General features: G+C 43.1%; 5 protein-coding genes and 1 pseudogene across 9 annotated transcripts; 3 read left to right on the forward strand and 3 right to left on the reverse strand.

The window, feature by feature from the left end:
* The first annotated feature begins 15,533 nt into the window (after nucleotides 1-15,533).
* LOC133917583 (BAG family molecular chaperone regulator 1-like) lies at nucleotides 15,534-17,561 on the forward strand. The gene is made up of 2 exons (XM_062361465.1): nucleotides 15,534-15,964; nucleotides 16,932-17,561. Exons 1-2 carry the CDS (start codon nucleotides 15,694-15,696, stop codon nucleotides 17,156-17,158), a joined length of 498 nt encoding a protein of 165 aa, XP_062217449.1. The 5' UTR covers nucleotides 15,534-15,693; the 3' UTR covers nucleotides 17,159-17,561.
* Nucleotides 17,562-18,283: 722 nt separating this feature from the next.
* LOC133917972 (uncharacterized mitochondrial protein AtMg00810-like) lies at nucleotides 18,284-19,154 on the reverse strand. The gene is made up of 2 exons (XM_062361771.1): nucleotides 18,568-19,154; nucleotides 18,284-18,422 (listed from the first exon to the last, which is right to left on the reverse strand). Exons 1-2 carry the CDS (start codon nucleotides 19,152-19,154, stop codon nucleotides 18,284-18,286), a joined length of 726 nt encoding a protein of 241 aa, XP_062217755.1.
* A 17,054-nt stretch (nucleotides 19,155-36,208) lies between these two features.
* On the forward strand, nucleotides 36,209-41,034 carry LOC133919222 (uncharacterized membrane protein At3g27390-like). Of its 2 annotated transcripts, none has more exons than XM_062363549.1 (11): nucleotides 36,209-36,740; nucleotides 36,829-36,984; nucleotides 37,789-37,897; nucleotides 37,992-38,184; nucleotides 38,272-38,408; nucleotides 38,929-39,217; nucleotides 39,358-39,464; nucleotides 39,557-39,701; nucleotides 39,950-40,148; nucleotides 40,233-40,473; nucleotides 40,549-41,034. In XM_062363549.1, the coding sequence occupies exons 2-11, from the start codon at nucleotides 36,903-36,905 to the stop codon at nucleotides 40,787-40,789; spliced, it is 1,743 nt and encodes a 580-aa protein (XP_062219533.1). In that variant the 5' UTR covers nucleotides 36,209-36,740; nucleotides 36,829-36,902; the 3' UTR covers nucleotides 40,790-41,034. The 2 variants fall into 2 exon arrangements, with proteins under 2 accessions (XP_062219533.1, XP_062219534.1); XM_062363550.1 differs by lacking the exon at nucleotides 36,209-36,740 and adding an exon at nucleotides 37,544-37,679 and having other exon boundaries at nucleotides 36,848-36,984; nucleotides 40,549-41,033.
* A 381-nt stretch (nucleotides 41,035-41,415) lies between these two features.
* On the reverse strand, nucleotides 41,416-43,738 carry LOC133919223 (very-long-chain 3-oxoacyl-CoA reductase 1-like). The gene is made up of 3 exons (XM_062363552.1): nucleotides 43,028-43,738; nucleotides 42,428-42,497; nucleotides 41,416-41,925 (listed from the first exon to the last, which is right to left on the reverse strand). Exons 1-3 carry the CDS (start codon nucleotides 43,678-43,680, stop codon nucleotides 41,668-41,670), a joined length of 981 nt encoding a protein of 326 aa, XP_062219536.1. The 5' UTR covers nucleotides 43,681-43,738; the 3' UTR covers nucleotides 41,416-41,667.
* A 1,976-nt stretch (nucleotides 43,739-45,714) lies between these two features.
* Nucleotides 45,715-51,784, reverse strand: LOC133919224 (B3 domain-containing protein Os02g0598200-like). Of its 4 annotated transcripts, none has more exons than XM_062363556.1 (8): nucleotides 51,639-51,784; nucleotides 50,408-51,427; nucleotides 50,045-50,213; nucleotides 48,500-48,769; nucleotides 48,262-48,378; nucleotides 48,007-48,164; nucleotides 46,198-46,588; nucleotides 45,715-46,114 (listed from the first exon to the last, which is right to left on the reverse strand). In XM_062363556.1, exons 2-7 carry the CDS (start codon nucleotides 51,356-51,358, stop codon nucleotides 46,340-46,342), a joined length of 1,914 nt encoding a protein of 637 aa, XP_062219540.1. In that variant the 5' UTR covers nucleotides 51,359-51,427; nucleotides 51,639-51,784; the 3' UTR covers nucleotides 45,715-46,114; nucleotides 46,198-46,339. The 4 variants fall into 4 exon arrangements, with proteins under 4 accessions (XP_062219540.1, XP_062219539.1, XP_062219538.1 ...); XM_062363555.1 differs by having other exon boundaries at nucleotides 46,217-46,588; nucleotides 48,917-50,213; XM_062363554.1 differs by having other exon boundaries at nucleotides 46,213-46,588; nucleotides 48,917-50,213.
* Nucleotides 51,785-54,288: 2,504 nt separating this feature from the next.
* Nucleotides 54,289-59,064, forward strand: LOC133919225 (trans-Golgi network-localized SYP41-interacting protein 1-like; annotated as a pseudogene).
* The last annotated feature ends 4,562 nt before the right edge of the window (nucleotides 59,065-63,626 follow it).

Here is a 63,626-nt window from a genome sequence, read left to right on the forward strand (position 1 = left end):
ATCACGAGCCGGTCATGAACGTCAATGCTTGCTTTATCTGTGCAAGCAAAAACATCACTAAAGGTAAGGTCAAATGGCTAAGTTGCCGAAAAGAAAAGGTCGAAGGCTAAGTGAGAATCTAAAGTTTTGATATGCCCGACCAATCTCTTGAAGAGTCAAAACATTAGTTGCTCCTGTGCGTAAGTAAATGTCTAGTCGTCTAGAGTACCAAGCTCCTTTCCATGTCTGGCAGGAGTTGACAACGTGTGTTCATAGTTTTATAACCCCTTCAGTGAAAAAAAAACGATGTTTTGGAACTGTGAGGTGAACTTTTCTAAACTTTAATTTTGGGTATTGATGGTTCCAGGGAAATTAGCGCGCATCTCAAACTCACGAATTTTTCGCGGTTCCTACAGAAATAATATTGTTTCATGTGAAATTCACGTGAGATCTCTAACTAAGTATGTGACCACCTCTTTAGAAAAAGGAGCAGTGAGGATTTGCTCGAAGCCAAGTGGGTTCTCACTTTTGTTTAGAATGGTGCTACTGCTCGCGAGACTTCATACGATGCAGTATATTGGCCCTACGCCATCTTACTTTTCTTTTTTCCTCCGAAAGGATGCTGCATTGACATCTTTCTTTCTTGGTGGACATACACTAACGATCACAATGTTTGTTTTAGGTCCATCAACATGCCCGTCGCTTTCGTCCAAAGAAGGCGCAAATGGGTGCTCGCAGCTCGTTGATCCCTGCATGTTGACACCGCACCAAAGTCTAAAGATAATCCATGACGGCGGCGTCATCGTCATCAAACTTTTTTATTTTTATATTTCTTAAATCAGAAAATTATGAAAATAGGTGTTCATTTTTTTGAAAAAGATATATGTCGCTCTTCCAACGAACGACAAGTTTTTTAAAAATGAACTCAGATGATAGGTTAAAAAATAAAAATATAACATTCCAATGCTCTCAAAAATTAAAATAGTCATTAAAAATTCTAAAAATCATTTATGGTGTAGAGTATGATATAATATAGCCTCCAAAAAAATCAACTAAAACAAATACTTATACATTGAGAAAAAAAAAGATAACTTTCATTATACAAAGTTTGTCAGGATATGTACAATAAAATTTGTCTTTTATTTTTTTATTATACCTATCATATTTTTGTCTGAATTTTTTGAAGATCTAGAATATAGTATCTTATACATCACAATTTTTTTAAAAAAATCATGATAATTTCTATAGTGTGTTGAATTTTGAGAACAATGAAACATAGTATTTTTTTACACCTGTCGCAAGTCTTGTCACCCTTCTAACAATTTTTCTATTTACCATCATCGCGACCTTTTAATCGCAGGCCACGGACAGGCGGCCCATCAATCACCCAGAGTCATTAAAACTGGACGGCCTGGGCAAATGGCACGGCCCGCGCAGGATCGAGATGAATCCCACCGGGGCTTTCCCAGCCTCAAAACCGATGGCAGGATGCCAGGATGCGTTTTTTCTATTTTGAAAATAAAAAAATTACAAAACTAGGTGTCCTTTTTTAAAAATTTGCAAAAAAGCTATGGTCTCACATGTCGTCCTTCCGATGGATGATAAGTTAATAAAAATAAAAATACAACATTCTAATGCTCTTCTAATTCAAAATACTATAGAAATAGTCATAAACTTTTTGAAAAACAAGTATGTTATAGAGAATACTATAATTTAGCTCAAAAAAATTCAACTTAAATAATTAATTTTACAATGAGAAACAGAAAAAGACAAATTTCATATTTTTATCTGAATTTTTTTAGAGCTAGATCCTAGTATTCTCTACACCACCAATTTTGTTTAGAATTTTTTATGATCATTTCAATATTATTTTGAATTTTGAGAGCAATGAGACGTAATATTTTATATTTTTAATCTTTAACCCGTTAGAAATACGACATTAGCTTATTTTTACAATTTTTTTAAATGGACGTCAAGTTTGTAGTTTTTTTATTTTTTGAAATAAAAATAAAAAAGCTCGCAGGATCCGCGTCTCTCAGGCTACTACCACCCGAGCCTAACCAGCTGATTCGAGCACGTCAGGTTCACCGGGCCCAAATGCCACGCGCGCCCGTTTTTGAATAACAAAACTGATAATTCTTCTCTCCCCTTCCCTCCTCTCCGGTAGGACTTTGCCAATCCGCCACTTCTCTCTCCTTCTCACCTTGTCACATCTCAATTTCTCATCATATTATTAAGCATAATTTAGTATTATAAATATTATATTTAAATGTTAAGTATTATGGTTTGTTTGTTATTTTAATTGGTGGCTTGGCTTTTACTATATGTTATAAAACTAACCGACGTTAGCGCTTTTAGTGAATCTAATTTGATTGGGTTCATCACATTTTGTTTTAGAGGCATAAATTTTTTTAGAATTTTGGAGTCACCTCTCTTGAGTGAACAAAAGGGGAGGAAAAAATGAGGAGGAATAGAAATAATTTTCAACTCAAATGGACTTGAAACACTAGCAAGTGGGGGGCACTTAGGCTTGGCTGGCCCACACCCCCTCCTATCTCTTCACTTGCAGCCCCACCCTCCCCCTCACTCTCCCCCACACCCACTCTCTCTCTTTTCCAACTAGCCAAAGAGCAAGAGCTGCAGCACCCTCTTCCCTCTCCCTCAAATTCTCTATTTCCTCACCCAGAATCCCACTCAAGAGTAAGGATTCAAGGTATGCATACTATACCACCGCATTTCTCACCTCTCTAGCTCTCTATCCATTCAATTTGTTCTTGCATGCATAAAGTTTTGAAGAATTTGCAATCAATTTTGTCACCTCCTTTCTCTAAAAATTTCAGCAGCTTAGTTACTCTTCTTCGGGCTTTTTCCTCCGGACCCTTCCCCCAACTGATAGTCTCAAACCTTGGTAAGGATATTGGGTAAATCTCCTAGGTACCCATAGGGAGAATGCACGTTTTTAGTTCGGTTTTGGGTAGATTTTTGAGCTGCGAACGTGTGGTTGCGAAACGTCATTTGTTCGTGTTGAAATGGAGTAAATTTGAGGAGTTTGGATACGATAGAGCTAGTGATTTGTGCTTGTGAAGTGGGTAATTTAGGTATAGAATCCTTGCATTAATTTCAAACATGTTTATCTTTAATTTAGAGAGATATGTAAGTCGAATCGGTCGAAAAATCGTTGAAAAACTCGTGTTCTACTATAACCTGGAGGTTCCGGATTAATCCAAGCAATTTTAATAGAGGAACTAACTCGGAGGTTTACACGGAGGTTCCGAGTTCATCAGACATTTTTGTTTTTTGTTTACTTTGCAAATAGCTTATAAATTTTATAGTTAATTCATACGAACTCTAAAAAAATCATCAGACTAGTTGCGTTATCTTCGTATGAGTATAAATTACATGTTAAAAATTTTAGAACTCAAGTAACACTTTTTTATAATTAATTTATTATTTAAATGTGTTTTGGCTTAATTAAATCATAGTTAATTAATGTGATGTTCTAAAATTATGAAACTATTTGGATAATTCATGTTATGATCAATTCTACCTAGGAAAAATATACTTTGGTATGAAAGTATTGTTTAAATTGCGAAGCTCTTTTAATCTTGATAGCTAGCTCAATTACGGTCTTTTTTTAACATACCTTAAATAAATCTTTTATACCACGAGTTTTTGTACTTCAATTCATATGATTCTTGTTGCATCATATTCTTTACTCAGTACCTCATCGCCCGTTATATTTTCATGGTATTTGGTATATGTATCATAGCATTTCATCACTTTAATTGTGATATATCATTCTTTCTTTTAGCGATCAATGAACCGGAGAGCGACAGGAGTATTCTTGAGGTGAAACCTGATTGTGATATTGTGTGTGAAACACTTGAGCAAGGAAAGCATCTAAGCATGTTGCACTCATTACTTTAGATCATATGTTGTCTTTAATTTGATAAAGTGTGTTATATATATGTCACGCATCATAGTTAGTCGAGGTTGGATTTTTAGGAGTAGATCCTAATTGTTGCATTACCCTTCCTTGATATTATCATCCTTTGATCCATTGAAACCCCAGGGAATAACACTTAACGATTTACTTTAAAATGAATATGATATGCTTAGCAAGGCTTAGGTCATCATTAGAAGTCGAGCGGTGTATCTAATTTAAAATGAATATGTTATGCTTAGCGAAGCTTAGGTCATCGGTAGAAGTCAAGCGGTGGTTCGATCATCATTTGCGAGCTTAGAGCTTACTTTTGTTTACAAATATAATGATGATGATATGATGTGTAAGTCAGTGAAGATGAGATGAGATTCGGGTGGGCAATAGAGATGGCTTGAGAAGGGAGTCTAGGATGCTATAGGTCTGCTTGAATTGCTTAAGGACCGGTTGTTGTTGTAGTTGGCTTTGGCACTTTCCGTACTTACCATATGTCAATATAATAGTAGGATAAGCTGAATACGTTTTATAGCTATAACATAACCATACGTCGATATAATAATAAGATAAGCTGAATACATTTTATAACTGTAACATTTTTGCTTGTGAGCCTATGGTGTCATGATCATAATAGGCTTGTAGAGGTAACGTCGTAAAAGTGTTATGTACATAATAGGCTTGTAGAGGTATCTAGTTTGTTCGGAGAATAGTTCTAACTACCTCCATATCTTTAGGCGTAACTAGGGTGCTCCAAAAGTAGCCCTAGTGCACCTTTGTACCTATATGTGCATGGTCAAACGGTCAGGACTTAATTGAAAAAAGTTAACACGGGTACCCTTCTTGTGTGCACTTTAGTGGGTGACACAAGTCGAATGGTCCTCATATCGTGTGGGTAAGATGTACCCTGCAGGCTATAAGATCAATTTGAATTATCGTACTCTTGATTATGAGCATGCTTCTATCCATTTACATCAATCTTAGAGTTTCGTTATTAGTATGTTGTGATGGAATGCTATGACATAGCTGGTGATGTTGATGAAGAGTTGATATGGTACAAGTTACAGCTTTGTTATGTTGATGATCTCAGGATACAAGGGTGTTTTGGTTAGGTGTAGATGCTTACATTTGAGTCCAAATCATTTTTGCAAATGAAGCTACTCAACCTTTGTGGTCGAGTCCTTGCTAATTATCCATATGTATTCTCCTTGGAGTCGGGCTATCTATAAGTGTCCATTATGAATTAAATCTTGCGAGTACCTTCACACTCACATACTTTATTTGCGTTTTAGGTGAGAAAGAACTAGTATTTGGCTACTTTGCGCCTACCGATATTGGCGATGGGCAAGAGAAATATCATTCTACTCGAGTAACTACTCTAACAAATATTTGGGTTATGTATTTTATTGTAAAATTTAATCTACTTAAAGACTTGTAACTTAATTTAATTACTCGCTCTTTATTATGTCACTCTTTGTGGATAATCTTGGAAGTAAACATATGCTAGGACTACCGGAATGATATTTCGATTAATTATTGTGGGTGTGATTATAGAAAATAATCGTCCTAATAGTTAGCTTGAATACTATTTGGACGGTTCTTCATAGCCTCTCCTCTTACTTTATTTTCTTTTTTCCCCTCCTCTTTTTTTTTCTGAAGTGAGTAGCAACAGATGGCCGAGTGATACAACTACTGAGCGCGCTTGCACCTTTTATAGCCCAACCTCTAGCCCGTTAGAAGGATGAGAGTTAGGTGACCATTGCGCACCACCTACCTCCCACCCTTCAAACAGGCATAAAGTTGGTTCGCCTCAGTGGCAGTCAAGGGCCAACGTGGCATCATCTCGCCTTTTGTTTGGCAGGAAGAAAAATCCAATACACATAAGACTTTTTTCTCAGGAAAATTTGAATGTAAATGATGAATTTGGGATGTCATGCCCCACAAGTTAGTTGCCCAATTGCCCAATCAAATGATGATTTTTTAACTTTCTATTTGTTCAGTAGACGATTTTTACTTTCCGCCCATTGAATAGGTGGGAGAGGATTCGAAAAGGGACGTATAGTTTTATAAATTTTTAAATAAAAAATATCTCTAATACTTAAATATATATATATATATATATAGTGGTTCCTGCACCATCATGTGTCCTGCCTCCACGTCCTACCCTCCCCCACATTATGTTGTCGCTCCTGGCCCATGCTGTCAATTTCCGATCCGTGTTTCACCTCCTTTGCCTCGTGCTCCTCCCTTCGTCCTGCATCATCACCCCCCTCCCACCTCTGCTCCCTATCTCACGATCTCCCAACCGCCCCTTCCCTCATTGCACTCTCCATTGTATACTACTCTTGATCCCATTCAACCCACAAACCTTCCAGTTGCCACCTACTGATCCCGTCCATCTCCACACATACGCCTCTCACTTCGAGCGAGGGTGCTGTTGGGGCGGCGTGTTCTAGAGAGGGATTATTGTAGGGGTCTCTCCCCACCACCTGGGTAGGATTCTCATGGGATTCGTCGTCAGCTCGTCGCCCCCCTCGACGACCCCTATCGCCTGGTGAGATTGGCGTTGGCACCCCGTCACCGACCCATCGGGATTTGCTAGACATGTCGCTGCTTTCACCCGCATCTGCCTCCCTAGCCCCTCACCTCCACCACGGTGGTCCATGTCTGCCTCTACAGCCCGTCGATCCCACGCTCGCCTTTGCATGTGTCAACAACACCTCTGGCCTCAACGTGGAAATTCCCCGATCATCCAGAGTTCTCAGGATGACGCAGCTCCTCTCAGCTATCTTTTGATCCACCGCTACCAAACTCATGCTACTCGATCGCGACCGCCTTGATGAGGGAGAGGGAGATGGGGGTAGGAGAGGGACGGCGCGAAGGAACATTGAGGGCTAATGGGCATAGATCGGAGGTCATGGGCTCCTCCTGAACTTCCGCCACCCGTTGCTTACAGACCTCATGTCTCCTCCATGGGCCTCACCTCATGCTCCCTCCACACATGAGTAGGGTAATCCTGATGCCCCCAATCCCTTCATTCAATAGATTTGGACTTCGGTTTTGTGGAATCGCTGTGGATTTGTAGTACTATTATCTTTGCCTATGATCCATGCTATGATGCAGTAAAATTTACCTGCTAGGGCACTACACTGATGGTGGACTGCTATTGTATTGAGGTGGTATGTTAACTTGAAGATTTTTAGTTATTCCTCATCTACCATTGCACTTTCCGGTTGATACTTTGTGCTCAGCTGCAGCCTGCAGGTCATGTTATTCTTTAGTGGTTTCTACCAGGTGCGATTTGCAAATGCACATAGGTTGTTCGATCAAATGCTTCAATGGGTTATTATGTGCAATTTTGCATTTCTTTTACTTACAAGCGTAGATGATAGTTGACCATAGAGTAGCTTTGTTATCTGGACATGCTGTGGTTGTGAATCTTATGGTAGCAAGAAATTTACAATATTTCCAGTCTATGGAACAATTACATATGTCATATGAATGTGCTCAGTGCAAAGCGCCAGTGAAGTTTTAAGTAATGTTTGTTGTGGAGACTTGTATTATTTTATCAATCTTTTATGTAACCTATTGAACAAGTGTTGAGTCATTTTGCAGCGCACCTCTTACCCTATTGGATTGAATTAGCATGGTTTTTTGGCACCATCTACTGTTGTAGCAAGTAGCTCAATAAAAGGTCAAGTATGTGCAATTCCTATTTTCTGCTATTATGGAATATAAGGAAGATGTGGCACCCTTTTTTCACTCACTAATGTGTATTTGTTCTCAAAGAGATGACATATTGGATCCTTTTTTATCATGTGTAACAAACCGGTATTAGACGAGCCTAACTTATGATTAGCAATAGGCTTAATTGATGCGATAATTGAAAAAGGACCATTTTAACTAAGAGAATAATTGTTTAAGACATGAATGTCCCAGATTTATAACATGGCCTCTCTTTGCAGCCTCGTGGTTGCATGTTTGAGATTGACTTTACATTGAATCTAAGAAGCCCTCAATATCTCACTTCTCCGTCTTCTAATAACCATTTTGTAAATTCTTGTTTTGTGCTCCACTATTGTTTACTAAAATGAGTGCATGATTCATGGTTAGAAAGTTGCACCTATTCCTAACAAGTTGAACATTGGTTTCTCGAGATTTATATTATTACCTTGGTACTAATTCGACATGCTGATTGTAACTATAGTGCTGGCAAATGTTGTGGATGGAGTCAACCAAGTCAATAAGGAGCCACATTGTAGGATCAAGGATATCGACTAGAGGGGGGTGAATAGGCGGTTTTAAAAACTAATTGCTAAACGATCAAGAAAATTTGAGGAAACAAATTAAAAATCACTAGAGCAATATGAAAGACAACTAAGAGCTATGTTGAGGTTTACAAACCTAGGGTGACATGCAACAATTTATAATCTAGGAAGATAAATTGATTAATGTAAATAGCATGAAAGTAAATAGCTCAAAGATGACACAAAAGATTTTTCCCGTGGTATCGGTGATTTGTCGATCACCCCTAATCCACGTTGAGGTGAGTTCGAGTTTCAATCCGCTTCTCTATCAAGTATTCAATTCTCACACGAGAAATAGCTCATACCGAGCAACTTGACCTTAAGCCGAAATTGAAAAGAACTACTCAATACCTCGATTCCACTAGCTAAGCACTTTGCCGCTCCGACAAGGCGTGCTAAAGCCTCTCACAAAAACCACCGCGGCTCATTCACAATCTTCCTTGAAGGGCTCGATGGTGCCGTAACCTCTAAGCCGTCTAGGAGGTGGTAACCTCCAAGAGTAATAAGCCGATGATGTTTGCTTGAAGGATCACTAGTGCCTAATTGCTCAAACTCTTAAAATTATGCACTAGATGCTCTCAACCTCTCAAAGATGCAACCACTAAGCTGAAAGAGAGAGAGAGAGAGGAGAAGGGCAAGAGCTCAAAGTGTTGTATTTAAGTGCTAGAGTGCAAATGCCCCATCGTGGAACCAGCCAAGCCCTTATTTATAGCCCTCAACCCAAAATCTGATCGTTATTGTGGTTCTGACACTTCTACGCAAGTGACTGTCAGACTGCAACACAAATGGCGGTCGGACCGCCCCCGTACAACAGCTACAGATAACTTTCAAATTTAATTCAGACACAGGCTAGCGGTCAGACCACCAACCTTCTCAGTCGGACCGCCAACCCCAAAACCTTCTATTCGCGCATGATTGGACCGGCAAGACACCGGCAGTCAGACTGTCACAACCTTGGCTGTTAGACTGGCCGACCCCGCGGTCAGACCGCCCACCGAGCAAAAGCTTTCCAGAGCCTTTTGTTCCTCGATGGTTAGACCGTGACACACACCGGTCAGACCGGGCATGAGGTTCGAACAAAATCCACCAAAGCTATACAGCAGTCAGACCACCTGAAGGGTCAGTCAGACCGCCACTCTCGAGATAGAACAGGACTGCCCTAACTCATATACAGCGGCCAGACCATATCATAGGCCGGTCAGACCACCAACACTCAGAAACTCCCAAAGGTAGTCTTTTCTTCGGATTCTCTCAAACTACATTTTTCAACTCTATATGAAATGCAAGTATGAGCAAATTTGGTACTATAGAAGCCTTAAGTAAACACACATCAACCCCTCTTAATAGTACGGTATTTATCCTATAAATCCGGTTAATTTTCTTCTCTAAACTCTTTTGACCGGTAAAATAAAATGCCCTATAATATACCTTTATATTGAGCTAGCTTTTTTCATGTTTTCCACTCATACATCTTCTAGCTCCGTAACATCTTTGTAACTAACCTTTTCATAACTAAACCAAACAAGTTAGTTCACAAAGATATATTATCATTAATTACTAAAACACTAATTAGGGGCCTAGATTCTTTCACACATGCATGCATATGAATGTAATTCACACACTGCATCACTCTGGTGAGTCTAATACTCCAGTGATTGAGCTGTACAGAACAATGAGTGTCTATACATGAATTTTGTGTCCCTAAAGTATTTTGTTTTGCCAAGCATTGAAATGGAGTTCTACTACAATTTGGTGATTGAGTATGTGCCATAAATTACTCATCTATCAATAATCTCCAATATAGTAATTAGATATCATCTATCATGCATCTAGTTGATTTCCACCTTGCTTTGTTCTCCCGAAGAGATAATGATACCTAGTTCCCATTTCTATTTTTATTATGCAAAAGCACTAAGAAACCTTTGAATCAGATGACGCGGCTCTGCCTATAACCGCAATCTTTATAGTTAAAATTGTTCTGCTTGAGGGATTATCCACTGTGAGTAGATTGCCTAGCTAGAATTTTAGCCCTAGATGTCACTATGAAATTGGCATAGCTAAAATGTACATATGCTCTTAGGGTGTCGGATGCTTTTGTCCGGAGAAAGAAGTAAATAAGATATTCTATCTTATGGTATTGAAGTTTGTATTGATTTGTACAAGTTATATTAATTGAAAGTTTTGTATTATCTTTGTATCAGAAAACTAAAAAATGTTTGCAAATGCTTATTTCTGCTCCAATTCAGTTAAGTATATTGTGGAAGCGTCATTTATTTTTATTATTATTGGTAAAATAACTTTGATTGATGATAAATGTAAAATACTTTTGAGTAGGTCATATGCGTCATTTACCCATTTAGATATTTTGATTGTCATGAATATGCACATCACACATTTGTGATGCTGTAGCAAATATCTACAAATTTGACAAGAATACGTGTATTATATGCATTATTATTGTCCCGTTACAATGCACCGGCTTTCAACTAGTAAAAAAAAAGCAACGGCTGCACCGCTGGAAATGTTCAATGCAGTCCACGGTGCTTACAAGAAATCTGCTTATAAGGAGGGTACCATTGCTTGGACCGACACGGGGAACGGAACGGCACTCACCGGTCCAGAACGCACGCTAGACGTGGGCAGCGCTACTGCATGACCTGGTACATGGCCGCACTCGGGTGCGGCCATGGTACTATGGTGAGCCGACTGCGTGGCGTGGCTGTGGCTTAAGGTGGCGAGCACTTGGTTAATTCTCAGGTTCTGTTTGTTTTCTGTTTTCTGTTTTTGGTTCTGATCCTGTTGCTATCAGAAGCTAGAAGCTAGAACAAATAGGATTATAGAGAAATAGTTTCTGGAAAAGCCAGAAGACCGTTTCTGAGGAAATAAATTAAAGTTGAGAAACTCGTTGAGAGATATTTTTCTGAGAAATTTTATGCTAAGAAGGCAAAAAAATTATTATAGAAGCTAACAACCTATTTTCAAAAACTGCTTTTCAAACAAATCAAAAGCATAACTTTTAAAAAAACCTAAAAATATAAGCCAAATAAACAGACCCCCATTTAACGACTACTCCCTACCTGATTCGGTAAGAAATTTCAGTAGAAGATGTATCTCGAATGCGAAGAGATGGTTTTATAAAGAATTAACCATGCGAGTGCAAATTTTGAAACCTTTTCTTTGAAATATTTCAACACCAAAATGTCAAGCGTAGTGGCCCAGAAGAGGACTCTGCAATACAAGCTCACGTGGACAAGTGACAAGTCCTGCCGCGTCATTTCCATTTCCATTTCCATTTCCTTGCCGCGAAGCGGGTTGCGGTTGTTGGGCTCAGGGTTCCCATGATTAAAAAATTTGAGTTTGCCAACGCGGAGTACTATCCAACACTACTCTGTCGGCGTGGAGCAAGACGACGAGTGATTCACCTATTGTGGGCATGCGGCGGAGCCTCGCTCGCATCCATGGCTGGAATCGGAGAGGTGCTTGTGTCCGCGGTGCCGAAGGAGGTGTTGGGCAAGCTGGGCTCCGCCGTCGGGTGCGATGGAAGCTGAAGCAAGATCTGTAGTTGGAGGATATCAAGAGCACGCTAAACATGCTGCAGGCAGTGCTCAGGGACGCCGAGGGCCAGTCCCTGAGGGACGAAGCAGCCAGCCTCTGGCTGAAGAGGCTCAAGAACACCGCCTACCACATCTCCGACATGCTCGATGGATCTGAGGTCAAATTGTCAGAGGTATATCCTCGCGCGTGTCCTGTCTCTCCCTAAAACAAAAAATCTCATTGGGAATAACGTCTCTATACGCTCAACTGCAAATTAGAGGTCATGTCAATCAAATATTTTAGGATCTCAATTGATAATCAACGTGTAAGTCTAGCTGCTTTTGATCCTTGGTACAAAAGCTTTGGAAAAGAATGAATTTTTGTAGAGGGAAAAACATATCCTCAAAAGAAGACTTATTTAAACTAACACATGCCTGAATAGTCTCCCTCATGTACATCATGAGTTTTTATTTTCTGCATACTAGAACCCATAGCAGGATGGATTCTATCAGGGTCAAAAAAATTTAGAGAGGTACTCAGGATACTTTTAAATATCATATGATCAAATGGGGACTACATACGGACCAAAAGATCAAAGAGGTATGTGTATCATCAACGCACAAGTGATGAATCAATGTCTAATGGTGAAATAGATTTGAAAAATCCTGAATAATGAAGATGACCTCTAGTGTAAACTGTTAAGGGCAAAGTACACGAGAGATAAGGATTTCTTTAGCTCTAAGAGGAAAGGTTTCTCTCAATTTTAGCAAGGTCTATACAAGTTTAAGCATCTTTTTCAATGAGAAACCATCTATTAAATTCACAATAGGATAATGATTAGATTTTGGACTGACACATGGGTTCATACCACCCCTTAAAGTCCAATTCTATGACCTTTACAATATAACTTCGGATGCAACTGTCAAGGTGGTTGATTGTTTTGAAAACAGCACCTTAAGGATCAATTTTGGGAGAGCTCTGACCCCTTAGAGTTAGGGAGTGTTGAAGAGTTGAGGATGTTGATAAACTCCATCACTTGGATGAGCTGGACGATAAAATGACTGGGCGCTGAAGAAGTCTAGGAATTTCACAACTAAATCCTTATACCGTTTTTATCTTAAATTGTGGGATAAGAAGCACAATCAGTGGGAAAATTTTGAAAAAGCAAAGTCCCCCCAAAAATTAAAATTTTCCTCTAACAGATATTTAACAATAGACTCCAAATGGCAACCACTTTAAAAAAAAAAGAGGTTGAAAGGGCAGTGGTGCCTGCTGTATCTATTGCAATAAAGAAAATATGAATCACATTTTCTTCTAATACGTTCTTGCTACATTCACATGGAGTGGATTTAGGTAATGTTTTGGTTAGCCTGGACAACTGAGGAACCTTGATAAATTTACTATTGGTTGGCTAAGTTAGAAACTTAATCTATCGACAAATCTGGGTTTGTTCCTCTTTACAGGGCTATGTTGGGCGATATGGCGGGTTCGCAACAAGATGGCGATTGAGAGGATCTTTCCCTAACAAACCGATTGATATTCTTATCAACGGTCTTTCTTGTTTGTAGAAGTGGAAAATCTTGCTCAAAGAGGGTGATAAGGAGAAATGTGACGTGGCTCTAGTGCAGCTCATGAAGTGGTGCAACAGCTTCCAACCGCATAATGACCAAGAAAATCCTCAAAACTAGCAATTATAACTTTTAAGACACCTTTACCTGTTTTTCACATAACTTAAAATATATACAGCAATATAGATAAACCAAATTTATCAGAATAAATAACAGGAATAACATTTTCATTAAATGTTATCCAAACCGGATGACAATATTTGAATATGATATCTCAATTCTGCTGAGTGATGGAAGGATAGTTGAATATGATACCTCCGTTTCGCCAGAGGTTGAAGTATAACTTGAAATCTTAACACTCAAAACTCCGAGTATTGTAGATAAAAACCCACATCTCTGGAGAAATCAGAGAACCGGAAAACACGATCAGCGATCTGAATCACATTGAAAGTAGGAGCATTACCTCCAATAATTGCCTGTCCACAGATTCCTCCGTCAGCCGATAACGTGATCTGCCCAAGGAGACCACCAGAAACAACTCATGAAGACCACCATCCGGGGAGAAAACCACAGGCTGCCAAAATTTCTTCCAAACTGCCGCTTGAAAGTCCAAGCCCGGACTAGGGAGAGCCATGCATCGCAGGAATGATCCAGGGGAGATCGTGGCGAGGAGGGAGGATGGGGATCTCCGAGTCCCTCTGGGAGTGAGGGGCGAGAGCTTGAGCGGACCTGGACCTACCTGCGTTGGCATCACAAAGCGAGCCGCTGCCCTGCCGTCCTCCGATAAATAAGGATTAAGGAATCTCAGAGGTTGGGTTCGGTTCAAGAATAATGGTGACTCTGATGCAAGATGTCCGCGTCGCACGTTCTGTGCGAAGCAATCCTCTGCAACATGGCGCTGCGCCCATGGCCTCAGGAAAGTTCTCTCAATATCACAATTGAAAACAATTGAAAACAGATACGGACTAGCATGGAGCTAGATGTCAACGCTTCCGGATGAAGTCAAGTAGATAGGGGTTCGAACACCCGTCCCGCACCTTTCAGGTCTCTAATGAAGACCATACCGTGGGGAAGCGTCGTTAAAAAAACAATGACGTATTCGCACGATTACTTGGATTCTTTTCTTTCTTGCGGCGCCGACTCCATTATTCGGATCAGCGTCGTCGAGCCGATCTTATCGTTGTTGGAGAGCATGGTTAAACACAGTATAGTGAGAACGGTAATTATATTACCTAGTGGTAGTATTCCTGCTTCTTTATCTGTCGAAGTATGAATAAGATTCTATGATCGTCGATGCGTTCGCATTGGCTATTAATCTTCCCGGTGAAATGGTCGGTCGTAGTACATTCATGTGGAGCCGAGTCTTGACGTCGCCCCTATGTATTTTGCCCTGTAGACTTTGACCTACATTTTAAATATAAATTGAGAATCTGTTTTGTCTCAAAAAGGGAATTGCAGTGCTAATATGATCAATATATCAAGCTAGCTCCACGTTCATGCCACCTTAACCACCCCTGAAACTGAAAGTCATCAAATTTGAAAAGCACACATGTCTTCGTTTCTACTCAAAACATGCACACTGTGCACGTACTCCTCTCGCCATCACCACCATCATCGTAAGCTTTCCTTGCGTTCAAAACAACGGCAACCAATGGCAGGCCCCCAAACAAAACTAAACAAAAACTCGCGGTGGCCAACTATCATGTCAATCGATAATCTAATCGAGAGGCTTATGGCCCAGCTAACCGACCACCCCACTTATCATGTTCTTGCCCTTAATCCTATCATCATCGAGAGCTCATCATTTTGGGCGCCAACCCCTCCCATGTGCGTGCAACATCTATTGCTTTCTTCACGTAAAGTGTCGTTTAGTAAAACTCTAGTTCTAAAAATTATTAAAGTTGGATATTACTTAGTTTAAGAATTTGTGGAGTTAGAGCTATGAGTATATTAAGAATATTTGAGTGAACCATTTTATTCTTATTTTAAATTAAAAATAGTAATTTAAAATAATTTATTAATTATTATAGCTTACAACCTCGAGATATGAGATTGAGCTGGAAGTTCTGCCGGGTCTTAACACATCTAAAAATAGTGCAACATGCTTGTCCTTGTTTTTCATGGGTCCCACACTATGGACTTTGCAGAGATTGCATGCTCTGGACTCTAAACGGACGCACGCTTCTAAAGCCGGCCTGCCAGCCAGCCCTCTACAACCGACTCTCCTCTTGTTCTACATATTCGCACACATACTGACATACACACATAAGCCTTGTCCTACAACTGCAACTACTAGCTAGTCTGAATCGGTTGCTGCATTGTAGAAGCGAGGCCACTGGAGCAAGAAACCAGCGGCTGCACTTCTGCAAGCATGATCAAACTGAGGTACTCCAAGAGGCTCTTCAAGAGGAGCTCCTCGTCGAAGCAGGCCAGTGCTTGCGGGGGCGGCGATGGCAATGCAGCCGGTGTCGGTGTCGGCGTCGGCGGCCGCGGAGGCGCTGGGGAGATTGAGTGGGAGGTGAGGCCGGGAGGGATGCTGGTGCAGAAGAGGGAAGGGAGGGCCGGCGAGGAGGTGATCACGGTGAGGGTGTCCACTGGCTTCTCCTGGCATGATGTGTCCATTGGAGCCACCTCCACTTTTGGTGAGCACACACTGCTCTAATCTGAGTTCCACTTAGGGTGATTCTTATCTCTGTTTTTGCTCGATTTGAGTGACTTTTCATATATATTTGATTTCTTTTCTGGTTGTTGATAGAGTGGAAGTTTGTTCTTGGAAGTTGATCTGGTTATGGTTTTCTTTCTTGGAGAGATTCCATAACCAGACTCCTTAGAAGAAGAAAAAGAGAGGACAACCTCAGTTCTTCCTTCACATCAGTGAGTGCAGTTGTTTCCTGTCCGGTAGTCGTTGGACGCAGTTAAGAACTCTTGACCTGTGCATTTGATGCGAACTGTGAAGTAACCAGTATCAGTATCAGTATAGCAGTAGCAGCGTCCCTGTATTTCACATTCCAATGTGAAATGCGCCTCCGGATTGTTCTGCTCCCAAATTTGCTCCTCAGATGGCCACTAAAACCTCTGGTCTTGATTCCAACTTCTTTTCAGTTTGCAAAATGTAAACTCCAAAATGCAAATGTGAAGTTTCCACGGCTCTGAATCGTACCACGGTTTCCAATATTTTTGTACTACTTGACAGCTAGGAAGGTCGGCTGCTTCTGAATGCTAAAACAACCGACAAGTCACAAGTGCCGCATCTTCTTCAGAACTACAGTGCTTCTACTCCAGAAGTCTCACCGTATCTATCTATATAAACAATGCTGACGCAAAAGATACTAAATAAAGTCCTGCACCCTAACATGGGCGTACACACATAATTTATTCATGGCTGCCACCGGCACAGCCAGCTCATGCTCATACAGGCATTGCAGGGCATCTACCAGGGGCTGACAACATGCCTGAGTTTCAGACAGAATTGCACACATGTTGGAACCTTCATCAAATTTCTTTTCCTTTGTCTTCTAAATGTTGTGCGCGTCTCCACTGTGACTTTCATTTCAAAATGTGCCCTCTTTGTCTGTACTGTAGTTAACAAGCTTGTGTATGAAATTGTAGGGGAGCTGAAGGTGGTGCTGTCCATGGTGACAGGGCTGGAGCCCTGTGAGCAGAGGCTGCTGTTCAGGGGCAAGGAGAGGGAGGACACCAACCACCTCCACATGGTTGGGGTGAGGGACAAGGACAAGGTCCTGCTCCTTGAGGACCCTGCCCTCAAGGACATGAAGCTCCAGGCCCATACGGCACAGGTCGTGCAGGGGTCATGCCAGCCTTTTATCCAAGTGTAGCCTGGTCTAGTCCGGATCATCATCGTGCTAATTATTTACTACTACTTGTTATAATTATAAATCGTACTATTTAGTCCGGCGCCAAGGTTTAATTTCTGGAATGTTTTTTATATCCGGAATAGGGGTTTGTTATGTAATCTCCCACTTAGTTCACTGTAAACGCCACTCCAGGGAAGGGCTAAGGTCCCTGAAGATGAGAGTGACAGAACCTTTTAATCATGTAGTTAGTTGCAAGTATCAGCCATGGTGGTTGTGCTGCGACGCTAAGCCTGATGTTGGGCTTTTTATGGTCCCTACTACTTTGGTCCATTCCATCTCATTCCTACATGGGTTATGGATAGAAATGGAAAATTGTATGTATCTTGTGTCCCTGTACCCATGATGAAATTTCTGCCTTATCTGGTGATCTTTGAGGATGCGATTGTGATGCCTGCATGGAGAACGAATCGTTGTGATGCTTCAGGTTCAAGAAAAGGAGCCTAAGATGTGCAATATCTTGAGGTGGACAGTGCTTTCCTTTTTGTTGTTGTGCCACTGATGCGGTTGGTGCCTGAGATTTTTCATTTTAGATCATGCCCTTTGGACTGCAGTGAAGTTGAGCTGCCTGAGAGTACAAATCGGTCACCGATTTGCCCCCCATTTACAGACAGCAGCATGCAGGCAGAAAGGTTGTTTGGCTTCACAAGAAAGGAACTAGTACAAACAAAGCTTGTTCCATTGTCTCATCAATCCGGTTTCGCTGTACCCATATGAAGACATGAGCTGAATTGATTCCTGCATATATGATCAGATGTAAGAGGTAAAGGAATGTCGAAACTACCAGTACTTTCGATAACGAAGAGTAAGTAGTAGGCGGCGATGAAACGTGAGAGTTAAAGCAATGTAAATTTTGATAAACTTGAATGTGAACTTTTCATGGAACTGCCAGTCTACCCACATGCAAAGGGCAGTTGCATCACAGATTCACAGTATCTGCAGAAGTATAGCAGGGAGAGATTTGGGGGAAGCCACACCCAGCGGAATGCCTGGGGTTTCATTTATATAGGCTCATGAGAGCAATTAGAGGAATTACAGCTGTTAGAATATGTACCACAATTAGAGAGATATGTACCAAAAATCCTATCGCTAACATTCCCCTGCAGTTGCAGCAGAAGGGGACCAGACACAAAGACTGGACCGGAAATCAAGGAACAGTTGCAGCAGGAAGGGACCAGACACAAAGACTAGATGGTACGTGTAAAACACGAACGTGACCATTGGAGACCTTTTCGCACATAAAGTGAATGTTGATCTCGATATGATTGGTTCGTCGATGTTGGACGAGGTTGGACGACATGTACACCGCACTCATGTTGTCGCAATAAACTAGAGTAGCAGTCCACAGTGGTAGATGAAGCTCCTGAAGTAACCGTCGAAGCCAACAGCATTCAGCAACCGCATGGGCGACGGTGCAGTATTCCACTTCGGCACTAGAGTGGGAGACTGTAGTCTGACGCTTGGACGACCACGAGACCAGGTTGTCTCCCAAGTAGACGCAGAAGCCGGAAGTCGAACGACGAGAGTCAAGGCAACCAGCCCAATCTGAGTCAGAGTACACGGTGAGAGAGGTAGCTGGTGTAGCATGGAGGTGAAGACCAAAGCCGAGCGTGCCTTTCACATACCGCAAAATGCGCTTGATGAGTGCAAGATGGGGTTCGTGAGGAGCATGCATGTAAAGACACACTTGCTGAACGGCATAGGCGATGTCGGAACGTGTCAGAGTCAAGTACTGAAGTGCACCAGCAAGACTCTGATACTCCGTCAGGTCCTTGACTGGGTCGCCAGCCGTGGCAGATAGCTTGGCCTGAGTGTCCACTGGAGTCGTGGTTGAGTGACACTCAGCCATGCCGGCACGCTGAAGAAGGTCGGCAGCGTACTGTCGCTGAGACGGGAAAAGCCCGGACGGTGACCGACTCACCGAGATGCCGAGGAAGTAGTGGAGATCACCAAGGTCCATCATGGCAAATTCATCGTGGAGCCGACGAGTGATACATGAGAGAAGCTCAATGGAAGAAGCAGTGATGACGATGTCGTCGACGAATAGCAACAGGTAGGAGACGTCATTGCCTTAACAAAGAGCAAAAAGCGACGTGTCGAAGAGGGATGCCACAAAGCCAAACTTACGAGCATATGTGGCGAACCACTGGTACCAAGCGCGGGGCACCTACTTGAGGCCGTATAGGGACTTCTTGAGGCAACAGACGTGCTAAGGTCGAGAGAGGTCGACAAAGTCAGACGGTTGCTCATAGAACACCTCCTCGTCGAGTGTACCGTGGAGAAAAGCGTTCTTGACATCGAGTTGGTGAATCGACTAGGAGCAAGAGGCAGCGATGCTCAACACAACACGGATGGTAGCCGGTGTCGATGTAAAGAATATAGGGGTCCCCCATCAGGATGTCCCGTAATGGTCAGTTTTGGCGGTATCCACTTTCGTTCTTTGGCCTATGACCCCCGCGCGACCGGTCAACGCCAGTGCAACCACGGCCATGGCCTTCGCAGGATTCCCCACGACCAATCCTTACTGGTCACGGGGCAGGTACTCGTCTAGGTCAGTCAAACCTCATTTAATGCCGCTATTCACGCCGTTTTCCTTTCCCAGGCAGTTCACTCCGGCTGAGGAGGCATGGCCGACGCAGAGTTACCATATCCCATCCCGCAAATATTAATTGTTGCGGGACAGACTCGCAGAAGTGACAGGGGGTGCGGCAAGCGCGCGTGGGAAACCTGCGACAGGGTAGGGCAGGCCAGGCGCTTCGGGCGCGACAAACGGAGGTGCGACCGATGGACGAGACGGGCGTTGCAAGGACCCAGGACAGGCACAGTGCATATATACTTGTAATGATTATTTATATCGATTTTCTAGGAAGGCATGGGCTTTTTGTTGGGCCCACCTGTAAGACTTCTACCCCTCTGGAATATAAAGGGGGATATCTTCTGTAAACGAGGGAGGAAGGAGAAAAATACACATGATGTAGAGCTATTACCCCATGGGGTTCTGAACCTGGATAACTCGGGTGTCCTTAAGCAACAAATACACATATTCCACAGGCACACCCGGAACACCGATCACGCAGCCACTGTCTAGCATACCGCAGAATCATTGTCAGGGATTTACCCTCGACATTTGGTGCACCAGGTAGGGGGCGCATTTTTTAGTTCTGGTAACTGCCGTTAATTTATTTTGGGCTATCCATGTTCGAATCCCTGACAACCGACGAGTCCCGCTCAGAGGATCTGAATCACTGCGAGGTGTTGTTCATGGGATACGACCCAAACAAACCCGATATGTTCTAGAGTCAGGACATTGGATCAGGACTCGAAGGGCTTAGGGTTCAACGAAGAGCAGCAGAGGCATCCATGTTCCCGGCGCCGACATTGGGGCTCACGGACTGCAAGTCCCTAGAGAACCAGCCTCATCAACAGCAGCCCCACCTGGAGGAGCACTCAATGCATCAGGGCGGTCAACACCCAGCCCTGTGGCGCAAACCAAAACCATCGGCCAGGTATGATCCGATTAGGTAAAAGAGTACCCAGAAACTAATCGGGTGTGTTGTTTCTTCGGGCAGGTTCAACCCGAGGACGAACAGAGGGGTCCACACTTTGCACTTCTAATATGGGTAACAACTACTCCCCGTTAGGTACCAGGACCTCAGAAAGGTAATCCTCTCCTCCCCCGGTACTAACCACCCATCGATAGGAAGAAGGAATCCTTGTCCTACCTTGCAGGATTTCAAGGTACCACAGGCGCAATACTGGTCCCTGAGAGAGGCACGCTTCCATCGACCAAGAACGAACGAGCACAGGACCCTGCATCATCAAGTACATGGTTCAATTATGTTTTTCCAATTAGTAATAGCATTGCGGAGTATGAGGGCCTCTTATCTGGAACGCGAGCAGCACCCGCGCGGAGGGAGTAACACCTACTAGCGATGAGAGACTTGCTACTGGGTGTGACCCTAGCGCCAAAAGGTTTTCTAGAGCTCGGACCAGATGATGGTGACATACCACTCTGAAGTAAGAAAGCTCGAGCGACGCGCCATCGACCAGGAAATCATGCACGTCCCTCGCAAGGACTACTTCCTTGGCCGATAGGCTGGTCCATCTAGCCTCTTCTTGCGAACCCGCCCCGGTCGGAGTCTTTGAGAAAAAGATTCACACAATCACCCACCGCGGTCTCGGGCCAACGTGGAAGGGATATTCCGCTGGGAAACGGAACACCAGAGGCAACACCTCCCTCGATGTCGTTAACCTCGAGTGGCCATCATGTGGTCGCCCTGCTCAATTCGGGTACGACCTGGATGGATCAGATCTTGGATTACCTTCAGAATCAAGCAGCCCCTGACGGCAATGTGTCAGCGGAAAGGGTCACGCGGGCAGACCGCGAGAATCCTCCTTGGTAAAGGGAGGCCTCTACTACCAAAGGGGCAACGACTCTTTATTGAAATACATCACCCAGGATGGGGGTGCGCAAAGTTCTAGAGACGGTCATACCCTCATTAGTAAAAAGGCAATTATATCCTATTTCACAAAGTTGTGATACGGATAATAAATTGTAACTAAAAGATTTAACTAGCAAAACATTTGAAATGGAATGATCATTGGAAATATCAATTTTACCTAAACCAATTACCTCTCATTTTCCATCATCACCAAATACGATATTTTTATGTGGTTCTCCATCTTCTTCAAATAATGAGAACATACTCTTTTCTCCGGTCATATGATTTGTGCAACCGCTATCAAGCACCCAACTTGATACACCGGAGGAGTATGTCTACAAAATAATTTTAAGTTTTTGTTTTAGGTACCCAAATTTGTTTGGATCCTTTTATGTTAGTCATAAGTACTTTTGGTACCCCCCACACTTCTTTTCACAACTCTATCTTTTGTGCAGGCACCAACATATAGAGCAACCACTTTACCACGATGGTTCCTCTTAAGCATAAAAAATAGATTGTGGAGCATGGGTCTTGGGTTGCTTTGCTTGAGTGATATGATCAACTTGCTTGCCTCCCTTGATGAGCTTGAGGCACCCCTTGCCATTAATCAAACCCAAGTCCTCTCTTTTGCTTATTGTCCTTGGTCTCAATGGTCTTGTATAGTGCATCTTTGGATTTGTATGTTTTGATGCATCCATACTTAACCAATGCTTTTAGCCTCTCGTGTTTGTTTTGTAATGCTTGTAAAGATTCGACATTAGTAGTACAAGCATTTATATCAATATTGTAGCACCGAGAGCAACCATTACTAGTGGAGGCACTAGAGAGTAAGTTTGCATCATTAGAGATGGATGTGCTATTCTTAAGGGTATCAATTTGCATTTCAAGAGTCTTATGAGTTTCATCCAAACATGATAGTTTCTCTTGAAGTGTAGAATTGTTACTCTCAAGACTAGTAATAGAGGCATCGGCCAAATCAAGATATTTGGTCAATTTCTCAACCTTCTCCTTCTCTTTAGCAAGGATCTCACCAAGTTCAAGGTTTTTCTCCTTTTCAAGGATGAGCAAGTCATCTTACTTCTCGAGAATCTCCTCTTGACTCTCTATTGTTTCCATGAGCTCTTTTATTTTAGACATAGCATTTTTTATAAGACCTTTAAACATGCTCACAACCACTATCACTATCTAGGAGCTTGAGTTGTGATTTTACCTTGCGCCCTTTCGCCATTAGACACTTGGGCATGTCGTCGTCGCTCATGTCACCAAAAAGTGACTTTTTCGGTGTAGAGGCATGGATGGCGATAGTGGCGACTCCTTCATCATCGGAGTCGAAGTTGGAATCCTACTCCTCTCCAATATGAGCTTGACCCGAGTATTTCTTCTTGTGGGTCTTGTATTTGTCCTTTTTAAAGGTCTTGTTCTTCTTTTCTTCCTTGTCCTTGTTCTTCTTGTTAGGACACTCAGTGATGAAGTGACCAACTTCACCACACTCATAGCATGCCCTCTTGGATGTTTTTTTCTTGGGCATATCTTTCTTGTACTTGCTATAGCCACCATTCCTCATAATTTTTTTGAATTTTCTTACAAAGAATGATATTTCTTCATCATCCAAGTCTTCATCTTCACTTCAACTTGATTGTTAGATTTGCTTACTCTTTTTTGCCTTGAATGCAACTTCTTTGTTCTTGGAGGTTGAGCTTTGCTTTGCAAGATTTTTTACTTCATTGGCTCCATAAGCTTATGAGCAAGGATCCTTCCAAGTACGTCACTTGGTGTGAGCCTCTTGTAGTCCCTTCTTTCTCGGATGAGTGTGACCAAGGTGGGATTTCTTGGTGCAAAGGCTCTAAGCAACCTCCTCACCACCTTGTGATCATCGAGCTCTTCACTTCCAAACCCTCTTATTTTGTTCACCAATATCATCATTCGGTCATACATGTTTTGAGAGGTTTCATCATCCTCCATAACGAATATTCCCAACTTTCCTTCAAGCAATTCTATCTTGGACTCTCTCACACTCGTGGTGCCTTCATGTGAGACTTGGAGTGTATCTCAATTGCTTTAGCCTCCTCAAGCTTATCCACTTTGTTAAATTCTTCGGGGCTTAAGGCACTAAGGAGAACGCTTGTTGCTTGAGCATTTCAATGTATTGCTTACTCTTGTTCGGGTGTGAGTTCAATGTCTTCCACCAGAAAGTAGAGACCTACACACACGATCTTCCAAATGCTCGGATGGAGCGAGATTAAATTCATCTTCATCTTGTGCCTCCAAGCGGCATAATTTGTGCCATCAAAGAACAACGCACGCCTGGAAGGCACGGAGATGAAGTTGTTAGACGGAGAATTCAATTTACTATAATCAAATTAAATTCGACTCCCCTTCTATCTTTGGAGCCACCAGTTGTTGAAGCATCGCCCGAATCCATGGGCCTTCTTGGGCCACCCTTTGAACTCTTCGAGCTTTTCTCCCCGGATGCCCGCATCTTCAAATTCTCCAAGCGGTGAAGTCTTGTAGGAGGTTAGGCTCTGATATCAATTGAATAGACGATTCCTAAAATTTAAAAACTTGACAGCAACTTACTTGATCCGGATACTCCGGGTTAATCTGGACACTCCGGGTTATACAGAATCCGGATACTCCAGCCTTATCCGGAGAGTCCGAATTATACAGGAAAACGAAACTAAAGAACGGTTGAGTAAATCTAAGTGATTCTATAGGTTACCACAGGTTCTAAAGGAGGTCTAAGTACCTTATCACCAACACCCTACAGTCACAAGCACACAAACAAGTACATCGGGAAAATCCCCAAAGATTAACTAAAACAAGTAAATATGCAACAAAGTGAAGTGGACAAGAATTTGTTCCCAAAGTTTGGCCGCTTCACAAAGAGGTACCTACATCTCCGTTGAGGAGTTCACAAAGAGCCAGGTCTTTTCCAACCCTTTCCTCTCCCAAGCGACCACAAATATCAAACGAGGGTTCTTACTCAAATCAATGAGGGTAATACAAACTTCCCAGGGCACTTCACAAATTTGGGTGCTCTCTGGGTGATACCTTACCGTCTAGGAGCTCACAGCTCCAAGAGAAAAGAATGTGAATCGAAAGCTCATTGATGACCTCAAGTGCTCAAGAGTGGAATTTTTGCTTTCTAGCACTCAAACTTACTTCCCAAAACCTAATCTCCAAATCTTGCACAAGTTTAAGATCTAGAGGAGTTAGGAGGGCTATTGAATGGCTTTGAAAGTATTTGTCCACGAGTTGCTTCAGCAGCACCCCAACAAAAGGGGCGAGGGGTATTTATAGCTCACTTCAAAAAACTAGCTGTTACAGTCTATTTTGAACTGACCCGGAGTATCCGGGTTCACCCGGAGACTCCGGGTAACACACGATAACTCAGGCAAATACACTGCCCGGAGCCTCTCCGGAGGGTCCAGAGACATCAGAATATCCGGGCCAACCTGGAGACTCCGGGTTAAGTACTTAAGGTCTACCCGAGACTCTCTGTCGGAGTCTCACTTGAAGACTCCAGCCACAACTAGAACACCGAAGTATCCGGGCTAACCCGGAGACTCCGTGTTAAGCACACAAGGCTTACCCGAGACTCTCTGGCGGAGTCTCACTCGGAGGCTCCGGCCACAAACAGAACCCCGGAGTATCCGGGTTCACTCGGAGACTCCGGGTTGAGTTTCTTAGACTCAAACCGAGACTCTCTGGCAGAGTCCCACTCGGAGACTCCGGCCAACTGAACAGAGTCTGGAGTATCCGGGTTCACCCGGAGACTCTGGGCTCAGACAACAAAAACTATTTTTCGATGTCCGTGAGTGATTGTGTCTCTCATCTTTTGGTTCTAAAAAGGATATTTTGAGCAATGAGACACCCCTAAGACTATCAAATGCATCTCTATTGATAGTACGGCTATCCTTAACTTAAATTCAAAATAAATAAATTAAAGCCTATTGAGTAACTATACGTCGCTTCTCTTTTCTTTTTGAGGGACGCCAACATCTCTTATCTTAACCAATGGGACTTAAAACATGTTCATAACTTCAGCAAACTCATTAGTCCCTTAATCATTTATCATCAATAAGCTAAAACCCACATAGGGGGCCTAGATGCACTTTCAGGAGCTCACACAGGGGGACACAAGGAGGGCCACCCTTCCTGGCAGCCGCCGCCATCAGCGACCTGACCCGTAAGTCGATGACCTCGTTGGGAAGATCTGATTAAAGGGAATAAGACACCGCTCGGCCAACACATAGTGACAGGGGGTGGCTGTGATGTTACCTACGGAGCTCTCCCGGGTATCATCATCACTCCCGGTGTACAAATATGCCAGGTGTACTCTCCGCTGTAGGGGACACAACCGACGCTTGATGAAGTCGCGGACGACGTCCGACCCTGAGAGGCCACCTTCTGCAAGCGTCTTGACTTCGCCAGCAAGGGACAAGAGGTCAGCGGTCGGCAAGAGGGAGCTTCCCCAACTCTCCGCAAGGTGTGTCGGTGCATCTGGCACACGGAGGTTGTCCAAGGAGTCGTCGGTCGTGAGGTCGAACCACTCGTCCCTCCAACCCAACCACGATGATTTGAGATTCATCTCCAGATAGGAGCTCCTGACACCATCACGAAGATGAAAGTCGCAGCTCCCAGTGGCCGGCCCAGGCTGCACCCTGGCTGTATAGAAAAATAGGAAGAGATCAAGGCACAACACCCAATGAAGTTTTCGCACATATGAGCAAAGATGCTCAACATGATGATGGAGTTGGAGTTGAGGTGGAGGTGGTAGATGTCATAGAATGAGATGATGGTGATGAAAAACTCGGAAAAGGAGGGGACGAAACCCGCCAGGAAAAACGAGGCGAAGATTACGATCTCCCCCTGGCGGGGAGCAGGGACCTCCCCCCAGGGCGATATCCCGAAGACAGGCGACGCGAAAGCAGGCGATTCTCGTACATCTGCTTCAGCTTCGCGGTGGTGCACTTGGACTTGGGGAATCAGGCTCCTTTCCGTTGCACGGCGCCATGGGAGCATAATGGTGGTTTTCGCAAGAAAGATGGGATGAGATTGAGGGCAATGGGCTTTAGCGCAGGGGTTTGAGTGAGAAGGGGTTTCCGGGGGGTTCTGCCTTTCGATTTATAAGATTGACTCGATCCCGCTGCCTCGAATTCCGAGGGTCGTTTGGGGAACCGAAATTCCCTCAAAGTCCGTCGGCCGTCAGGGTTTCTCTCTCCCACGATCCTCTCCCTTGCGCACGCCCTCCTTTCTCTCCGCAACGATCTCTCTCTCTCTCTCTCTCTCTCTCTCTCTCTCTCTCTCTCTCTCTCTCTCTCTTGACGGTTAACCTCCCCTCGGGATGTGGTTTCCTAAGCCAGACACGGTGGTGGACCATGTCGCCGACCACTCCCCAGGCAGAGCTCTTGTTCACCCATGGCCCAAGTGGTACGACTGGGCCCGACCACAACATTACAAAAAACAGCTCAGATCACCACATCCATGAGGGAGGTTGGGGGCTATTATCGATGTAAAGAATATAGAGATCCCCCACCGGGATGGCCCACAACTGTCAGTTTTGGCAGTATCTACTTTCGTTCTTTGGCCCATGACCCCCGCGCGACCATGGCTATGGCCTTCGCAGGATTCCCCGAGACCAGTAAGGTACTCGTCTAGGCCAGTCAAACCTCATTTAATGCCGCTACTCATGCCGTTTTCCTTCCCTAGGCAGTTCACTCCGGCTGAGGCGGCATGGCCAGCGCAGAGTTATCGTATCCCATCCCGCAAACATTAATTGTTGCAGGACGGGCTCGCAGGCATGACAGGGGGCACGGTAGACACGAGTGGGAAACCTGCGATAGGATAGGGCAGGTCGGGCGCTTCGGGAGCGACAAACGGGGGTGCAGCTGATGGACGGGACGGCCGCCGCAGGGACCCTGGGTAGGCACAATGCATATATATACTTGTAATGATTATTTATATCAATTTTCTAGGCAGGCATGAGTCTTTTTGTTGGGCCCACCTGTAAGACTTCTACCCTCTGGAATATAAAGGGGGATATCTTCTGTAAACGAGAGAGGATAGAGAAGAATACACAGGATGTAGAGCTATTACCCCATAGGGGGCCTAAATCTGGATAACTCTGGTGTCCTTGAGCAACAAACACACACATTCCACAGGCACACCTAGAACGCCGATCACGCACTCACTGTCCAACATACCTCGGAATCATTGTCAGGGATTTACCCTCGACAGCCGGATTCATAACTGGGCTAAAGGTCTCGTCATAGTCAATTCTCGACTGTTGAGAGAAGCCGCAAATGACCCAACGAGCCTTGTAACGTGCGAGGGAGCTATCAGAGTGAAACTTATGTTTGTAGACCCACTTGCCGAATACGATATTAGCGCCAGGGGGACGAGGGACTAGAGTCCATGTCCCATTGTCCATGAGTGCAGAGTACTCATCGGACATAGCTTGACGCCAGTGGACATCCTGAAGGGCGGTGCGGTACGTCTTTGGGACGGGTGAAGGCGCACTGTGGATGGCAGACATGTTGAGCCAATCGATGGGGACGACAATCCCGTCCTTGGCATGCGTCCGCATAGGATGTGGGCCAGGTGCCGGCTTGGCGGAGGTCTATGGCACAGGTGCCATGACTGGTGGCGCAGCCGAGCCACCGTGATCTGGTGCTGTGAGTTGGGCACCGGATGTTCTGGTGGCACAGATGCGGAGTGCACCGGATAGTCTGGTGCCACTACCAGTGGCAATGTCCGGTGCCGCGCATGGCGCGACGGGCGTGGCCGTGCGTGGCGCTGTGGCGGCGACATCTCCGTCCAAGGGGCCAGCGGAGACACCCTCCGGAGACCTTGCAGAGCCGCCCTGTGATGGCCCGGACACTGAGGGTGAGGGTGACACCGCGGCTTGAGGAGCAGCCTCGGACTACGTTGAGTCAGCCGAAGGAGCTGGAGCACCCCGTGCATGCTCATTGGTGGGAGCACGAACTCGTGGTGGGGCAGCTCCGAACTGAGGCAATCTGGCCGAAGAAGCTGGAGCACCCCATGCGTGCTCGTTGGTGGGAGCACAAGCACGTAGCAGAGGAATGTCTAACACTGGAAGATCTTGCAAAAAATCCAACTGGATAGCCACAGTTGTTGCTGTGAGTTCGACGATGCGAAGGGAAATCGGACTTGCCAAAAATCACATGGAGTGATATGATGATTCGTCGAGTAGTTGGGTCATAGCATCGGTAACCTCTATGAGAAAAGGGATAACCAAGGAAGATGCAGGCGACAAGGTTGGAGTTTGTTGGATGCATAGAAAAGGGATAACCAAGGAAAATCCTATCGCTAACAGTATCTTATCTATCTATTTGACAAGTTGAAGGACCAGGGCAATGCCCAGTCCAGTCTACTGAGTATATCCTCCCGATGAGCTGTTTCGGTAAGTGTAAAAGCTCTCTCATCACTCATCAGACCAGGGCCATGCATCTCCACTTGCAAGAGAGAGCAACGAGCTAGTCAGCTACTGCTACCAGCAGGCAGCCATGGTCAGTTTCACTCAGCAAGGCGCTGGCCTTTCTGACCTTTCGAGGCGGGTGGCTGTGCACGCATGCCTTTCTTGGGCAGGGTTCTCCGTGGAGAAGATCAAGACCCTTTTGCAGATTGCTGATCGCGCGCGACGCATGCGTGATCGGTCGTCCCTTCATCCATCGGCTTCGGCTTGTCCCATTGGGGCACGGAGAGATCATTTGAGGTAACTGTATGAGTGATGTCGTCGCTGACATACGGAGATCTATTGAGAATTCAAAATTAGCTAACATGTTAACGGTGATGTTACGCATGCAGTTACATCGAATGAACCATATCGCTGACAACGGATCCAACCAAACCGGTGGAATCGCTTCTTGTTGGCTTCACCACGAAATGCACATGAGGCATGGGAGATCACTGTAGTCCAATTTGGGGTTCTCCTAGATTTCGAGCCTAAATTTGAGTCAGATTTGAAATTTGAAGCCGCATCCAAACAATCATTAAAAGGAAAGAAAAATTGTTCAAAACCGCCTTCCATGCAACGACCATTTTCAATTTTTGATAAGCTCAAGCACGTTCGAGCATTTCTTCCATCAACACGGGCGAGAACTTGGGCGAGCAAAACACTCGCATTTTGGCTGCACAACAAAGCTACGTGGTCACACCCACGATTCACAAATGCGATGGTAACCGCCCAAAAATCACGTTTATCGACCTTCTCGCTGCGGCTCGGCTTCAAAAGTCGAGCGGTTACCGAATTTGAATTCAAAAAATTCAAACCGATTTTGAAAAAAATCAAAAAATCCAAAAAAAAAATCTGATAAAAAACTAGAGATAATTTCCAGAGTATCTGTGAAAACCAAACTTGAAACAAATATCGTTTGGACATCCAAATTAACGGGCAAACTTCGAATATATTTGTAATGGGCTCGTTTGTGTTCTAGGCCGAATGAACAGTGGACTACAACCCGTTTGCAGCCCACGGCCAGTGGATAAGGTGGCGTCAGATTGGAGCTTGCTGGCAGCGCTACACTTTCCCCATCGAAACTCCAGCAGGTCCACGAGCGACGCCGGCGATCTCCCGAGCTAATCCGCCGAAGTCCGGCGCAAATCCGGGAGTGAGTCATCGGTTATCGCCGTCTTCAGCTCAGTTACCGACCGAATTCCTTCGGTAACCAACCGGCGGCCCTAGCTCGTCGGCAGGAAACGATGCATGGTCGGTAACCGTTTCTAGCTCTTCAGTAACCGCTGCAATTCGCTCGATTTTGTGATTTTTACGGTCGATAATCGTTGTAACACGGTCGGTAGTGATAGATTTCGTGTTATTTCGACGATGCATTGTGTTATGAGTTCGGTTGTGAACTGTGTAGTAGTTTTTTTGTGTAAAATGCATTGTTCAGTGATGAGTTCGGTTGATTCGTTGAGTTATATACCTTATTACATTGAATTGTCCATGTACATGCGAATGATGGTAATATTCATGCTAGATAATCGGCTATTTAGGTGTATATGGTGCTAATATTTGGTCAAATAAGTTTATTAGTTGGGTAAGCATCGATAATTTTTGTTCAATTGAGTTGAGTAACGATTTGAACACATGTGGGCATATGTATTAGTAGGGTAACCATCGAGATTTCTTCTTCCTACAGAGAAATTGCAAACTAATCGATGACAGATAAAGATGTGGTGTGGCAGCATGGGGACAATTTGGCCTCGGGTTTTAAGTGTAATTATTACAATAAGGAGAAGAGAGGCGGTGGTGCCACAAGGTTAAAAGAACATTTGGCAGGGCGCGGATCAAATGTTGTACACTGTGATAGGGTGCCTCCAGATGTACGTGATTATTTCAGACGTGAGCTGGATAGGGCAAGAGATAAGAGGAAGGGAAAGACGAGAGGGTTCGTAGGCAAGAATCAGCTAGAGTTCAAGTAGATTTGACAAGCGACAATGAGGACACGGAAGAGGAACAGGTGCAGCATGCCATAGGTCAATCGAGGGATGAGGAAGAGTTTAGGAGGAGGGCAGGCGAGTCCTACGAGCATAGAGGTGGTAGTGGTACTGACAGAGGGGGCTACTCTAAGCTTGACGAGGAGGACACAGATAGCGACGTACCCCTACCTACTCACCTAGTGACAGACACAGTGAACACACCTGACTTGCAACAATAGGCTGCTACAGTGGTTGGTGACACACACACGGGAAAGAGAAAGAAGCAAATGACGCATACAAAGAAGAGCAAGAGGACTAAGGGTAAGAGCAAAAGACAAGTGCAAAGCGATGAGAGCACGAATAGTGACCCAAAGAGCCCAACTTACCAAGAATCGAATGACAGCAGTTCAAAGACTAACAGCGGTGATAATGATGGTCAAGGCGGTGATGCTCATCCATGCCAATCATCTGTCATTCCTCCTGTGCAATTCACTGGTGAGAGTCAGTTTTCGCATGCCACGCAAGATCAGGACCGCGGTGCTACATCCTCACTAAGGCATATAATACATGGTGGCCACGATGGACCACAAGATAGTGTGAGCTATTCCAGCAGCTATGGCATGGAGAGTAGTTCTGGATCATATCCGTACCACTATCCTGTCTCCGATGCTCATTCAGAGTCTCCTATTCAGTGGGTCTATGAGTGGCAAGACCCTGAGTTTTATGCCACTTTGCAAGGACAATGGCCAACCACTTCTGTATGGACAGGATAAACATGGGCTGAGTTTAAGGCAGAGTTGTTATTGACATGACAGCTAATGCTAATGTCCACCGATGAGTACAATATGGCCGAATGTAATCGGCCCCCAAGCTGGTGGTTCTAAAGGTGATGCAAATTTACTTTCGAAGGTCACGACAATTCCATATATATTTATTAACTTCAGGCGCTACATATGTAATATACGCATATATTCGAAACAATCATTATATGTTCGTACTTGAATTGCTATTACTATCTGTTTGTTGCCTTCGAAACTTCAAAAATATAGCAAAGGTCATGCCAAAATTTTATATAATATTAAAAAACATACCATGGTTCTATATTATTTTTCCCCATGATTTAGTGGTCAATTTTTTGTTTATTATGATTTTTCAACTTAATTATTGATAATGTGTCCACACATCTCAGTAATCGCTAAAAATCGTTCGGTTATCGCATCAATTCGGTCGGTTTTCGATCTGTCGATTGCGGCCCAAACCGCTCGATTTATCGAGCAAACCGCTCGGTAACCGGTCCAAACCGACCGGTTACCGAGCGGGCAAAAACTCGATTTTTTCGCTAAATTTCAAATTTTGCCGAATGAATTTTCTCTGAATTTTTTTGAATTTTTGACCGGTAACTACGGTTACCGCGAGATTTCGGTTACCACCAGAGCTCGGCCGGTCGATAACATCAACCTTGGTCACACCTCACTTAGAGCATATACAATAGGATGTTTAGAAGAGCTGTAATGGAAAAAAATCGGGTTTTTTTCCACTGTAGTATCACATGTGTTTAGACAGATCTTAAGCATCGCTGTTTATATTAGTGTTAATATGATAGTTAACCATATTTAAGTACATATAGTCTTTGTTTGTATTAAAAATTACTACTTTGAAGCACTTATAACCTTTTTTTATTGAAAATTACAATTTTTATGTAGGTGTTAACACTCTTTTTATTTAAGCACCTAGCCATAAGCATTTCATGTCCTTATGCACGGATTTCAAAACTCATATATTAGATCATCTCTAGTAGATACTCTAAAAATTCATTCTCTATAATACTATTACAGTATTCACTAACACTATTACGGTATCTTCTATTTTTATCATCTCCAGCAGCTACCATATTTACTACATTCCATTACTTTCCATCTTTCCTCGGACCCACTGTCATCCTCTAGCTACAGTGATACAAACTCACTTTTGCTTCCGCAAATTTGCCAGACAGGGCCTCGTACCCATATCCCTGTGCCGGTTGATATGGGCGCTGTTGGAGAGCTTTCCCCCCGCTTCTGATCGGCAAAAGGACGAACATGGCAATCGACCCAATGATACAGGACATTTTGTCGCTCCCGTTAGAGCTGGCCTTAGCAAATTTCAAACTGCTATATCTACTAAACAATATATTTAAATTACAATCCGTTTGCACTATTATATTTCTTACAATTAAATCTACAAAATAAGATCTCACTTAGGTATGTTTCATGAGAGAAAAAATTGGTGACATGTGGGTCCCACATGCCATGCTCACATCTTTAGTCAGAATTAGCAAGGCTGAAATCCAAACAGCATTTTTCCTTCCATGCTTTGGCATTGCCCGTGAATTGGAAGGCTACGATCCAGACAACATTTTTTTCACCTGTATTTTGGCATTACCCACGTTTTGGTGACACCAAAATTTTGGTGGGACTAGTTTGGGCTCAAACCAAACATGCCCTATGCCTCCACGTAGTGCCTCGTCTTTGCCGCGGTGCCTCGTAGGTGGGATGGGGCTTCGAGATTCCGACCGAGACGGAAGGGGGGAAGGCATCAGCGGACGGGTGGAGGAGCCGACAAAGAGAAAAGTTAATTATATATTTCAAAGTTGATCAATCTTTGATAATATATATGAAGTTGATTATTCTTTGATCATGTCCCATATAGACTATTTGTAGTAAAGTTTATCTTTCACGTCTCTTTCTCAATATGAAACAAGCTAGTCATTGTGATACATATGATCTAAGAATGATCAACTTCAAATATAATAACAAAAGTTGATCTATTTTGAGACATATAATCAAATCCCCCTCCCCCCCCCCCCCCCCCCCCCCGGAAGAAGAGGAAGAGAGAAAGCGAGCCGAACCAGTGGGCTTTTTACAAATATTCAGAAGATAACTATTAATCGCGATCCAAACCAAAGGATATTTTGCAAGATTCTGAATAAGATTATTAATCATCATCCAAACCAGGACACTATTTACAAATATAATTGCGATCTAAACCAGGGGTAATCTGGAACCAAACTAGGGATCTAATAGATATTCAGATCGTAATTATTGCAATCCAAATTAGGGTCCCTTTGCAAATATTCAGGATCACGGTTACAAACCCACCTATTTGCCAATATTCTTGGCTGGTGACATGGCTGCCAACGAGATCATGCTGCCGTCGGCGAGCTCCCCTCCCCCCGCCTCCATGGGTCCCACGCTCCCTTCCTAGAGATGCTTCCACGCTCCGCTCGTGGCCTTAGCTCCCTTCCAGAGATGCTCCCCGCCCGGCAACGAGACGGCGCCCACAGATGGCGGAGGCTGACTCTGTTCCTCGTCTCGTGCCTTTGGGCTAGTCTATTATTACATATATTAAAAGGCCAAGAGTCGAAGGCCAACCAGAGGGGTAAGTTATTGTAGCTATTGTTCATGTAGGTCTCGCGTGTGTGTATATATATACATATATATATACACGTATAAGTATACATATATGGATATATATATATGTATATATACGTATACATATACATATAATATTATTTTATTTTCGGGAAATTCTAGAAAAATGTCTTAATGAATATTAGTTATATTGATAAATCGGGTGAAATAATCTAAAATGCAAAGAAAAATATCTAAAACTTAAAAAAATATTAAACAAATTTTGTTAGATTCATATTATTGTCGTCTATATATTAAAATTATGTCCACGTATGAAAGTACTCCTGTGTTCCTTATAATTAAATAAATATGTTAAAATTGATAAATTTATAAATAAATATTGAGATGTCCAAAATTAATGAATCTAATTTTTTTTAGACTTCTTTTATCATGCTCTGTGAAAAAAAATATATGCATAACGTAGGCACACTAATCCACCTAGTTACTGCTTACTGCCGGACAAAAGTGACAAAGGGCAAGCCCTTGCTGGGGAAACGAGTGTTGGGCTTGGGTTGGACAGGCTCGGTTGAGGCCCATCACTACAATCAGTTCTTAGACTTTTGTGCTTTGGCCGTTCTCTTTCCGAAAATTATAAGAACTGATTTTTGCAATCGAAGCGAATTTCCCTGCATAGTTGTAGGGAGTTACATCCTAGGGGTTCAATAGGATATCTTTTTTCCCTACAGATTATTGATTTAAGTTTATCTTTTTTCTTGAAATATTGTCATAAGGTCGGGTTCACTTAAGAAGGAGGTGACACCTAGGTGAGGTTTATCTTTCAATTTTTCTTTTCTTTTTATCTTTGATCAAGAGAACTTTTTCCTTCAAATTATTTTACAATTACTATGAAACGTCCAAACACAAATTTCAAGTGATTTGTGGATACATGTAACATTCTATGGTTCAATTTGTCTTGAGCCTACTTGCATACCGAGTAAACCACATACTCACATCTACTCACTTACATTTTCATTCTTATTTTGCGTAAAAAGACTAATTAAAGGTTGGTGCATGACCACTAAGGGTTACACACGCGTCATGGGCAACATGTATATGCCCCTAGACTGCACACATTTGTGTAACCGCGAGGATCGACTTGATATCCTTTTATAACATTCTAAGGTTCAATCTGACTTAAACCTACCCACATATTGGGTAAATCACACACTTACAGCAATCCTACTTACATTTTCATCCTTATTTTGCATAAAATAGTTAATAGGACCACTAACCTTATAAGTGGATCAAACTAGCCAAGTAAAATGGGACTAAACTTCCACACCTTTATACGTACATTCTGCACTTGGCCTAATCCTATATGGGTGTGATATGACACGTACCCTATTCAACTAATATTTTGCTAGCATGGCACTAAATTAATACATTTTCCTGTTTCTGCATCTTCTTTTTTTCATTCCAACCGGACCATGTATGTTGAATCTTTGAATTGGATCAATAAAATCCGATTAAAACTCCCTACATGTTTGAATATAGCGATTTTGGATCCAATCATTAGAACCACTATTTAATATCCCCGGAGGCGTCGCGACAGCTAAATTCGAGTCCGTTCAAAATCAGACGTGAACCAAAGATTTCTTTCCAAATTTGGACTTTTGAACCGACTCCAAATCTAGAAAAATTTGAGTCCACTACAAGTATAAGGTTTGCTTATTTGACCACCGACGTCTTCTCCTTTCCATGCGCTTGCTTTCCCTATGAAGAACGCATCTGGCCGACCACCACTCATGTCCTCACTTCCTTTCATCATCCGTTTCCTCCTCTCCTGCCTGCCCCTCCTGCTGCAACTGCGAAGCCCCCGGCTCTGCTCGCTCCGCAGCACCAGCAGGCACCAACCTCCACTCCACCAGCAAACAAGCTGCAAAGCGAGCTCCTTTCTTTCACCAAATCCCCGATAAAACAACCACAAGCAACCTCTCTACTCTGATTTGCTCCAGTGCCCTTCCTCCCGGCATCAGATTCGCAGGTCCCAACCCACACAGCAGTGACAGCTCAGGGCGGTTGCCAAGTCAGTCCGGCTTTTTCCTGGTGGTTAACTTTTATTGCGTCCCTTTTGGTGTTGGTTTACTGCCCATGCCACCGCCAATCCAATCCACAGGTCCGTTTCTTGCCAAGAGCTCTTGGCGGTTCCTGAGTTCTTGTCTGGTGCCAGTTTCAGGTTCCCTTCTCTGCTCTGGGTTTGATGAGGGATTGGTGAGTTCTTGAAAATATTGCAGTAATGCAGTTTGTCTTCTAGGAGCGAAGTTCAGTATTCACTTTGTTCTCTTCCCATTGTGCACAGTCCTGGGTGGACAGCTTTGATTGGAATTGAAGGAAGTGAGTGAGATTGTGAGAAGTCTTTGACCAAGGTTGCCAATGGAGGTTTGGACATCTTTTTGGAGCTTCTTCAAGTTCCTGCCTTTCTTCTGCGGTCTTCTCCTCCTAGGGATTATCAAAGGTGGACATAACGCTTGCTCTATTGGTCCATTCTGCTTGGCTGCTTCTCTCTTCTTCTTCTTTTTTTAACAAAAGTATGGATTGGAGTTGCAATGGAGGTTGTGTGCTTGTTTCATGAATTCGATCAATCAGTTGATGCGGTGTGTTGCATTTGCAAGTTTGATATGAAGAATGGATCTCGATTGAGCTATTCTCGTTCTGCTTGTACCCATGCTTGGTTGCTCCTTCAAACCATTGTTGTAGGCTTCAAATTTCAGTAATGATGGAACCAGGCTTCTTTGATTAGGCTTGCATAAATGCTCATATCACCAATGAAGTAGTCCTTTTATGAGTTGATACTTGATGCACAATATGCTTTGATAATAATGGAACCAATGGAGTGCATATTATTTGGTAATGTGTATGATGGGACCAAATTCAGACGATACCTTCCCCCCGTTTTATTCTTGCCAGATAAAGTATTGGCTTTCATGGACATTACCCAATCTGCCTGGTTCAGTTTTTGTATTTACGGATTTATTCATGTCATAGCTTTGAGTTAGACTTTATTACTTTTGCAGTTGTTCTTGATGGGGGATGTATACTGATTGTTGCAGTACATGCAATCTGAATTTGTAGCGACTTAAAAGGAAATATTTGTACTGTGATGATGATATTGAGTGTCTGTTAATTCTAGAATTCCAAGGTGTTCTTCTGGTAAATATTAATACATTTGCTACATTTAATGGAGTGGCTGACTGCTTGGTAATTTTTGTTGATCTCTGTTCCTATTGGTCTTTAGATTCGTATTAATCCTCCTATCCAGGTGCTTTGTTTGGCCCATGGGCATGGCTTGTCATGACAATTGGAATTTCAGTACTCATTCTGGGCTTGTGGCCTATGCATGTGATTTGGACATATTACTGCATCATCAGGTAGTGTTTGCAATTTTGTGTAATTCAGATCTAAAAGAAAATGTAATGTAATGTGGCGTATCTAGATATGCTAATCTCCTCTTTATGAAAGCAGAACCAAGATGGTAGGACCGGTTGTACAGCTGCTGCTGCTTATTTCAGTAACTGTGATTTTAGTTCTATGGCTAATAGTCGGCATCGTGGGAAGCATCCTTGTTGGTTTGGCTTATGGCTTTCTAGCACCAGTAATGGCCACATTTGATGCAGTTGGGGAAGGGAAAGAAAAGCCACTTGTTCACTGTTTTGTGGTACAATTTACTTATTATAGTTTTACACTGACATCGGCTTGGTTTGTATTTTAACTGTTTAACATGGTTAGCTAACTTGAAACGCAGGATGGAACATGGAGCACTATCACAGGAAGCTGTACAGTAGTCAGGGACATGAAAGACATGCTGTTACACTCATATTTTTCAATCATGGATGAATTTCGTCTTCATGCACCTCCTTATGGAAAGCCATATGAGATAAGGTCTACTTTTTGTTATTGTTTTCAGCTTTTTCCATTCTTCCCAAGAAAATCACAACTTCTTTGTATTAACTTTTTTCCCCGATGCTTAGGCAAAACTCTTTATGAGTTCCTCGGACTTACTTGTGCAATACAACAGAGTACACACTAGCCATATTGTATTAAATGAGTCATTGTAACTGTGTAATAATAGAACCTTCATCTAATGTGCTAATTAAAGTATTTTGTTTGTTTGTTTATTATCTTGGGCAGCTTTTTTTTTACATGCCACAAACAGTTCAGGTTAACTATGAGATACACAATTATGTCCTCGCAAAAAAAAAATGAAGAACACAAAATTCTCATACTTGAGAACTCACATTAAAATAAAAAAAATTACATGGGGAAGTGCCCCTTGTAAAATGTTGTTTACCAACCTATAAATCCTGATCTGATCGCTCTAATTTAATACCCTATTATGATTTTATTTTAACTGAGGAACTCTGTGTAACATTAGCAAAATAATTAACTTTACATCTCGCAGATTGCTTCATATTCCTGGTGCAGTACTCACTGCTGTTTGTGGACTCGTAGTGGATGCAGTAATGTTCACACTTTTAGCCTTGTACAAGTTCCCTGTGATGCTTTTTAAAGGATGGAAGCGGTTGATTGAAGATCTTGTTGGCAGAGAAGGACCGTTTCTTGAGACAGCTTGTGTGCCGTTCGCTGGTCTTGCTATCCTTCTCTGGCCATTTGCAGTTTTAGGAGCTTTTCTAGCCTCCATCATCTGCAGTATTCCTTTTGGTGCATATGCTGCTGTTGTGGTTTACCAGGTATCAACATATCTTTTTGGACTGGGAACAAAAGTTTTCATTTCTAGAGTAAAACTCGTATTATGATAAAATATTACCTGATTTAACTTGTTAGCTGTACAGGCATGAAGCTTACTTTTGCAGTCTTGTTCATATGCCAGGAATCCTCGCTTTTCTTGGGACTGTCTTATGTAATATCATCAGTATCCATTTTTGATGAATATACAAATGATGTACTTGACATGGCGCCAGGATCTTGCTTTCCTAGGTATGACTGGTTTATTCCATATTAAAATGTTATCCTTGCATTAAACCTTCTGAACAATGCAAGTTATTTAAAATTTCATTTTTCATGACCAGATTTAAATATCGGAAAGATGAGGCTTCATCACGCAATGGTTCACTCTCGAGGCCCACTTCATTCAAGGACAAGCATGATGTGAAGAAAGCTCCACAACGTGTTACATCATTTAAAAGTAGCTTTGATGAGTTCAATCCATTTAAGGTGATCTTTTCTTGGTAAAACTGCCAAAAAATATTTCAATGTGTTCCCAGTAAATAAGAATTCTCAATACCTACATTTGGTACATACAGACTACCTTAAGTGTATTCTAGTATGGTGGAGTGATACTTTTTTAGAATTTAAATATTATGCTTTGATATTTTATCATCTCGTTTAAAATTCAAAAGCATACTATGATTATTTGGTATTTGAAAATTTGTGCAGTATAACTGATTTAGAATGTTTTTTAGTTGCTAGATCAGCTATTCGCAGAGTGTAAGCACCATGGTAAGGATCTGGTTGCTGAAGGAGTGATAACCCCAAAAGATATAGAGGGAACAAAGGCAGGCCAAGTCAGCAATGGGGTACTTAATGTTGGCTTACCGGCGTATGTTATCCTTAAGGTTCTCCTCCAATCTGCAAAAGCTAATTCTGATGGTCTAATTTTAAGTGAGTAAAAATGGTTTTCTTTAACACTAAAAGAGGTTTTTGTGACTTCGCTTGACTTGCCAGACTTGCCTATGAAATATGCAGGTGGTGGCTCTGAGATAACATCTGACAACAGGCCTAAAAGTAAAATTTTCGATTGGTTTTTCGACCCTCTAATGGTCATCAAAGAGCAAATCAAAGCTGAGAATTTTACAGAAGAAGAGGAAGCATACCTCGAAAAGCAAGTACTCTTGACCGGTGATCCAAAGCGCCTCAAGGAGAATCTTCCTCAGCTGCCATCATTGAGCGATCGAAAACAGGCAGAAATAGATGCATTTGCTCGAAGGTACTTCCATTCATTGTGCTTTTTCAATCACTAAAGAGAAATTAGCCATTTCTGATTCTGTTGATCCTACGCAAGATTGCAAGGAATCACGAAGTCGATATCAAGGTACCCTACAGCCAAGCGCCGTTTCGACGCCCTTGTGAAGGCGCTTTCGGAAGAGCTCGCGGTGACAATGGGTGGCAGTCAGTCTGCCAATGGACCTCAAGTTCGGAAGATGAGAAGCGGCATCGTCCGGATGCTTAGCCAGAGATCACTAGGGAAGACAACGAGCATCCGGGGCGATGACCAAGAGGCCCAGCTGACAAGTGGTGCTTAAACTGCATGGTACTATTTTGGAAAAGGAGTGTTCACCTGAAAAGCTAATGTATCGTAATTGCTCGTAAAGAAAAGTTCTCTGTTGCCTTTTCTGGGCTTTTTTTTTTTGCTAACTTTGTACAAAAGGCTAACGCTGACCATTCTCTTCGATGTGTTGTTTGTTTTGAGAACTGTTCCTGGACATGCAATGCAAATGCAAGGCTCTGTTTCTTAGGAAGCAAAGTCCCATCTGTGTCATTGCTACTTCTACTTAGATCCGCACCTCATGGTGCCTGATCGTTGCACTTGGATGCCCCAGGAACATTCCCAGTATCTGTTACTTGGTGTGTCGCATACTTCTGTCGGAATGATTTGGAAAAATGACTCCACACCACAAGGACATCCAAACCATCATTCGCCAAATGATTGGGCACGGCTTGAAATGCAGTTCAAAATAAACAGAGAATCGCTGCAGAGTTGAATTCTGCCAAGAATCACTGCAGCGATAGTTACTTTTAGTGTTGTTATTACGGCCGCAAATCTGGCCTCCAAAGTCTTCATGGATAAACCTAACAATTGTCTGGACGTTCGTACCTAAGCAAACAGAAGGAAAGCCGTCTCGAATTTTCGAAGGGCAAACAAACCACATTAGAAGGCAGCTAAACAGAGCTGCACAACTTCAAGTCAATACCATTTCCACTTTAAGTGCATCTGCTGTTCCGAAATGAAAAAAAAATTACAGGTATCTGCTTCATAACCGTGGAGGGAACAACATCATCCTCAACTTAAACAGATTCAGAAGGCAATTTAACTACTTCATAAAGTGCCTACAGCAATGCTAGAGATAATTGTCCAGGAGAAGCATTGCAAATTTCATCATAGTTCAGCAAGCATCAGGGGTCACTGTGCTTTCTTCTTGGCATCCTTAGCTTGCCCCTTCTTGCGGATCTTGATGCACATGTTCAGGCGCACGCTGTCTACTAGGGACTCGGGAAGCATGGAGATCAAGAACCACACAACAGAGTGCGGCCAGTACGGCGTGCACCTAGGCTCATATCCAATGTGGCGGACAGCAGCGCGGGCATAGGTGTCAGCAGATGGGACCATGAAGGAAGATTTCCTGATGGATGACATCTTTGTCGCCACATACAAGGGCACCTGAATAGATCAAAGAAGTCAAGTTAAAGTGCAAAAGTTCATACAGATGACAAAACATATTCCTAACAACATAGATGTAGCAATTGTAAAAGAACTAAATGGAGTGGTCAACAAGAAGAGGTGAAAAGATAGGTATACCTCGGTTGATCAGAGGAACAACTTAAGTAATTTCAGTAGAACATGAGAAATCATAATTTTGGTGAGTTAGTATAAGAAATCTGCAATTTTCAGGATTACTTTAGTTTGTGAGCACTATCACATTATGACATCTCCTGTCATAGCATACATAGGAAGCTTAAAAGAACAATTGGATTGTTTCATAAGAATTCATTTTTTCGTTGTTCACAGAGATATTTGTGTGGAAACTATGGCAGCAAAAAATTGGAACTTCAGCGAGAACCAATGACTCATCTGAACAATGTGAAAATCTTTTATTGACTGCATAAAAGATTGAATAATTTGAGACAAGATACATTTGTTGCAAATAGAGATCAGTTGTTACCTGGCACTGCACATCAATACCCTTGCTCTTGTACTCAACATAAAGGCATCTTGAGAATTGGTCAACATACCTAAGAAGTAAAAAGTAAAAGATCATTATTCGGTAATCAATAAATAAAAAGTCAAAGATGTTCCTAATTCTCTGAAACAATGCAAGACCATCACTCTGAAATTTAGTAACTGATGCAATTCCACACCAGATCTGAACAAGCTGAACATTTCAAACAATCCTAAACTGACACAATTCCACTCTCCAACTATTCCTATCCTTACAATAGAGCACATCTAGCGCCACCTCTGCTTGCATCGGAATCTGATATATGACTAGAGAACTAAAAACTCACACCAAAAGTGTTTCCTCTGATTCCCTATCCAAACTTCCTAAAATAGTTCCAGATCCTAGCAAACACCTTAAAAAGCTAATCAAGTACAGGCAGGCAGGTAACAAAGGCGTGTTCCTTTGTTCTCAATCTTTCTCCCACTACCGCCATGTATCCTAAATTCGAGTCGATATAAGCATGAACATGTAGAACTGCTGCAGTAAACATCAAAAGAGACGAAGCAAATCAGTAATTCGAGAGCAGGGACGCGAGGAACTCACGCTTTGGTGGCGGCGTAGACGGAGTAGAGCGGATCGGAGGGCACGACGGAGGCGGCACCGGAGCCTATGTTGACGATGGCGCCGCGCTTCCTCTCGACCATGCCGGGCAGCACGGCGTGCGTGACCCGCGTGACGCCCTCGACGTTGACCCGGATCAGGCTGCGCATCAGCTCCTCGTCCACCTCGTGGAAGTAGCGCGCGTACGGGTACGACACACCGGCGTTGTTGACGAGCACGCCGACGTCGAGGCTCCGGATGGCCTCCTTCAGCGCCTCCACCCCCGCGGCGAGCCCCTCGCCGGCGAAGTCGAGCACGAAGGTGCGCACCTCGGGGACCTTGGGGTGCTTGGCCTTGATCTCGGCGGCCACCGCGGCGAGCTTCTCCGGGTTGCGGCCGACGAGGACGAGCCCGAGCCCAGCCGCGGCGAGGCGGAACGCGATGGCGCGGCCGATGCCGTCGGTGGCGCCGGTGACGACGGCCCAGGCGCCGTAGCGGCGGCGCAGGGGCTTGCCCGGGCGCAGGAACGCGGCGTAGACCCAGAGCGCGAGGCGGACGGCGGCGCGGGCGGCGACGAGGAGCCCCACGGCCGCGAGCGCCAGCGCCCACGCCGGCTGCGCGCGGATGAACTCCACGTGCGCGCACGTGCCAGCCATGGTGTCGTCGGAACTGGGATGCGATGCGGTGCCCAGGTGGGACTTATAGGGGAGGGGCCTTCTGCGAGTGGGTGAAACTGGTGTACCAGGCTAACCGAACGGGACAGACACGTATACTCTGCAGTAACTACATATACATTAATAGTCACTTGACATATAGATACTCTGCAGTAATTACAGATGTATTAACAGTCATCGACACGGGACAGCTTATAGTTAGTGAATTTCCTTTCCATCTGAGCACTAACTTGAAAACTAAGTTCGGATATTTTTAATTGGATTTAGATACTCGCTAATTTGAATATGCGACGGATGAATGTTGCATGCAAACTTGAATTCGATGCGGTTTTGCTCAATTCGTCATCAAGAAACATGAATTCGCTGGGTTCAAAAAATAATTCAAATAAGATACCTTCAAACAAAAACTAGGAATATCGGAAACACCAAATTGATTATACTCCACTTACTTACCGCTCTTGAAGCATGTTTATGTCAGATTCAAACTTCGAATCAGTCAAATGAAAATTAGTATGCCGATTTGCCTTCGCTACAGTAGTATAGTCACTGGAAGATGTTTTCAGACGTGCGTCATTTTTTCTCTCTCTCATAGTGAAGAAGGATCGCTTGTCTGTTCATGTCCTTTGACTGAAGTCTTGTTTTTATTCTCGGTTGTGCCTTGTAACGTATGAATCCGTTGTTTATCCGGAACAAGTATTCCGTTGAGGTTAGCAACACAACCTGCATTAGCTGTACCTATTTTCTTTGAAACGTTGTTGCAATTTGTTTGTGTCCTGCCTAACAAACTAAGCCGCCAGATCTATTTGTAAATGGCAGTCAAAGGAATTAATTGAAGAGACAATCTTTACATGAGATGACAGATGGGACGGATCACATACACATATCACAGGATATCTATTTACTTTTACAACTTTTTTCATTCACCGAAGAAAATATCAAAATTTGTAAAATTTCGATATCAATGTTTGAATCATTTTTCATTCTTTATTATGTAGATCTTACATGTTAATAAAAAAACTTAGACACTCGATATAACCGTAGACCTCGAGCCACACTCTTTCACATGTCAAATTTATCCACAGAACCGTTACGTGTTTGGTAGATTCACCTAACATGTGGCTTGCAGCCGTAACATAGCACGAAACAATGGTGCTGAGGTGTTTCCACAGGACGGGAGCTAGCGTTTAAGCTCCCCTAGATTTATCCAAGAAGAGGAATAATTTGACCAAAAGAGAGTATCCCCCCGCCTCCCCGGGAGTAGGTGAGAGCCGGCCCGTGCGATACGTGGTGGACGGGGAGCATCTTGCATTTTTCTGCGAAGGCCTGATGAAGAAGGAGCAGCAGCGGGGGGTTGGGGTTGGGCGCTGGGGTTTGATGAGCTGAAATTAAGGAGGGGACGGTGGTCGCGGGTGGCTGGCGGAAATCCCAACCCCCTCGCTCTTAATTCTCCGGCACGCCACGGCCCGTCAGCGGAGCAAAGCCGCCAGCGGTCTCATAAAATCGCCTTGAATTCGAGCAGGTGGGGGCTGCTGCTGCTAGCGACGCTCCATGACGCTGGGCGTTGGGCTAAGGGCATTCATAAGGGATTTTCTTCGCGAACGTGAAGAAATTCTTATTTCATTCTGCACTCCAACAATTTTTTTAAGTTATCGTCACGAAGTAATTTTTAAGATTATTCTCTTCAGCACAAGATTATTTCTACTTTTCTTTTATAAATTCTTTTGAAAAGAAACTGTTGAGAATACGATAAAATAAAGAGAATAAGATAAAAAAAATTAAGAAAATAACGAAATGAAAGAGATATGATTTGGGATGATCTAACACCAGCACGGATGGAGACGCTGGGCGTTGGGCTAACACTGGCGTGATCGAAATACCAAGTCAAAACTGCAAGGTGTGCTATGGCTCAACGATTTCACATTATAATTGCCTATAAAAGAAACTTCGTATTTATCATAAAAGCGTATCAAGGAGTCAAAGTATAAATTCTGCACAATTAGCAGTGCACAAAGGCGATAAAAGTATTACCAGCACATTATATTCAAATCCTTCTCCAGTTCAGGCATGGCGGTCCAAATATTACCAGGATCAAGGAGCAAAGATGAAAAGTGAACATGGTCAACACGCTTTCTTATCACTGCAGCATCAAGATTCATGAGTACAGCAAACTCATGGTCTAGTTCCAACATCTAATATAACAGGTGCAGATGCAGTCCCTGCATGCCTGACTTTAAGAGGTTGATCATGGAAAGTCCAATCACAGTCTACAACAGACAGCGGGTACTACACACATATATGTACACAGCAAAATGGCAAAATATGCATCCTTGTCAAAATGGCCAACTGGATGGCTGTTTTTCACACAAATTGGGTGCACCTCCGTGGAGTTGTTTGACTGAAGCATGCTTCCTGATGCCTGTACAAGATTAGGGGAAACAAGAGTCAGCTACAGTATTGATTGATAGATATAAAAAAAAAAAATCATGAAGCGCAATCCACTTAAGGAGTGAGTACCGACGAGGTGAAATTTTAAATTTTGGTTCGAATTTTGAACTAAACCCCAAGAATTCCAAACAGGCCGATATTTATACAAGGACCATGCAACTTTTACAAAAGATGGTACACCGTGCACACATCAGACTCATTTTTTTGTGATCTGAACAGAGTACACTGGCTCTTCATCGTCTGGCTCTTTAAAAAGCTCACAGAGATCCCCTGTCTGAAGGTTGTTTGCTGCAACAAAATGTTTCCAGCCTGCGGTGAAGCCCACAAATACTGAGTTCTCATGGTAAAGAACTGGCCATAATCTCTTCAAGGGATCCTTCAGCATTATAACGTTCTGATCTTGCCTTCTTTGTCTAAGAGCATTGGAAAGCGACTTTGGTAGCTCCTAGAGGAAGGTAAAAACAAGAGTTAAATGGTACTCCTATGACATACTGATCAACAACTTTACTCAAGAAGCTAAAACATAAAATTATGAATGGGTGAATGAGATCAACAAAAGGTCAAATAAAAAAAATCTAATGGCTTCAACAAACGAGGGAGGAGATCTATTAGAAAAATATTAAGAGAAATAAGATCTAACACTGTAAGATATTATACTCATTACAGCTTAATAGTTATGTCGTACTGATCAACAATGTCACAAGCTCTATAGGCAACCTTAAAATTGAAGTTCCGTACTACATAATCTCAGCAGGACATGTTTTACAACAACCTACTGGAGCATTTAGCAACTATAAAGCATATGAACTCCAACAATGAGATATTCAACATTTTAAACAGTTAGTGATGCTCGTAATGTGCCCCCAGTAAACGTACGTTTCAACCTACACCACTCCCATGCCACTTTGCAGCCCTAGATCATCATGGACTCAGTAACAGCCATCCATTACCCAAAACCATCACAAAGTTGACTAAATGAATCTAGAGAAATGTTCAGGCTTCAGAGCTCCATAGCCAACGCAAATGTATGAGACTATGAGGTAACCAGCTATAAAACTGAGTTGTGGGGTGAAATCAAATAATGTAGCTGATAACTATTTCCTCCATTCAAAAATATAAGGACTGGTTACTGCTGAAATGGTCACCAAGACTGAGCTTTGACATATTAATTCATTAGCAGTAGATCAATACTAACTATGAAATTACGGTCATATGGAAGTACTTTTAAAAAGGAAAAATGGTACTTTTATGTGACCAACTTATATATTGATGGACCAATCATCAAAGGTTAGTAAAAGTTCACAACACTACCCCAATTTCCCACTGATACAGTTCTATTTGCTCTACAGCCCTAGTCTGTATGACTGCAAAATAGTTGTATATTTGTTAGACAACTTGTAATAACTATACTATCTATATCTGATTAATCTGCACCTTTACACGCCAGAGTAAGCAGTTTAGATCTTACCCTTCTTCTCTCGATTATAGAAAAATATTTCTAGGATTTTTTATTTACAGATTGATGTGAGAATTTCTAGCCCTCAAAACGAAGAGGTGCATTTAATCTGACCAGTTGTTTATAGATGTGTCCTTCAAAATCTGTGGAGGCCTACATATCAAGATGGAAGGTGCGATTAATGCTAGTTTTCTACTGAAACTCAAGCAAATCTGAAGGTTCAGCTATCACAGTGGTATAAAGTGTGGTCGACCAATCTTTGCAAGGGAATCCATAATTTAATAATTCTTCCTTTTGCAAGGATACTTTTGATTGAGCCAAAAAAAAAGATATATATAATAACATGAAGTGTTACAGAACAATAGTGAAAGAAGACTATTTATGGAGTACAAAAAAAAAGAACTCACAAGCCATTTCCGAGTGGTATTAGGAATGCAGAATTGCAAGTTGATCTTTAGTAAGGAACGATCATCTAACTCCAGAATTTCGGCCTTCATAGGCATCAAAGACACCGAGATCACACAATCAGTAGACTTTCTATCTTTCTGTTTGGAGAAACAATGTTCTGCAAGGGTGAAGTTAATTGCCCAATTAGAAACACATTATCCAATTGGCAACCCTCTGTCTAATTTTATATTAAAAAAAAGATAAAATGACTTCACCTGATTGACTTGCAACTACATGGTTGGCACACACAAGAATGTTGGTACTTTGGCTACTTACAATGCCTCCCACTGGCTTCAATTGATTCATCTTTGTTTCAAGTTGAACAGTAGAGCCTACCAAGTAGATACTCAGTATATGCTACAAGTAAAATTTATCTCCACAATAAACAGTCCAGAGAACTTCGAAAAGAAAATTAGTTGCAGTAACTGTAGAAAGTTATAAGCACACTCCCACCTTTTCCATCGGCATTATGATCAATCTCTGTCCTGCTACTTCCACATTTGGATATCCTGTCAGGACTCGAGGATTTCTCAACGGGCATGGTAAGCACTGATTCAACAAATGCACAAGTTCCTTCAGACCCAACTGGGTTTAGCCCTATTGCACCATGATTACCCGCAACAACAGGGTTTGCACATGCAGGGATATTGTTCCTTTGGCTATTTACAATGCTTCCCACGGTTTTCAATTGTTCCTTTTTTGTTTGAAGTTGAACAGCAGCACCTATCACAGACATTCAATATATGCTATAAATATAACTTATCTCCACAATGAACAGTACAAAACTCTTTTTTGAATGAAGCAGTACAAAAAGTTTTGGTAACAAATAGTGGAAGAAATCATAGAAAATTATGATATGTAGCACACCACCTTTTCCATCGATACTATGGTCGATCTCTGTCCCGCCGTGTCCGCATATGGATACCCTGTCAGGACTTGAGGGTTCTTTGACGGGCATGGTGAATATTGGTTGGACACAGGCATGAGTGCCCTCAGACCAAAAGCACTTGTCGACAGGGTTTAGTCCAATTGCATCGTAATCACCTACCAATTGACTATCAGTTTTTTGTGGATTTTCAGGTTTAATCAGTCCAGTGCCATCGAGAGCTGCTCGACCACTAGTCACAATACCCTTCCTCCACTTCTCCAAGCATAGAAAACCTCCATGAGCTTCATATTTTCTGCAAATGTTTTGACTGATATTCATCTTGCTATTATTATAATACTTCTCCATGGATGTAGTAGGTTCTAAACGAATGGAATTTATTTCTTGTTTTGTTCTTAAATCTTCATCTGAATCATGTAATTCTAATACATGTTTCACTTTTTTACCATTTTCATGCGTTGAAGGAGCTGCATTAGTTATTTCAGATCTTCTTGTTTTAGCTTTGCTGCATGTCGGTGAAGTACACTTGCTTTCACGCTGTGCATCAGGTCCCTTCTTGTCATCTAGTACAACTGAGGGTCCATTCCCAACCCCGCTCTGAAGTATTCTAGGGTCTTCGTTGGTATTAAAAGCCACATGATGTGTATCGGAATCAGCCTCTGATGCTGTTAGCTTCATTATATTCTCATTTTCATGTGTTGATGGTTCTGAATCCGTAATTAGAATTACAGTTTTTTCTTGGCTGCGCAGTGGAGATATACCCTTTGTTTTGCATTGTCGATTGACCAAATTCCCATTCTTTTTATCTAGAGCCTCTGGTCCAGACCCAACCCCACACTCAACATTTTTAGGGCCTTCAACAGTCACATGATGTGTTTCAGGCACTTTTCTCCTAGGATATTCACCAAAAAGATAGTGGTCATCATCTATGTCTTCTGAGTTCCCATCGAATGAGACCAAATCATCAGGTGACATATTACTCCATGTATGTTTCTCCTTAACACCTTTTCTTTCTCTTTCAACATTGAAATGCAGTCTTTCAAGAGAATCTTTACCAAAAACCCGCACAGAAAATGTTGACTTGGCAGTGTACTCGAACAACAGAAACTCACCCCACTTAATCAAATGGTCTGAAACAAACATATTCCATCCCTGATGAAAAGCAAGGTAACCATCCACCACCGACAGCCTGATCTTTGAACATTTTCCCTCTGCATCCTCAAGATATACATGATGATTAGTCAAATTCTCCAATTTGCATGTGACCATAGGTGGTATTAACTGCACAAACATACCCATGTGCATGATGTTTAAGGATAAGCACCATGGCATAATACAAATAGAAAAATATACTATTATGAACCAGAACAAACAAAGCTTAAAGCTATGTCAAGACAATGAAGATAGCTCATGAGCAAAACTAATGATATTAGGGCATGATCATAAATGGGAAACAGTGAGAAACAAAAACATACCAGAAATTCCTCGAAATTGTTGCATATGAACTTGAAGAATGCGAAGGGCTCCTTCCTCTTCTTTTCCTTGCCGTCACCACAGATCTTCTTTTCCTTCACCTTATCAGTACGGGTCTTCTTATCAGTATGATCAAACTGCATCCACTTCTCTTTCTTGAATAGTGTGTGCGGTTCTACCCTCTTCCTTTTTTGATAGTTAGAGTCACTTAATGTCTGCATTTTCTTCTCTTTGGATATACCAGATGGCACATTCCTCTTCTTCTGCTTGCCATTGTGTCGCATCTTAATCTCCGTACTTTGACTGGGCCTCATATTCTTCTCCTTAACAGCATATATGATTGGTGCAGTCTTCTTGCTGTCGTTGTTCTGCATTTTATTCTTACTGAATGAGAGTGGTGTGTTCCTCTTCTTGTCATTCGTCTTCTTCTTGGCATTGTCACTGCCCAAAATTTTCTTTTTCTTCTCCTTCTCAAAGAATGTTGCCGATACCTTCCCATTCTTCACTTTACTATCACAATTACACATTTTCACCTCCTTTTCATTGTCATCACTCTGCAGGTTCTCAATGTTGGTATTCTTCAGCCTTTTCCTTTTCTTCTCCTTCTCAAAGAATGCAGTGCACACCTTCCTGTTCTTTACCATATTGTGGTCATTCCTTACCTTGCTCTCTTCCCTCTCCTGGTCATCAGCCATCATCTTCTTCTTGCTGTTGATTTTGTTCAGCTTTTCCTTTTTCCTCTCTGTCCCAAACAATGTGGCGGACACCTTGCTATTCTTCTCACTATTGGCATTGTTTAGCCTTTTCTTTTTCTTCTCCTTCTCAAAGAACGCAGCCGGTATCATCCTATTCTTCACCTCATCCTCATCGTCATCACTCTTAAGGTTCTTCTTGGCATTGTCGCAGCTTCTCAGCCGCTTCCGGCATGCAAACTCGGGGACAACACCACTCATCCTCTCAAACCCGATCAAGATTCCGTTTCTTCCCCTTACCAAACAATGACATCACCAAACTCTTTTCACCTGGAACAGAGGAAACCATCAGGGCATCTACAACAGAACTGGCTACTAGGATCACAACCGCACCCCCGCACCCCTCCCAAAAAAACCCCTCCAAATTCACATCTAGGCTATGTTTGGAAGCAAGGGGAGGAAATCCCAGGGAAGATCTGAGAAGAAACTCATGGGAAACACTGGCCGGCGAGCAATAGATGGAGAGGAGGAGAGGACTCACAGCAGGGTGGTAGGAGCCAGGGCGCGGCGGTGGCGGCCGAGGGGGCTCGCGTCTTCAGAGCGTGGCGGAGAGGCTCACGTCGAGCGCCTCTGACGGGGAAGCGATCTCGACCTGGACCCGCGTGGATAGTTCCCCGTGGAAACCACGCGGATCGGGCCGTGAAACCCCGTGAAATGGACCAACCAAATGGCATGTTCATCTGGCCCGAGGGAGCTTGCTCCGCGGGCTTCACACCATGGGAAAAGTCTGGGATCCCGGCGCGGATCGGGAGTTCCAAACAGGCCCCTAGAGAAAAGAAAAACCTCCAATTTTCTCAAAGAATCCGCAGAAAGGTTTCTCCCAAGCCCATGGACGCAACATTTCGGAGTCCAAGCAACCGATCAAATAAAAATCCCAAAATTTAGATACTGTTTGTTTTTTTATTGTGATCCTAATAATTTAGATTTTGATTCTCACGTTTTAGAATCTGGATTGTTAGACTCTAAATTATATAATCTAAAATAAACAGCACTGGATTATTAGAATCTTTTCCCTGTCTCTCCCCTCCCCTACGGACTCTCCCTCGCCTCCCGGAGTCTCTGTCTACTTTCGCCATCTACTCCTGCGTAGTAGGTCTCCTCAGCACGGTTATGCTACTTCATCACGATGGCCATACCCTCAGCATGGTTCAACTTGATTGCGATTGTTGGCGTTGATGGTCGTCCTGAACATCGCCTTCTCCGAATCCTTGTCCACCAGCTGCATTATCGCATAACAAATCCAAATTTAGATCGAACCCGCTACTGCTGATGTATCATGGCTATCTCGATCTCCTCTTCCTCCTCCCTTGCGAGATGAGACGATTCCAAGAACGGAGAAAAGCAAGAGAGAGGAGGAGGAGGAGAAACGGACCAGTGGCCGCCGCCGGCTCCCGCCTCACCTCCTACCTCATGGCCTCTGGCGTTGGCCGGCCGGAGCCTGGCGTAGGACCACGTGCACCAACCCCCCTTTGCGTCGATCTACGCAGCGCCGGCAGCCTCGCGTCGACGTTGACAACAAGATCTAACGGTGCGCGTCGGCGTCGGCAGAGAACCTCATGCTGCCATCGCCTTAGGTTGCGGCATACACGAGGGGAAGTAGTGAGAGAGCAAAGGGAGAGAAAAAAAACCTAACATTATGTTTGTAATGACAAAGATAGGTAAATATGTGTCACAACCTATAATCCATAATACAGAGGTAGCTTTCCCCTAGATTATGGATTATAGCATAATCTGTCTCTATATTGTGGAATTTGGATGGTAGGGTCGATCTGTTTATTATCAATTTTGATTTTAAAATTAAAATCCTGCAATTATAATAAAAAAACAAACATATCCTTAGCTGCACAAAAGATTCTACCAAAAATCACTCAAAGATGGCTCAAACCCAAGAATAACTGAAACATCCAGAAATCGCTCCTAGAGTGCACTCCAATAATAACTCCAAAGAATCACTCGAACTAATCAAGAACCCTAGCTCCAGAGTTCACGGAAAAAAGAATAACACCTACAGGCCGTCCAGGCCCGATCAAGAAAGTACTAGGAGAACAATCCGCGCATCAAAACCTGGTCCGAGACATGGTGTCACCAGACAGACCTGCTCCTTGAGGGAGGAACACCATCAAATACGCATTTTCTCGAAATGACGACCTACAAAATGATCAAAGAAGAGCTCGTCGGCTGTAAGATCATCCACAACCATATTCCCTTCATTTCGTTCCCTTCCCGATTCCCTTCCCCATTTTCATTCTCTTTATTTTCTCTCATCTCCAACAGCTTCCCTTCGAGGGGAATCGCGAAGGGAAAGGAAAGAGAATCCCGTCCTGAAGGGAATGACCCTGAGAATCCCATCGTGAAGGGAACCGTGAAGGGAAACCGTTGGAGCGCTGAAGGGAATGAAAATCCCTTCACGACGAGATTTTGTTCCTCAAAGGGAATCCGTTGAGGCTGGCCTAATAGTGGGTTGCTCTTCGGCTCCTCCATTGGTAAGGCGGAGGCAAGGCCCACTTACACCAGTGAACAATGCTCGAGCTGGTCTAGAGACGAATAGCGATCAAGGGCAGTCGTTTCAGCCCAGCTGCCTAGCATCATGGCTAGCCCATCATGCCCGAGCTCAAAGGTGTACGGATCGGGAATTTTTAGCTATTATATTTCGAAAATAAAAAATTACAAAATAGACATCCGTTTAGAAAAGTTAAAAAATAGGCGGCGACCGAAGGAAGGTGACTTCCAATGTACGTCAAGTTTAAAATAAAAAATGCATTATTCTTTTACTCTCAAAATTTAAAACACTATCGAAATTGCTCGCCAAGTGTAGTATGATCTATCTCTAAAAAATTAGGCAAAAATATGATTTATAAAAAAAGATAATTTTTGATAATGTTTTGAATTTTGAGATCATTATAATACTGTATTTTTATTTTATTTTTAACATGTCACATGTTGCCGTCGGAAGGGTTACATGTACCTAATTTTTGCAATTTTTTTGAAATGGTACCTAATTTTATAATGTTTTATTTTCGAGATAAAAAACAAAAAATCTACGGATCGGACAGGTGGGCCCTCGGTCACCGCGCGGCCTGCTGACAAGGGCCACCAAGGTGACAAATCACCACTGCAACTCTTCCGCTGCCAACTGGGCCCCACGTGTAAGCTCGCTCTCGCCCCAGAGCCTCTCTGCTGCAGCTGCGGGTTTGCTCCACGCACCTGGGACTGGGCCCACACGCCATCGTCTCCACCGAACCAGACATTCCACCCAATTCCTGCTCTTCCTCGCGTCGCCGATGGCGTGATCGGATCCCCCACCGGCCCACCCGGCCCAGATCTAGCGCCGCCGCCGCCGCCATGGCCGACCACTCCGATTCGGACTCTTCCCCAAAGTCCTTCTCCTCCCCCTCCGCTCGCCGCCGCCCGTCGGGGCCCACTCCGACGAGAGCGGCAGCAGCGACGGCGTCCTCGTCAAGCTCCCCGCCCAGGTATTAGCACGAGACCACCTCTGTTCGGATGCGTGGGTCCGGACGAACGGCTTCTAGAATCTTCTCTCGCTCTGCAGGAAGCCCGGAGCCCCGGGGCCGACCCCGAAGGTGGCGTCCTCGTCAACATGCCCACCGACGACGCCACCAGCGGCGAGACCTTCGAGGACGCTCTAGACGACCTCGCCGCTGCTGGCTCCCGCTCCGCGCGCTCCTTCGACGAGCCCATGGCCGTCATCGACTTCCCCGAGGTGTCCAGTGTCGCCGGCGAGTGCCACAAGTACAAGGTGCAGCTTCCTATGCAGCATTCCCTCCTCCATTTAATTTTGTTCCGTGTGGTTCAGCTCATGATTGACGCGGAATGGTTTTTGGTTCAGGAAGAGAGGGAGGTGTTTGCGCGGGAGGCAGTAGCACTCCGGAGGATGCTACAAGAGATGGTGGGGCAGGAAGCTTCAGTATCGTTGCATGGAGAGGATCCTGATGAGACACCGTTGCATTCGATGCTGGATGACTGCTCGAGGCTTGTGCTTGAACTTAATTCAGTTGCACGTGCTAGGAAGCAGGAGATTGAGAGGCTGCATGCGAGTGCTGCGGAGGCAGATGTGTCTAGGGAGGTTTCGGATGTCTACCTGGGTTCGTGGAGGGAAGGGTCTGAGCTAGCAGTTGGGCGGATGCTTGCATCAGTTGATGCTGTGGTTGGGCAAGACGATGTCAGCTTTGAGGGTGCAGATCAGGACGGGGTTTCTATTCTTGAAAGGAAAACTTTGTCGATGTTGGAGAGCTTGATGGGTATTGAACAGCTTGAGCAAGTTTTAAGGTGAAGCCTGCTTTTGTGGCCACAGGGCCAGGTGACCATGCTACATCTTAGGTATTGTTACAGAGGAATTGGTCAGTAGCAAGAGAAATGTTGTGGATTTCCTGCATAAGATGAACGGTTTTGCTGAAGAGAAGAAGACTCTTGCTGATGAACTTGAGGAAGTGAAAGCTGCTCGGGATGCTGCGAATGCCGAGGCAAGCAAAGCAAAGGCAGAATTTGAGCAGATGGAGCATAAGTTATCGACGACTAAGGAGAAGCTCAGCATAGCTGTTATGAAGGGCAAGTCACTTGTGCAACACCGTGATTCCTTGAAGCAGGCCTTGGCTGAAAAGACAGGTGAAGTTGAGAGTTTCGTGGCAGAGTTGCAAAAGAAGTCTGATGCCCTGCAAGCAGCTGAGAGCAGAGTTGAGGAGCTAAGGATATTGCTAGATGAAAAGTTGAATGAGCATGAAAAATGCTTGGATGAGCTTCGAGAAACATATAGTGCATGGGAAGCTGCTAAGGCCAGCATTGAGCAACTGAATGAAGCAAACACTGCCCTTACTTCTCTTCAGGCCTCCCTTTCACTAAAGGATGGGGTTCTTCAACGCATTGAAGAGGTCTTGCCGAAGGTAACATTTCCAGAGGATCTGCTTTCCTTGGAGATGATAGACAGGTTGGGATGGTTGGTTGAATAGAAGAAAATTGCTGATATGATCTTCTCAGAGCACCGCATAGTAAAAGATATTTTAAGCTCAGTTGACATTCCACATTCGGTCTTAACCTGCGAACTTGATTCCCAAATCAATTAGCTTGTCAGCTCATTGAACCAGGCCAAAGATGATGCAGTCTGGTTACATAGTGAGTCTTCTGAAATGTTGGTTAGACTGGCTGCACATGAATCAAAGTTGGGTTCAATGCACGAGGAAATTGACCGAATGACAATTGTTCTACTGGAAGAGAAACAGGAAAAGGACATGCTTGTAAATGAACATTCTGAATTGATGTCCCTATACAATGCTGCTGTTGATAAATTGTCCATTGTCTCCTCACAAAATAATGAGCTGCTAAAGGCATTTGCAGAATTTTCTGATGTCACATTGGAGGGCAATGAGCCTCTGGATACTGCCAAATTAGTACAGCAGAGCCTCAGCAACATCCAACAAAGAACAAAATCCTCTCCTATCGAGGGTGAAAGTTTTGAGAAGTTACAAACACTACTATATACCCTAGATCAGGAGTCAACATTATGTAAGATAATTCTTGAGGAAGACATGATTGATAGATCTGAGAGGACTGGTGAACTGCAAAGAATGACAGGAGATTTATGTTCTGAAAAATGAAAAGGACTTGCTAAAGAAGGAGCTTGAACGTGTGGAGGAGAAATCATCTTTGCTTAGGGAGAAGCTGTCAATGGCTGTAAAGAAGGGTAAGGGTCTGGTACATGAGCGGGAAGGACTCAAGCAAGTCCACGATGAGAAGAGCTCTGAAATAGAGAATTTGAAACAAGTTTTGGACAGGAAGAACTCTGAGATAGAGAAGCTAAAATATGCTCTGGATGAAAATAAAGCTGAAACGGAGAATATAAAGAAGTATTGGATGGGAAGAACTCTGAGATAGAGAAGCTAAAATATGCTCTGGATGAAAATAACTCCTTAGCAGATAATTTGAAGCATGTTTTGGATGGGAAGAACTCTGAGATTGAAAAGGTTAAACATGCTTTGGATGATAATAACTTGGAAACTGAAAATCTAAAGCGAGTTTTGGTTGAGAAAAACTCTGGAGCAGATAAGATAAAACAAGAGCCAGATGCAAAGAACATGAATATTGAGTATCTAAAAACATGAGATAGAGTCAAGAGAATCTGCCATTACGGATATCAGAGAGCAAGTCGAGCATCTATCTTTGCAGGCTGCACATTTTGAAAAGCTGCAATTGGATATTATTACCCTCAATGATGAAAAGGGGAAACTCGAAAGCATGTTGCAAGAAGCTAAAGTTTCCTGGGGCACTCTGTCTGATTCAATATCAAGCTTTGCTCTTCCTATTGATCAGCCGTTTGAGGCGCCTATAGAAAAAAATCAACCAGATTGCCCAGTACATCAAGGAAACTCGAGTTGCTAAAAGTTCTTTGGATAATGAGCTACTCAAGCAAATGAGCAAATTACCTTACACGCTAGCAGGCTTTCTGATGCCCTTTCCACCATAAACATGTTAGAAGATGAATTGAGTAAATTAAAAGACTATATTTCTTCCAGTTCTGAAGAAAAACGTCTAATACAGTTGCATACTGCTGCTGTAGAGGAGGAGTTGAAGAAAACAAATGAGGAACTGGCTATAAATGCCAACAAACTTGAAGATGCCAACACCACCATTAACTCACTACAAGATGCACTATCACAGGCTAGATTGGATCTTTCTATTCTTGATGCTGAAAAGAATGAAGCTGAAGTGAAACATGAAACAGAACTCAGTGCTATTAATGCTAAGCTAACCAAATGTTTGGAAGAGTTGGATAAAACTCATGGAAACTTACAAAGGCATTCAACTGAACATCATGGTTACCTCGAGAAGCTTGGCATGCTTGTAATGGATGATAGTCTCTTATCTCTTATGGCTGAAGAATTTGGAAAGACAATCAGCAGCTTGAGAGATGTGGGCCTTATAGCGAAGAGTATGCATGAACAGCTTGCTGCAAAGGGGTTTCAGACTGATCCAGTTATGGAGGTAATTTTTTTCTTCTACAATTATTTTTTTTTACGTTTCTTCTCTGTTCTGTGTGTTGAAATGAGAGAATTTATTGGTTTATTGAACTTGCTGGTTTTCTAGAGCAATTTATATATAGAGTACTACCAACAATGCTTTACTACCAATGAACTTAGTTGAATCCTTTGTCTAATCATCACGGTTGCTCCTCTATTTCTTGTGTTATTGGACCTGTCATCTTTGTAATATTGTTCGTAGTGCAATTGCTTCCCACCTGTAAACAAGATAGTTGAATGACTAATCTAATTCATAGCTGTTAACATGTTGTGTCTGATCTTGTTAGTAAGACAACTAAGGGTGAAGAACAGAATCCATTGTGGTAAGTTGGACATAGCCATCTAGTTTCACTTACTATTATATTTCGCCTGCATGATGTGCACACAACTAAAGAGGTGGATCTTATACAATTTAAAACTCCCTCCCCTTCTTAGAATATACAGAGTACCTTTTTCCATTCCCCTCCCCCCTCCTTAGTTGGCTTTGTAATTCCTTGTCAGGTATAATTATTATACAGAAATCGACAGGTGGTAGATGCACCAGAAATCCTTGCCGTGATTGGCAAAGTACCTCACCTCTCTGAGTTTCTCAACTCCCTGTACAATTGCCAGTACAAGTCATTTTTTGCTGCATTCTGTGAGGATATATAAATAACTTGTCCGCACTCTTGCACTATTGTAATATAATAGTGTGCAAGTTTGTGTGGCTTATATTAGTATATGGTCAATTACTTTCAGCTGGCTTGACGGAGCAGATCAAGTTAGACCGTTATCTTCAGCCTCATTTCCGCACTGTTGTCTATTCACAATACTTGGAGTCGTACAAGAGTGTGACGATGGAAGCAATGGCTGCTGCATTCGGTGTGACTGTTGATTTCATAGACCAGTAAGTATTGTTGCCCTGTTGCTGTAATCGATCTATGTGATTCCCATATCCCTACATTCATTTTCTCGTACTTTGCTGTATTCATAAGCTTTCCCTATCACTTGTTGTAGGGAACTGTCACGGTTCATTGCCGATGGGAAGCTTCACTGCAAGATTGACAAGGTTGCTGGTGTTCTGGAGACGAACCGACCTGATGCGAGGAATGCTTTCTACCAGGATACCATCAAGAAAGGGGACTTCTTGCTGAACCGCATACAAAAGCTATCACGGATCATTGATTTGTAAGAATTGCTATTTACGTTGGAGCTCCTTCGACGCCCTTCAAATGCTCCCCATACAGGAAAGATTGCTCAACTTATTCACCTAGGCTCCCGTAGGACATGAGCATTGCTCACCTTGAGAGGGGGGGAACAAAGTTTATGTTCTATGCGTGAAATTGGTACATGTATCCCAAGGATTTATAGAATGAGAAAAACGCAGATCCGTCCATGTTTATTGTTGCGAACCTGTTCTTTCATTTCGAGTCTCATATCGGTGGTTTTGTGCATTGATTCTTAAGTGCAATTTTATTGTCCTTTTAACCTACATAAAGTGCTATGTTATGCAACACCGTCATCAACTACCAGTGGAAATTGCGGACTTCACCAAGGTGTGACATTTTGTTTCTAAAAACCTGCTTTCGCAGATGAAATTTCCAGCAAGGTAGTTCAGTCCCAAGACCATACCATCTCAATTTCGCGCTGCACAACCACTCCACTTTTCAACTATCAAGAAATGAAATCAATATACAGCTGTAATCCTCGCCAGAATTTGCGAGATTTAGTGAGAAGGAATCAATTCGTCAGTCACGAGGAGGTTACACATTCTCTTTGCAAAAATTTAAAGATGGAGAAATTACAGAGCAGCTCTAGTCTGGGACACGGCAAAATCACAGCTGCTGCTTCGCTTGTCTGACGGCCCCTGATGTGCTGAGTGATAGAATCATCCCTCCGTCTCTGCAAGATGTAAACGGGAAATCACGCGATTAGATCAAATGTTTTATGGCTATAAAACGAAGATAATTGTTTACACAAATAAGTGATGCTGCATTGGTGAAACAAGTCTGAATGTACTCACTGAGGCCCTGCTTTGACTTTCGCTTCTTTCGTCTCTTTGAGCGGAGTTTCTCTCCTTCCCCTTCTGCTTGCTCTGCATCCTTGCTGAGAGCAGACCCTGTGATCTACGCAAAGGATTCTTTGGCGCCAGTAGTTACTTCGCCAAAGAAGTCCTTCACCTTGTCAACCACAGTTTTGAGCTCGTCCTTCTTTAGAAGCTGAGATAAATAGTCTTACTGTTAATGACTTGCCAGAATGCTCAAAACACGTCTACCAAAAATCTGAACATTTGCTACCAACGATGCATTTGTTAGATGATCAAAGATGCTATTTCCATTCTCATGTGGAGGTTACTTCTGCATAGGAGAACTTTTCAAGACACTATATCTTGAGCTACTATTGATCATTTGAAATTTATCGTAGCACACCACAGTTTGTTGAGTCAAATCTCTCAGGAGTGAGCTTAGGATAAAAAAAGATCATGATTGACCAGAACTAATAATAGGGTCTCAATTAGAATATTATCTATGATAAACCGTGATAGAATCCAGAAAATCCAAGAAACGTACTTCGATCACATTACTTGTCGTCAGCGCAGATCTTATGTTTCCATTTTCCTGCCCATACAAATGTGAAGTAAATTGCAATTGTCCATTTCAAGGACTAAAAGTTATCCAATAACTTGGGCTTCTGCAATTAAAGTTCAAGAAAATTACCACAACTTTGTAGCCGTAACGAAACTCGTTTTCGGTCTTCAACACACGGTACTGCGCTTTTGCTGTGCCTATAATCTCATCTTCATCCTTTCATGCACACATCATGGACAGACACATCAAAGCAGTCAGTTGTTAATTACGAGTAGTAGTTTCTTGCTAATAGTAGCTTTAGTTAATTGCTTGTAGTAATTGGAGTTCTGCTGCAAGAACAAGTAGACGCCTATATATGTTCTATCGACATAGTGAAACAAAATGACCACTTAGAGAGTGTAAAACAAAGAAAATAACTGCTGATATTGTTAATTACTTTGTAAATGACGGCGGCAAGGTTCCTGGCGAGGGTGTCCTTGTAGATGTACTTGCCGAGGAAGTTGTCCTTGGCCGGTCACGACGTTGAGCGGGTACCAAAAGTAGACCTACAGAAAAAGCACAAATCTTGATCGATCTATTTGCAGCGCGCGATGGAAACTGCAGAACGAAATCGAGAACCATCAGGAACCGAATCGACGGGTGGAGACGTCAGCTAGAGCTAGGCACTGACATTTGCGGTACGGATGAACATGACGAAGCGCGGGTTGCCATCGTCCTCGATCTTGGGCAGCTGCGGCGCGCGCCGCTGCTGCTGCATCTGCCGTTCCGACCAGCTCTGCCCTGGGCCTCCACCACCAGCGCGCGCCTCGGCGGCTGCCTCCGTGGTGCTGCCCTAACAAGGAAACGTCCGCCTACGTTAACGGACGACAGCTGTCCGATGCGCGCCGACGACGGCCTCAGCGACACGCCGCCCTCCACCTCCATGGATGCCTCTGCTTGGCGCTGCGTGTCCCTCGAGGGACCGGGAGAAGATAAAGCTCATAAGCAAGCAGCCTACCTGGTGGTGGGGAGCTGAGTTGGTTACTGATGTGTGGGTCTACGGAACAGTTGTGGGCCCTAATGTCAGTGAGAGTTCTGATGTTTCTAGGGCTCTCTATTTTTTTTACTCGTGAGGCTTCCGCTCATAGCGTACGTGGACAGGTTCTGAGCGGCTGTGCCTTCGGTGTCAGGGCGTAGTCTGTCGTACTCTCTACGTTAAAAAACAGTATACATATTTCTTTTGAGTTTGTTTTTCAAAATTAAATTCTGATTAGGATTTTCTCATAAAATATATTATTTATATCTATTAAACCTATATAGTATAAAATTATTTTGAATTGTAAATGTAATTGTATAATTTTTATACACTAGATATCTTATAATTTGATTAAATATTAGTAAATAAAATTTGATTTTTAAAAAATAAAATATACCTACTATTTCTGAATAAAAGAAGTATTTATCTACTAGTGTCGGATCAAAGACTTCTCAGCATTGGAACATCAAGATGGGATAAGGACATTCGTAATGCGGGCAAAAGGATGGTAAGTACAAAAGTGATCATACCACTTGGACTAATATATTACAAGAGGGAATCGTAAAGTTCATATTATTATAGTCAGTTTTTAAGTTTAAGATTAGATCTTAAACAATAAAATATGATTTTTACATTGATTTTTCTCTCTCCCCTCCACCGGTTGACAACTATCACCAACTAGAACGCTCGTGCAGAGTTTTTTTTATTTTCAAGTAGAAACTATCTTAGAGTTCAGTGAACCTACAATGGAAAAGGTAAACGTTCAATATAAAAGGTGAATGTTCTTTTGTCGTGTTGCCGTCTCTGCCATTAAACAACAGTAAACTCTCACTATTTAGCCATTAAACAACAGTAAAACACAATGCTCACCTCATTAGCTGCCACATCTGCAGAGGTGGTGCTCCTTGGATTGTAAATTCTCAATATTTTCCTACTACGTATGTAAATAAATAAGTATCCCCCCATCATTTAAAACTAACAAGGGACGTAAAACAATATTCAGCACTATACCTTGTTTAATCCATAAGGCGAGCTCGTCAGATATCATGTAGCGCCATTTCAGGAGGGAATTCAGTACCAAGGCGGCAGGGAACAATCTGGATGTTTTTCCAACCAAAAGAGATGGGAAATCCATTTGTCCATTATCAGTGTTCAAATCATGTACAATTGCAATTCAGTGGGTACGAAAATAATTTGAACCAAACAATGCTGAACGATGGTTATTTTAATACTACTAGAACTTCATAGCTCTGTTGATTATGCAGGGACCATGTGGTTTTATTGATTCGTCAATGATGAGTATACAGAATGCTTATTATATATATCGGATTAGAACATTCTAATTTTATTTTGACTAAGAGCTCTCGCATTCTTTTGTATTGAGGTAGACACGGAGGTTCGTGCCCGGTGTTTAGGGTGCTCCACGTTGGGCATTTTATTGCTCGTTTTCTTCTAATTAGAGTATTCAGTCCTGTTTTTTTGTGTTTCAACTTGACTGACGATTATTGTTACACCAAAAATGGATTAACTGAATATCCGTGAGAATTTGCAGCCTTGCATTCGATTCCACCATAGAACCACTCCAAACTATCAAACCGTGCAGTCCTTCTCCCCTCTGCCATGTAGAAGTTTAAGACTCCTCAAATATTTGTATCAATTCTTGCAAAGTTTGTACGAAATTTCTATATCTGGATATTGAATGTGATTTATTAAACCTTACTATTATCATACACTAAAGATATCCAAATAGACCGTGTCTACTGGGCCGGTCCGAGGCACAGCACGGTTCGAGTTGAGACGGGCCAGACCGGCACGGCACGAGGTCACGGGCCGTGCCTGGGCCGAGCGCGTAGCACAGC

This window comes from Phragmites australis, chromosome 5 (assembly GCF_958298935.1).
Source record: "Phragmites australis chromosome 5, lpPhrAust1.1, whole genome shotgun sequence".
Lineage (NCBI taxonomy): Eukaryota > Viridiplantae > Streptophyta > Magnoliopsida > Poales > Poaceae > Phragmites > Phragmites australis.

Coding starts and splice junctions, on each gene's coding strand:
- LOC133917972 (XM_062361771.1), bottom strand. CDS start 19,154: ATGGACCTTGGTGATCTCCACTACTTCCTCGGCATCTCGGTGAGTCGG. Junction 18,423..18,567: donor GAATGCTGTTGGCTTCGACG/GTTACTTCAGGA, acceptor ATGTGCGAAAAG/GTCTCCAATGGTCACGTTCG.
- LOC133919223 (XM_062363552.1), bottom strand. CDS start 43,680: ATGGCTGGCACGTGCGCGCACGTGGAGTTCATCCGCGCGCAGCCGGCG. Junction 42,498..43,027: donor GTCTACGCCGCCACCAAAGC/GTGAGTTCCTCG, acceptor TTTACTTCTTAG/GTATGTTGACCAATTCTCAA. Junction 41,926..42,427: donor GTATTGATGTGCAGTGCCAG/GTAACAACTGAT, acceptor TGATCTATTCAG/GTGCCCTTGTATGTGGCGAC.
- LOC133917583 (XM_062361465.1), top strand. CDS start 15,694: ATGATCAAACTGAGGTACTCCAAGAGGCTCTTCAAGAGGAGCTCCTCG. Junction 15,965..16,931: donor TGGAGCCACCTCCACTTTTG/GTGAGCACACAC, acceptor ATGAAATTGTAG/GGGAGCTGAAGGTGGTGCTG.
- LOC133919222 (XM_062363549.1), top strand. CDS start 36,903: ATGGAGGTTTGGACATCTTTTTGGAGCTTCTTCAAGTTCCTGCCTTTC. Junction 40,149..40,232: donor TTCTGATGGTCTAATTTTAA/GTGAGTAAAAAT, acceptor TGAAATATGCAG/GTGGTGGCTCTGAGATAACA. Junction 40,474..40,548: donor ATAGATGCATTTGCTCGAAG/GTACTTCCATTC, acceptor ATCCTACGCAAG/ATTGCAAGGAATCACGAAGT.
- LOC133919224 (XM_062363555.1), bottom strand. CDS start 51,358: ATGAGTGGTGTTGTCCCCGAGTTTGCATGCCGGAAGCGGCTGAGAAGC. Junction 48,770..48,916: donor CCATAGTATCGATGGAAAAG/GTGGTGTGCTAC, acceptor TGTCTGTGATAG/GTGCTGCTGTTCAACTTCAA. Junction 46,589..48,006: donor ATACCACTCGGAAATGGCTT/GTGAGTTCTTTT, acceptor ACCTTCCTCTAG/GAGCTACCAAAGTCGCTTTC.